The following is a 63,270-nucleotide window of genomic DNA, read 5'->3' on the forward strand; positions in this document are numbered from 1 at the left end:
CTGCTAATAGAGAGCAAAATAGGATGTTATGTTTTCTAATCAGTGAGGAAAGCATTAGGTACCATGCTGATAAATTAAGTACCGAGGTAGACAGAACCATTGGTAGTTAAAAATTGCTGCTGGTGGAAATAATTTCTGTACTTATTCCAATATGTGCTCTTAACTGACTTGTCAGAGATCCTGGCCCCTGAAGTACTACATAAACTTCGCCAAACTCCCCATTCCTTAAAAAACCAAACAGCAAATGCGTCTGTAGCTCAGAGCAATATGTGATTAATGTGTCTGATTTTCATACCCACGTACTGATCTTCAATGGGATTATCGCTCTCTCACGGAGGCTTTGCAACCTAATAAAAACAAGAGAAAAGTTGCACAAGTGAACAGGAGACATGAGTCATATTTATAGTCTAAAATAAGAGATAGATCTGGCTCAAAAATCCTGAAATTCATGCAGACTGAACACAGAGGCTGTGGAGAGTTAGAATCCAAATCTGCATCCACATCTGAACGGCATAAGTAGTCCCTGTCTCATCAGGATGCTGAATGAAACCCTGCATCCAAACAGTCCAAGCACCACAGTCCCAAACTATGGAGTGAATTTTGAAATTAAGAGCCATCTCTCTTTAAGAAGTATATGCAAGAAAAGTGACACAGAGGCTGCTATGGAGCCACACAGTCTTAGCAATTAGTTAGTTGGAAAATTCAGTTTTGTTGAACTAGAAAGGGTTTCATGGGAACGTGTGGATTTGACAAAATTTTTGACTGGAGGAAGTCAAAATGAATTACTCCAACTTTCTCATTTTATTTCAATACTGTTAAAACTTTTTGTTTCAAAAACTTCAAAAGTTTCACTTCAATAAGGCGAACATGTTTCATTTCAACTTTCAATTAATTTCATTGTGACTTTTATATTGTTAAAATATTAATTTTAATTATTTATAATATATACTATAGTTACAAATCATACAGCTAATAGAAAAGAAGTACTTGTGGCACCTTAGAGACTAACCAATTTATTTGAGCATAAGCTTTTGTGAATACATCCGATGAAGTGAGCTGTAGCTCACGAAAGCTTATGCTCAAATAAATTGGTTAGTCTCTAAGGTGCCACAAGTACTTCTTTTCTTTTTGCGAATACAGACTAACACGGCTGTTACTCTGAAACCATACAGCTAATATGTCATAGTATAGTCATGTTTCAATGTTATGAAAACAAAACCTTCTGATGTTTCCAAAACAATTTTGTGGGAATTTTAGTTTTGCAGAAAATGTCAACATTTTGATTTTTCATTCCTATTCGGCATGAAAACAAATGTTGAAATATTGGAATGTCCTGTGCAATGGGAATTTTGTTTTCTGGATGAGTGGTTTGCAACCCAGTATTGCTGGATTAGGAGAAAGCATCTTATCTTGTTCCCTCTGACCAGAAGCAGGGTTGGAGTGGGAGGCAGCTCATAGCCACATCATCCTGGGGACATGCCTCTGCTGGAAATTGTGATATTTTAACTCTGCCCTGACAAGCTGCATGGAACAACTAGGGCAGAACTGCATGGGCTAAGCTTACGACTTGTTAGTGGATTAGTGGATTTTGCCCCAGGTTAGCTGGAGTTTTCTTGGTGAGGAAGGACTCTCACAGATGGACACAGCCACCAGATCACTAATGGGGCTAATCTCTGTCTTTGTTCACACCCCTTTATACTGCGACTCTTAGGGTATGTCTACACTACGAAGTTAGGTCAAATTTATAGAAGTTGAATTTTTTAGAAAGCGATTTTATACAGTCGATTGTGTGTGTCCCCACTTAAAACCATTAAGACCATTAAGTCGGTGGACACAGTACCACAGTACCAAGGCTAGCATCAACTTCCGGAGCACTGCACTGTGGGTAGCTATCCCACAGTTCCCGCAGTCTCCGCCGCCCATTGGAATTCTGGGTTGAGATCCCAATGCCTGATGGGGCAAAAAACATTGTTGTGGGTGGTTCTGGGTACATGTTGTCAGGCCCCCATTCCCTCCCTCCCTCTGTGAAAGCAACGGCAGACAATCGTTTTGCGCCTTTTTTCATGGGTTACCCGTGTAGACGCCATACCATGGCAAGCATGGAGCCCGCTCAGCTCACCGTCACAGTACATCTCCTGGGTGCTAGCAGACGTTGGACTGCATTGCCACACAGCAGCAGCTCATTGCCTTGTGGCAGCAGATAGTGAAGTACGACTAGTAGCCATCCTCGTCGTCTCCTGGGTGCTCTGGCCGGCCTTGGTCATGTCGGTCGGGGTGCCTGGGCAGACATGGGTGCTCCTGGCAGATCTCAGTGAGGTCTGTCGGGGGCGCCTGGGCGGACATGGGTGCTCCTGGCAGACCTCGGTAAAGTCTGTCAGGGGCACCTGCACAGAAATGGGAGTGACTCAGGTTATTCTCTTCTTTAAGTTTTGTCTAATGAAGATTCAGTCCTGCCTGGAATATTGGCAGAGGGATAGCTCTCCCAGCCAGCAGCACCATCTGCTGCCAGCCTACTCCTCCCTCCCTCCGTGAAAGCAACGGCCGACAATCGTTTCACGCCTTTTTCCGTGTGGGCGCCATATTGCTGTCAGCATCATCATCCACCCGCCGCTTCCGCTGTCACTCTGCTCTCCTGCTCACGTCTTACCACGGCAAGCATGCAGCCCGCTCAGATCACCGGGGCAGCTGTGACCGCTCTCAACACCACGCGCATTATCATGCAGTATATGCAGAACCAAAACCTGCAAAAGCAGGTGAGGAGGTGACGGCAGCACGGTGAGGAGAGTGATGAGGACATGGACACAGACTTCTCTCAAAGTATGGGCCCCGGCAATTTGGCCATCCTGGTGGCAATGCGGCAGGCTCATGCCGTGGAACGCCAATTCTGGGCCCAGGAAACAAGCACAGCCTGGTGGGACCACATAGTGTTGCAGGTCTGGAACTATTCCCAATAGCTGCAAAACTTTCGTATGCATAAGGGCACTTCCATGGAAATTTGTGACTTGCTTTCCCCTGCCCTGAAGCGCCAGAATACCAAGATGAGAGCAGCCCTCACAGTTCACAAGCGAGTGGCAATAGCCCTGTGGAAGCTTGCAATGCCAGACAGGTCAGTCGGGAACCAATTTGGAGTGGGCAAATCTGCTGTGAGGGCTGCTGTGATACAAGTAGCCAATGTGATCACTGAGCTGCTGCTATCAAGGGTAGTGACTCTGGGAAATGTGCAGGTCATAGTGGATGGCTTTGCTGCAATGGGATTCCCTAACTGTGGTGGGGCGATAGACAGAACGCATATCCCTATCTTGGGACCAGACCACCAAGGCAGCCAGTACATAAACTGAAAGGGGTACTTTTCAATGGTGCTGCAAGCACTGGTGGATCACAAGGGACGTTTCACCAACATCAATGGCCGGGAAAGGTACATGATGCTTGCATCTTTAGGAACTCTGGTCTGTGGGAACGGCTGCAGCAAGGGACTTACTTTCCAGACCAGAAAATAACTGTTGGAGATGTTGAAATGCCTATAGTTATTCTTGGGGACCCAGCCTACCCCTTAATGCCATGGCTCATGAAGCCATACACAGGCACCCTGAACAGTAGTCAGGAGCTGTTCAACTATAGGCTGAGCAAGTGCAGAATGGTGGTGGAATGTGCATTTGGACATTTAAAAGTGTGCTGGCGCAGTTTACTGACTTGGTTAGACCTCAACGAAACCAATATTCCCACTGTTTTTACTGCTTGCTCTGTGCTCCACAATCTCTGTGAGAGTAAGGGGGAGACGTTTATGGCAAGGGTGGGAGGTTGAGGCAAATCGCCTGGCCGCTGATTACGCGCAGCCAGACACCAGGGCGGTTAGAAGAGCACAGCAGGGTGCGCTGCGCATCAGAAAAGCTTTGAAAACCAGTTTCATGACTGGCCAGGCTACAGTGTGAAAGTTCTGTTTGTTTCTTGATGAAAACCTGCCCCCTTGGTTCACTCTACTTCCCTGTAAGCCAACTGCCCACCCATCCCCCCTTTGATCACGGCTTGCAGAGGCAATAAAGTCATTGTTGTTTCAAATGCATGCATTCTTTATTAATTCGTCACACAAATGGGGGGATAACTGCCAAGGTAGCCCGGGAGGGGTGGGGGAGGAGAGCAGGACGGAAGGGCAAGGCCACACTGCACTTCAAAACTTATTGAATGCCAGATTTCTGTTGCTTGGGCAGTCCTCTGGGGTGGAGTGGTTGAGTGCCCGGAGGCCCCCCAACCGTGTTCTTGGGCACCTAGGTGAGGAGGCCATGGAACTTGGGGAGGAGGGCAGTTGGTTACACAGGGGCTGCAGCTGCGGTCTGTGCTCCTGCTGCCTTTCCTGCACCTCAACCATACGCCGGAGCATATCAGTTTGATCCTCCAGTAGCCTCAGAATTACATCTTGCCTCCTCTCATCACGCTGACACCACCTCTCCTCTTGCTTGTCCCTCCTGTCCTCTCGCTTATCCCTCCTCTCGCTCATCCCTCCTGTCCTCACATTCATTTTGTGCTTTCCTGGACTCTGACATTGTCTCCCTCAATGCATTGTGCTGGGCTCTTTCAGCGTGGGAGGCCTGCATGAGTTCAGAGAACATTTCATCACGAGTGCATTTTTTTCAGCTTCTAATCTTTGATAGCCTCTGGGACCGAGATGATAGGGGGAAGGTTGAAACATTTGCAGCTGCGGGAGGGAAAAAAGGGAGATTAGTCTTTAAAAAGAGATATTTTAGAGAACAATGGGTAGACTCTTTCATGGTGAACCAAGCTGTTAACATTACATAGCATGTGTGATTTCTTTACAAGGTAGCATTTTGCCTCTTATATTGAGGGCCTGCCGGTATGTTGTGAGAAATCACACACGCAGGGCCGGCGGGCAACAAAATTCGGCTTGCAGGAAGACATGGTAAGCTACAGTCTTTTGGCTTCTTTAACCTTCCTAACATGTGGGAATGGTTTCAAACAGCAGCACCCTCATTTCACATACCAAGCACCCGTTGGGTTGGCCCTTTAAAATGGGTTGGCCATTTAAAAGGAGGGGCTGCGGTTTTTTGGGTTAACGTGCAGCACAAATCCAACTAACCCCCCCAACCCCACACACCCACGGAATTCTCTGGGATGATCGCTTCACCCCTCCCCCCACCGCGTGGGTAACAGCGGGGATGATTTCTATTCAGCCACAGGCAAACAGCCCAGCAGGAATGGTCACCTCTGAATGTCCCCTTAATAAAATTCCCCAATTTCAACCAGGTGACCATGAATGATCTCATTCTCCTGAGGATAACACAGAGAGATAAAGAATGGATGTTGCTTGAATGCCAGCAAACACCCGGACCATACGCTGCCATGCTTTGTTATGCAGTGATTCCAGACTATGTTCTGCTGGCCTGCTGTGGTAAAGTGTCCTACCATGGAGGGTGGAATAAGGCTGCCCTCCCCAGAAACCTTTTGCAAAGGCTTTGGGAGTACATCCAGGAGAGCTTCATTGAGATGTCCCTGGAGGATTTCCGCTCCATCCCCATACACATTAATAGACTTTTCCAGTAGCTGTTCTGGCCGCGAATGCATCCCAAGACTTCAGGGCAAATTAATCATTAAACACGCTTGCTTTTAAACCGTGTATTATATTTACAAAGGTACACTCACCAGAGGTCCCTTCTCCACCTTCTAGGTCCGGAAGCCCACCTTCAGTGAGTTGGGAGGGTACTAGATCCAGGGTGAGAAACAGTTCCTGGCTGTCAGGGAAAATGGTTTCTCTGCTTGCTTGCTGTGCTTCAACCTCCTCCTCATCTTCCTCATCCCCAAAATCCGCATCCCTGTTGCGTGAGAGTCCAATGAGGGAGTACACGCACAGGGCTGGGGTAGTTGTAGGGGCATCCCCTAGAATGGCATGCAGCTCATCATAGAAGCGGCATGTCTGGGGCTCTGACCCAGAGCAGCCGTTTGCCTCTCTGGTTCTTTGGTAGGCTTGCCTGAGCTCCTTAAGTTTCACGCGGCACTGCTGCAGGTCCCTGTTATAGCCTCTGTCCTTCATGCCCTTGGAGATTTTTTCAAATATTTTGGCATTTCTTCTTTTGGAACGGAGTTCTGATAGCACGGATTCATCTCCCCATACAGCAATCAGATCCAGTACCTCCCGTTCAGTCCATGCTGGAGCTCTTTTGCGATTCTGGGACTCCATCATGGTCACCTGTGCTGAAGAGCTCTGTATGGTCACCTCTGCTGATGAGCTCACCACACTGGCCAAAAAGGAAATGAAATTCAAAAGTTCGCAGGGCTTTTCCTGTCTACCTGGCCAGTGCATCTGAGTTAAGAGTGCTGTCCAGAGCAGTCACAATGGAGCACTCTGGGATAGCTCCCAGAGGCCAATACCATCAAATTGTATCCACACTACCCCAAATTTGACCCAGCGAGGTCGATTTCAGGGCTAATCCACTCGTCGGGGAGGAGTACAGAAACTGATTTTAAGAGCCCTTAAAGTCGGAAAAAATGGCTTTGTAGTATGGACGGGTGCAGGGCTAAACCGATCTAATGCTGCTAAATCCAACCTAAACTCGTAGTGTAGACCAGGGCTCAGAGTCAGGGACTGTCATATATTCTGTGTTTGTACAGCACCCAGCACAACGAGGCCCAGCATGTTTGAGACCTCTAGACACTGTTGCAATAGCAATGATTAATCATAACAATAGCAAGAACAACCATACTATTAATGATTAATAACAATATGTAGACTTTAAACTGTCTGGGGCAGGGACAGTCTTCTCTATTACCTGTTTGTTCAGAGACCAACACAAAGGGACCTTGATTTCATGAATGAAGTCACTAGCTATCAAGCATCATCATTACCTCAGATACTATAGTGGCAGTGGGGAGCCATAACATAATCCAGGTAGACAGCTGAAGTATCCCATATATCCCACAACAGCATCACCATTTATAGGGGGCTGCTGTAGGTACCAAATCCTCTGACTTGGACACAAGTTGATATATTACATGGGAGTAATCTCTTTCTGTGTGTAACGTGAGAGGCATGATGGAATTACCATTCTTACCTTTCTTTTCTCCTTTTAGTTACAACTGCAAAAAAAAAATTAGAAAGGTTTAGAGAAAAATTCTTTGCCTCTCCCCAGAATATCAATGAGAGGGAGAGGAAGTTAAACAAACTACTTAAGGGATACAGATACAGGGGTTTGTTTCTGAAGTTCTGTTAAGATTTAGGTTAGGGTTAGAGCTAGGCAAAGAGTTCATCAGAGCTTATCACAAAAAAGTGGAGAAGAATTCACAAACTCATTTAGATTTTTTCCTGATTTTTTGAAGTATAAAATTTTGAAATTCATATACTTAGACTTGATAAAAAAAAATCAAGAAAAAAGTTTTGTGAATGTTTTTCTAGTTTATGTTTCAAATATCAAATATTTTCATCCAATTTTTGACATTTGAAAAATATTGACCAGCTCCTAAGGTCAGTCCCGGGCTAGTATATCGGCTCAGGGTCAGTGGTGAAATATGACAAGCTGTGGGTCATATGATTTTGGTCTCAAATCATGCAAGTCTCACAAAATCAGCTGTTCTTGCAAGATTTCTTCCATGTCAAGCCAAATTCAAATCAGATCCAGAAAATATATCTCAAACCAAAACTGCAGGTACAAGTTGTGAAGAGGAGGTGGTAAATTGTTCTCCATGTCTGTTAAGTAAAACATGAAGTAATGGTCTTAATCTGCAGCAAGGGCAGTCTAAGGTTAGGTATTAGGAAAACTTTTAACTCTAAGGATAGTCAAGCACTGGAATAGGTTACCTAGATAAGTAGTGGAAGCCCCTTCATCGGAGGATTTTAAGAAGAGGTTAGATAAACATCTTCCAGGGATCATCTAAGTTTACGTGGTCTTGCATGGATGGACTAGATAATCTTTTGAGGTCCTTTCCAGACCTATGATTCTAAGTTCAGAGCTGGGGTTTAACCCCTATGTTGCTCTCTTTACCCTCAATGTCTGAAAGGGTTCATATTTCAGGTTCAGATTTTCTTTATGGCAATTATTTAAATGTTATTCTTGTCAGGTTTCCCATATCTGAGAACACCATGTGAGGTGGGAATCTCTTTTTTATGTCTTTTGTTTGCCTCAAATACCTGTTCACTTGTGAACAATATGAGGTCTCCACGTTTACATACCTTTCTTCTTCTTAAGGTAATACACCAGGGGCAGAACAAGAGCCAAAATCACACCCACCAAAACAGGAATTGTAATTGCCAATATTGTATCATTTTCCAGTCCTAGAAAATGAAAAGAACATGGATACTCACATTGCATTAGACAACAAGGGAGAGGAAGGGCAGGAAAAACTTCATCAAGAGGTGCACATTTTTAACAGTCAGAGTAATAAACCACTGGAACAATTTGCCAAGGATTGTGGTGGATTGTCCATCAGTGGCAGTTTTTAGGTCAGGATTGAACACTTCCCTAAAAGATTTGCTCTAATTGAAACAGGAATGACTTTAGGGAGGTCCTATGGCCTGCGTTACACAGGAGGTCAGATGAGATGATCAAAATGGTCCTTTCTGGCCTTCTATAATTTATAAGAGGTGGGGAAGGTTGGTTTTGTGGTAACCAGTGGATGGGGCAAAAGGTTTCTCTGTGACCTTGAGCAAGTTATGTAATGTACGCTGGGCCTCAGATCCCCATCTGTAAAATGGGGACAATATTTCCCTACTTCACAGGGATGATGTTTTGGTACAGCTCTTTTAGAGTCCCTAGGAATCAACCATGAGGGAGAGCAGCAGTAGAAACAACATCTGCTCTGGCTTAGGGTGACTACCCACCGTGCACCAAACTGTCTAAATGGTGCTTAGTAAGTGGTATGCAGGGAAAACCAGCCTTTTAATATTCAAGAAAATGAGAGGCGAGTAAAGAGAAAGGAACATGACACTCAGAGCTTCTCTGCATTACAGAGCCGTGGCCAGTGTAGCTATGCCAGCAGCACGCCCAGTGGAGACACAGAGTGAGCTGATAGAAGGACAAGGTAGGTGAGGTAATATGTTTTATTCATACAATCATAGAATATCAGGGTTGGAAGGGACCTCAGGAGATCATCTAGTCCAACCCCCTGCTCAAAGGAGGACCAATCCCCAACTAAATCATCCCAGCCAGGGCTTTGTCAAGCCTGACCTTAAAAACTTCTAAGGAAGGAGATTCCACCACCTCCCTAGGTAACACATTCCAGTGTTTCACCACCCTCCGAGTGAAAAAGTTTTTCCTAATATCCAACCTAAACCTCCCCCACTGCAATTTGAGACCATTATTCCTTGTTCTGTCATCTGCTACCACTGAGAACAGTCTAGATCCATCCTCTTTGGAACCCCCTTTCAGGTAGTTGAAAGCAGCTATCAAATCCCCCCTCATTCTTCTCTTCCACAGACTAAACAATCCCAGTTCCCTCAGCCTCTCCTCATAAGTCATGTGTTCCTGTCCCCTAATCATTTTTGTTGCCCTCCGCTGGACTCTTTCCAATTTTTCCACATCCTTCTTGTAGTGTGGGGCCCAAAACTGGACACAGTACTCCAGATGAGGCCTCACCAATGTCGAATAGAGGGGAACGATCATGTCCCTCGATCTGCTGCCAGTGCCCCTACATATACATCCCAAAATGCCATTGGCCTTCTTGGCAACAAGGGCACACTGTTGATTCATGTCCAGCTTCTCGTCCACTGTAACCCCTAGGTCCTTTTCTGCAGAACTGCTGCCGAGCCGTTCGGTCCCTAGTCTGTAGCGGTGCATTGGATTCTTCCATCCTAAGTGCAGGACTCTGCACTTGTCCTTGTTGAACCTCATCAGATTTCTTTTGGCCCAATCCTCTAATTTGTCTAGGGCCCTCTGTCTCCTATCCCTACCCTCCACTGTATCTACTTCTCCTCCAAGTTTAGTATCATCTGCAAACTTGCTGAGGGTGCAATCCACACCATCCTCTAGATCATTTATGAAGATATTGAACAAAACCGGCCCGAGGACTGACCCTTGGGGCACTTCACTTGATACTTGCTGCCAACTAGACATGGAGCCATTGATCACTACCTGTTGAGCCCGACAATCTAGCCAACTTTCTATCCACCTTATAGTCCATTGGACTGGCTTGTGTTGGTGAGAAACATGCTTTCAAGACACAAAGAGCTCTTCTTCAGGTCTCTCTACCCAACAGAAGTTGGTCCAATAAAAGATATTACCTCGCTCACCTTGTCTTTCTAATATCCTGGGACCAACATGGCTACAACTGCACTGAATGCTGACAGAAGTCATTCTTCGGCTGCTATAGCTACACCACTTCCCCGAATGACAAGCTGACTGAAGCACACTTTTGTTGGCGTAGTTGCGTCTACACCAGGGTTTTGCCAGCATAACTAGGTTGACTGGAGTGTGTGAATTTTTCACTTTCCTAGCTGAGATGGTTGTGCTGGCAGACCTTTGTAGTGTAGATTAAGTCCCAGAATGGGCTCCAGTCTCTTAGCCCACAATAGAAATTACCGACTGTGTCAGAGTAAATACAAATCAGTTACCTTGATAAAGCGGATTCTCAGTCGTGCTGCTCCTGGAACTGGCACCTGCGCAGATAGTTCAAAAGCAGAAAATAGTTGGCATGAGAACAAGTGGGGATAAAGTGGCCAGGAACAAATTCAGGCTAGAAATGTGAAGAAGGTTTGTAACCATCAGAGGAGGGAGCCTCCCAATGAGAAGAGTGAGGGGCAAACACGGTCACTAGTTCAAAGACAGAGCTTGGTAAATTTATGAAGAGGATGATAAGATGGGGTTACCTGCAAAAGCAGGAGCTAGATTTGCTGTGGAAGGAGGCCCCTTCTAGTCCTGTGCCCCATGTTCCTATGAGTGACCCTCCTTGGAAATGCTGAGCCATCTTAACAGGGGTGTTTCCAGATGAGGCAGAGGAACTGAAGAAATGTTTTGTAGCCTCAGGCCTTATTAACTTTATGCTGGATTTCCCACAGGGATCAGGGCAACAGGGGAACTGCCTCCTCAGTTTAGGAGAGTCCGGGTTGCCGGAATGGGCTAGATTTTCAAAACAGCACAGCTCCCGTTTAGACACAGTAATAAGTGGCCTGGTTACCAAAAGACTGAAGCTTATTGGGAGCACACTGGGTGCTCACCTGTCCCCATGTGACCAAAGTATGTCCCTAAACATCCATATTTACAACATGTTAGAGCTGCTCTAATGTTTTCCCCTGAAAATGTTTTTTCTTCACAAAAAATGCCTTTGGGACCAAAGTGAACATTTTGAAAGTGAATTATTTCCTTGTTTTCCAATGAAAATTTCATCATGTTTGAGTTTTGGTAGAAATTGTCATTATTTGGTAAAAAAAAAAAAGATAACTGAAACCAAAAAATGTTACCAACAAAATCTTTGATTTCTGTTTTTTCATCAAAAAACTGGAAAAGTTTCACAGGGAATTTTGAAAGAACTGAAAAGTATTCAAAACTATCTGTAAAAATATAGGTTTCAGAGTAACAGCCGTGTTAGTCTGTATTCGCAAAAAGAAAAGGAGTACTTGTGGCACCTTAGAGACTAACCAATTTATTTGAGCATAAGCTTTCGTGAGCTACAGCTCACTTCATCGGATGCATACTGTGGAAAATACAGAAGATGTTGATTTGTGTGTATAAAAACAAACATCTTCTGTTTTTTCCACAGTATGCATCCGATGAAGTGAGCTGTAGCTCACGAAAGCTTATGCTCAAATAAATTGGTTAGTCTCTAAGGTGCCACAAGTACTCCTTTTCTTTTTGTAAAAAAATAGTTCACAGTAATTTTAATTTCTGATAACAAACAAGTGCAATGTTTTATCCTTTAAGTAATTAGCACTGTCTTACCTGTGACCTTCAGATACCGAGCGACGCTTAGCAGAGAATTTAACACCTGGTTATTGTCATTTCTGGACATGTATCCACAGGAAATATTGCCTGAGCTGCCAGCCACGCTGTAAGCTAAATCATAAGAGAATTTTCCTCTCCTGGCTTGCAGCCTTGAAATTTCCATCCCATCCTTACAAAAGAAAACAATGGAGACAGGGGCTCCTGCAGGGATTAAACATCTGCCACTGACAGTGTCCCCCTCATTAGCAGAGATTGTCCCCAAGAACATCTCAGCAGCAGGAAGTGTGCCTGGAAAAATAAAAACTCAGTGACTCATCGTCCTTAAATAGTTGATTTTCACATAATCAAGGGTCCATTGACATGAGTGAGTGCAGGATCACACTCTGCTAGAATTACTGGACCAATTGTCAAAGAGAAAATCTTTAGACTGAGATTTTAAAAGTAGCCTAAAGGACTTAGGTGCTCAAATTGCCTTCAGATGGATTGGAAATTGGGGTCCTAACGCCCCCCCCCCAGTCTCTTTAATGGGGTTTCCTTTGATTGCAGGGGATTGGAGGCCATGACCCCGGAGGATCTTTCCAGTCATATGTCCAGTGTTACTAAATACCTTTGCTGATTGGGCCCTTAGGTTCTTTGGGAAATGCAATATTCTAGTTTAGTTTTATGTCCCAATCTTGCAATGAGCTGTGCAGGGGCAGCCTTCTGCACCGTATGGAGTCCATTGACATTAATGGGACCCCATGAACTTCACAGAGTTCACAACGGGATCTGGAGCTTATCTGGCACTTGGTCAAATTTTACTCACACTGGAGAAACCTCACTGAGGTTAACTGAGTTTCATTAGTTGGTTTTACTTCTGCAGCTGCTTTGAGCAAGCACTCACCAGAAGAAGTGCAGCTGGAATCCTGCCATTGCTGTGAGGCAAAGCTCAGAGCTTGGGAAAGAAAAGCAAATGTATTTTAGGGAAAGGAAACAAAACAAAAGAAGAAACATTTTCTTTTATTTTCAAGGTAGAACTTCCCTGAAGTGCAAATGAAATGAAGTTTATGAGTGAAATTAAGATTCATTAAGATATTTCACCCCCACTGTCTGTTCTTTAGAAAGTGTCGCTATCAAACTACATCTAGAATTGGTCACATTTTATACATGTTGATCTTTTAAATTAAATGTTCATTCTTGTTTTTTAAAAAGAGAAATACGTTTCTCCTCATCCTTTTCAACAGCAAATTTCTCATTATAATGTCCAGTAAGTTAATCATATTGTCAGTTAAATTAAAAAGACTTTAACTAGACAAAAGAAAGAACATCTATGTTGGTACTTAGGGCTGGTTGAAAAATTGCCATCAAAACTGTTCAATGGAAAATTGGGATTTTAGCAATGCAAATTTCTGCAGAAAATGTGTTCTTTCCACAGAAAATTTTGACTTTCATGAAAAAACCAAAAACCTGAAAATCCAAATTTTTTCAGATAAATCTTTTTGGTGTTGGTGTTTTGTTTTTCAATGAAAAGGTGACATTTTACATGGAAACTTTTGACAAACATTCTCTCTATATAGTGTTTCATTTTGTGTGGAATTTTCCACCACATCTGCCCTGCAAAAAGCCCCCAGCTCTTGTCACCATGGCACTAATCACCATGATACTTGATTGCTTCACGTACATCAAAAACACCCTTTTCAGGAAGGGAAGAATTGTTGTGTAGCCTCTGCTCTTTTCCCTTCCCTTGCTCTAGGGAGCTCTGCTGGGGGTATAAGATATTTTCTCCTTCATTTTGGTTATGGTGGGAACGTTTACCAAAGAGGAGAGGCCCAAAGGTGAACAGACTGCGTAGTTCTCTGATCTCATCCCACAGAGTACCATTGCCAGAAAATGTCACGTCTCCAGCTCGACCACACTCTGCCCTGGGCTAGTTGTCCCAGGAAGCATGGCTCCCCTGGAGGGTGGTGGATGGAGAAGCAGCTGAGGATATAGCTGGGACCTGCTCCACCAGTGGTTTTGAAGACAAGCCTGTGGCAGGCACTGAATGCAGGTTGGGAGCCGGGGGGGACCCGAGTGGAGGTGATGTGCTCGGGACAGCCCATCCCACAGAGGAGGCAGATGCTCTATTTTGCCCAAGCTGGAGCGTTTGCATTTGGCTTGAGGGTCAATGGAACAAATAGACTGAGCCAGGCCCATGTGAGCAGCTGCATCCAGCCTCTTCAAGCCTCACCTCACCCTGTTTCTAACTGGTGACTTTTTAAACGCTGCATCGCAGAGCGTCCCAGTCCATTGTGCAGGGTCAGCCTCTCGTTTACACTGCGGCCCTCTAGCAGGCCCCAGGGGCCCCAGAGAGATGCACCTACTCCCGCTTCACAGGCTCTTTGCACTCCAGAATGGTGTAAAGGGGCATTAGGGTAAAGCAGAATCCAGGCTACAGCAACCTGTAAAAGGGCCTATAAAAGGGTGAAGGAGAGGGGAACCAGGCTGAAACTCACCATGCATCGTTTCTCAGAGCTCCACATACACACAACACAGCCAAGTGTCACGATACTCACAGAGAAGCCACAGCCACTGTGAGAGAAGCCCTGTGAGATTCGCCATCGGCTGCCCAGCCCGAGAACTCTGGAGTGGTCTCTGCTCCCCACGGCAGGGCCTGCGTCCTGCTCCGGCTCCTCCAGAGCATCACAATGTGGAGAAAGTGCAGCTGCTCTGATCCCTGCTCTGACCCGCCTCTGCTTTTCCGGTCGTGGGTGGATAAGGTGCACCTCAGCTCTCTGCTCTGCACTTCCCTCTTCTCCTGGAGGCTTGTGCAGCTCAGCAGCAGCCTCTCTGCCCTGCTCCATTGAGTAGGTGTAAGAAAACCCACAGTTTCTTCCCACGCTGACCTCTCTCCTTCTCGTTGGGGTGAGGCAGCGGGGATGCTGCTGCAGGCCTGAGCTCTGAGTCTGCTCTTGCTTATAACAGTTTGGGAGGAGAACGTGCAGTCTCTCTCTCAATCCCTTTCAGGATGGTTGCGGTGGAGAGCTCTCCACATACAGGCTATTTCTACTCCTTTAGGTTGTCATGAGAAAAGAGGCTTGAGTCGCTCTCTGCTCAGGTGAGTCCACTTCTGCTGCCGGCTTATATTGTCTGTGGCCTACGTCCCCCACTCAGACTAAGAATAGAAAGACGCTTACTGCCTTTCACTCCATGAGACTCACGTGGGCTTTCTCACACCTGAATCCTTTGAGCATACTGAGCTTGGGTCTCCTTTTGTTCTCCCTTATATAAATCAGAAGTAGCTTGAAATCAAGATTGGACGTTTTGCTAAAAGAGATGCTCTAGATCAAATAGGAATTAATTCAGGGAAGTTCTATGGCTTATGTTATACAGGATGCCAGACTAGATGACTATCCTGAGAAGCAGTGACTCTGAAAAGAACTGGGGTAGGGGAGAAAGAGGGTGGATAATCATCTGAACATGAGCTCCCACTGTGATACTATGTTCAAAAGAGCCAATGTGTTCCTGGGATGCATAAACAGGGGAATTCTGACTAGCAGTACAGAGGTTATTTTACCTCTTTATTTGGCTCTGATGACACTGCTGCTGCGTCCAGTTCTGATGCCCAGAATTCAAGAAGGACGTTGATAAATTGGAGAGGATTCAGAGGTGAACCAAGGAGAATGATTAATGGATTTTAAAACCTGCATTATATTGATGCACTCAAGGAGCTCAGTCGATTTAGCATAACATGGAGAAGGGTAAGGGGTAACGATCCCAGTCGTTAAGTAGCTGCATGGGGAACAAATATTTAATAATTGGGTCTTCAATCTAGCAGAGAAAGAGATAATCTTGATCTAATGGCAGGAAGCTGAAGCTAGACAAATTCAGCCTGGAGATAAAGCGTACATTTTTAAAGGTGAGGGTAATTAACCAATGGAACAATTTACCATGGACAGTGGTGGAGTCTCCATCACTGACCATTTTAAAATTGAGATTGGATGTTTTTCTGAAATATCTGCTCTGGGAATTCAGGGAAATTCTCTGGCCTGCGTTATACAGGAGGTCAGATGATTACACTAGATCCTTCTGGCCTTAGAATCTACGAATCTAGGGTCACAATGTTCTCTTTGGATCTTACAATCTATGCACTTCATGTCACCATTTACCCCAGTGGAAAATGAGCTGAGAATGCTTCCAAACCACTCTGCATGCCCTGTGCACAGGGATAAATGGTGAGTAGGACTGGTCGAAATGTTTCTAATGAAACATGTTTCCCAAGAGAAAATGCGATTTTTGGCAAAATCAAAAATTCTGCAGGAAAAGATCAATATTGGTGGAGTTTTCTGTCATTAGGAGTGAAGTTGACAATAATCTCTGTGTCCACCTGAGCCACTGCAATGCCTCCTGGTTAGTGGACTAGCAGCACACTGCTGTATAAGTCTTCTTGTTCCTGCCCTACCCCTTTTCCGAGCAACTACCTGCAAGGCCTTCAACTAACTGCTACCTAGCCCCCCTGGAACCCAGTCCCTGCATCCTTGCTTGGGTCTTAGTCATTGTTCCTGGTACTACAGCTTGTCGCTGTTCCTGAAACCATGATCCATGCTCTGCTGCTTGCTTCTGCCTCCTTGCCCTGCCCCCCACTGCTGAATCCATCGTTGTCCCTTGGTGTGACCTCTGACTCTGGTTTAATCCTTGGCGTGGCTTTGGATTCTTACTCTGGCTTTGATCTTTGGCATGGTGTGATGGAATAGACCCCATGTATTCACACCTTACACACCATTGTAATAATTATTGTACCAAGTATGCCTTTTAAGTTATCACCTGAAAACTCAGAAATTGCCAGTCACTATTGTCCTGGTAAAATATGTGTGGCAACATTGTATATGAAGTGATAAAATTCCCCTGTATGGTGTAATCCTAAAACATTTTCCAGACCCCATAGCCCTGCCCAAACAGAAGTCGGCAAACAGATCTATCCTAAACAAAGAAATGTGTACTTGCCTTAATTTGCACGTAAGCAGTAAACAGAGTCATAAGGCAGGAAGGGAAAACAAAGGAAGTTCAAACAGGTGAAAAAACCAGCAGGGAACATCCTTCTACATAAACTCTTTGTCTCCTGCTTGTCAGATGGAAATGTTTTTTCAAGCGAGAGGGACAAACACCCTAAGGCACCCCTTTCCCTCTCTCTCTGCCTATCACATTCTCCGCACCTGAGAGACAAAAGAAAACAGCCATTGGACTTTGGGGGAAGGGGTCCTGACCTGAGAGTCTGGTCAGTAATCTGGTAAAGCATATGGTGAGAAACTTTGCTTGAATCTAATAAAGTTTGTTAAGTTAGAACTAGTAAACATTTTATCTTTATTTTTCTAGTAACCATTTCTAACTTTTATGCCTCATTACTTGTACTTACTTGAAATCTGTCTTTTGTTTTACTGTTTTATCTAATCCTGTGTGTTTAAATTGAAGCGTCTGGGTAACTCCATTTCAGGTAAATAGATTCCTTAAAGGAATAATGGATTTTATATATATTTACTGTCCAGGAGAAGGCTGGGAAGTACAGGACATAATTTCTGGGGGAAGATCTGGTCAGGGGCTGTGTTGGAGTCACTCTGCAGCATAACCAAGGCTCCTGAGAGCCAGGGTGTAGCTGTCAGGCTGCAGTTACACACAGACACTCAGGGTGTGGCTTGCACACTGGAAGGCTGTTTGTGAGCAGCCCAGATAGGAGCTACTACAGCAAGGCATTGTAAGCCACCCAAGGGTGCAGGGCAGGGGGTGACATAGCCCTCCACTAGTCTGGATTGTACCCCAGTATGTCACACATGGTTCTGGCTCTGACCACTAGATCAGATGGCCTTGACAGTGGCTGCACTACATCTCCCATGATGCACCTGAGCCTCTCCCTGTGGAATCCTATGGGGCTGAGGGTTGTTGCCTTCCTTGGAATGAGTACTTGGCTTGATCTCCTAAACTTGCAGACCTCAGGCCATCCTCCAGAGGCCAGAGCTGCCCTTGCAAAATCCCTGAGCTTCTGTCTATCTCTGAGACCATTGGTCTGTCCGATCAGCTCCACTGTAACTACTGCCTGGGATTCCCTAGCTGGAGTTTTCCCTGCTACCCCCGATGCACAGCAGGGGGGCATGCAAAGCACCAAGTCAGTCTGCACGTTTAAGCTGACTCTCTGCAGGGTAGATAGGTCAATGTGAGTTCCCGCTGCCAACCCTGGCACTCACACATCCTTGGCTCTGGATGACAAAACAGCACAGAAGAACCAATCAGTTGCACATCCCCAAAGCTTTTATCCCCTCCTCCTCCTTGTGCAGAGGGGACAATCTGGCTAAAACAGGCCGAGTTTTAAATGTGGCCCTAAGTATGTACTGTGGAAACTGAAACCTTTGCATTTCCTGGTGGCTGAGTGCTTATAGCTGTTGCAGTAACATGGCTGCTAGTTCTTTATTTGGCTGATCAGGCTTTTCAGATTCAATCTAACCCCTTTTCCCGTAATCTTGCTGGGCTCCACCACAGCTGTCTCACTGTGGCTTCCACTGTAAGAGGCTACCCTGGGAGAGGCCCCCTGAATGCCTCTCTCCTAAGAAGCAGAGCTGGGTTTCCTGAAAGCAGCAGGTTTCAGAGTAACAGCCGTGTTAGTCTGTATTCGCAAAAAGAAAAGGAGTACTTGTGGCACCTTAGAGACTAACCAACTTATTTGAGCATAAGCTTTCGTGAGATACAGCTCACTTCATAGAATCATAGAATATCAGGGTTGGAAGGGACCTCAGGAGGTCATCTAGTCCAACCCCCTGCTCAAAGCAGGACCAATCCCCAATTAAATCATCCCAGCCAGGGCTTTGTCAAGCCTGACCTTAAAAACTTCTAAGGAAGGAGATTCTACCACCTCCCTAGGTAACGCATTCCAGTGTTTCACCACCCTCCTAGTGAAAAAGTTTTTCCTAATATCCAACCTAAACCTCCCCCTCTGCAACTTGAGACCATTACTCCTTGTCCTGTCATCTTCTACCACTGAGAATAGTCTAGAACCATCCTCTTTGGAACCACCTCTCAGGTAGTTGAAAGCAGCTATCAAATCCCCCCTCATTCTTCTCTTCTGCAGACTAAACAATCCCAGTTCCCTCAGCCTCTCCTCATAAGTCATGTGTTCCAGACCCCTAATCATTTTTGTTGCCCTTCGCTGGACTCTCTCCAATTTATCCACATCCTTCTTGTAGTGCGGGGCCCAAAACTGGACACAGTACTCCAGATGAGGCCTCACCAATGTCGAATAGAGGGGAACGATCACGTCCCTCGATCTGCTCGCTATGCCCCTACTTATACATCCCAAAATGCCATTGGCCTTCTTGGCAACAAGGGCACACTGCTGACTCATATCCAGCTTCTCGTCCACTGTAACCCCTAGGTCCTTTTCCGCAGAACTGCTGCCTAGCCATTCGGTCCCTAGTCTGTAGCTGTGCATTGGGTTCTTCCGTCCTAAGTGCAGGACCCTGCACTTATCCTTATTGAACCTCATCAGGTTTCTTTTGGCCCAATCCTCCAATTTGTCTAGGTCCCTCTGTATCCTATCTCTGCCCTCCAACGTATCTACCACTCCTCCCAGTTTAGTATCATCCGCAAATTTGCTAAGAGTGCAATCCACACCATCCTCCAGATCATTTATGAAGATATTGAACAAAACCGGCCCCAGGACCAACCCCTGGGGCACTCCACTTGACACCGGCTGCCAACTAGACATGGAGCCATTGATCAGTACCCGTTGAGCCCGACAATCTAGCCAACTTTCTACCCACCTTATAGTACATTCATCCAGCCCATACTTCTTTAACTTGCTGACAAGAATACTGTGGGAGACCGTGTCAAAAGCTTTGCTAAAGTCAAGAAACAATACATCCACTGCTTTCCCTTCATCCACAGAACCAGTAATCTCATCATAGAAGGCGATTAGATTAGTCAGGCATGACCTTCCCTTGGTGAATCCATGCTGACTGTTCCTGATCACTTTACTCTCGTGTAAGTGCTTCAGGATTGATTCCTTGAGGACCTGCTCCATGATTTTTCCAGCGACTGAGGTGAGGCTGACTGGCCTGTATTCCCAGGATCCTCATTCTTCCCTTTTTTAAAGATTGGCACTACATTAGCCTTTTTCCAGTCATCCGGGACTTCCCCCGTTCGCCACGAGTTTTCAAAGATAATGGCCAATGGCTCTGCAATCACATCCGCCAATTCCTTTAGCACTCTCGGGTGCAACTCGTCCGGCCCCATGGACTTGTGCACGTCCAGCTTTTCTAAATATTTTCTAAATAAACTTCATCGGATGCAGCAGTTGCTCAGAGCTCTGCCATCAGCTCAGCTCAGGATAGACAGCAAGTGTGAAACATTGGGGCGAGGGCTGGGGGATAATAGGGTCCTATGTAAGACAAAGCCACTAATATCAGGACAGTACCTATAAAATCGGGACACCTGGTCACCCTAGTTTAGGAAGAATTTATCAGAGAGAAGGGACAGTTTTATTGTCTACCTAATATAAACCCAGGGAAGGTGTTTTTAGCGATCTCAAGGACAGCTGAACAAAACATTTACATTAAAATATTTTATAATGGCTTCTTGACCAAATTTGGGTAGAGATTTTCCCTTTTTTGGATAGGAAAATGTAAAAGTGAAAACTTTTTGGTAAAAAAAAAAAAATGTTGTTTTCAAGCACAGCATTTCCCCAAGAAACTAAACATTTCTTTCCTGAATGTGTATGTGTGTGTGTGTATATATATTTGAAAACTGGAATCTTTGGGAGTTTCAGTGTTTCCACTGAAGCTCTGAAAAATATTTGTGGGGAAAAAAATAATAATTTCTCATAAAAATAATTTGAGTGTTTTTTTCCAGATCTGATTTATAAAGCATCTCTCACCTTGTCACTCAGGGCTGGGTCCTTGAAGGTGTTTCGGTATTTAATGCCCATTAAAATCTGGGGCTAGATGCTGGCTCAATGGGTGCCACCTTGCTGCACCCATGACCACATTACTCCTCCCTAATAATAGGAATAAGGACCAAAGGAGCCTACACAGCTAATTCCCTTGGGTGAGATTTCCAGTGCAGTGCAGGGGTTTGCTCTGTGGTTTCAAGGGAGCTTAAAGAAGTTTGATGTATATGGGAAATTTTGATAAATCCTTTTTTAATTGAAATCAAAATGTGTATTTGAAAATTGTGTTGGAACTATAGGCAGTGAGTTTAATTGGAAGAGGGTTTCCTGGTCCTTCTTGCTGGCAGGAGATGCTGTAAGAAATAATTTGATCAGGGTAAGTTTGGAGAAAACCAGCCTACAGCAAAATGGGGTGAGCTGTGCGTCAATGCCTTAGGGAGCAGCCTGCTTTGTCTCTCTCTGTTTTTGGTTCTTGCATGTTATCGTTCTGAATTCTACTAAATAAAGTCATGTTACTTTGAACCCTTCCAGGAATAAGATTTGTATTTGTAATCTAACTTCTCTGTGTGTGTGCTGTTAACATAGCACAAAACTATTTGTGAAACAGGTTCTGACAACAGGAGTTGGCAAATCTCCCAGTTAAAAAAAACTGTTTTGGGGGTGCACTTTTGAAATTGTTAAAATATTTCATTTTGATATTTTCAAAATGAAAAATTCTGGTTTTCTGATCCAAAGTGGCTTTGTGTTTTGAAATTTAAGCTAATTAGACTAAAGATATGGTTAGAACAAATTTCAAAACTGAAACATTTTGAAATTATTGAAACAAAATGTTCGATTGACTGGAACAAAAAAAATGTTTTCAAATATTTTCAAGATTTCAACCTTTTTTCTCAATTCAAGATGGGAAAGAATTGTGAACTCTTGAAAATATTTGAGGAACAGCTCTAGTTCAGTGAGCAAATCCTTTCCAATTTTGGTGCCTAACTCCTACATGCGCCTTTGAAACTCCCAACCTTCCCCCAGAACTGCAATGTCAGACTTGTGGTTAAATCCCCAGCACTGCACTGAAGACTTCAACCAAAAATGCCAGCACTTAAGGCCCTGTCTCCACAGACACACACATTATCCCTCCACCCCTCTCTTTTATAGATTCTAAGACGGGACCTCATCATAATCTAGTCTGACCTCCTGTATAACATAGGCCAACTAATGATCTGGATGTATATGTCACTGGTTGCCAATAATCCTGAAGTTTCTGTAAAATTGTAATAGGCCTGCCTGGTGCATAGAAATTCAACACTGGCTCTTGTATGAGTTGTTGTTTTAAACCTTCCCATGTTTCCTCCTGTTCTGCACCCCAGTACCATTCCTTTTTATTTTCTAGGAGTTGCCTCAAAGCTGCTGCGTCTGTAGATACATTAGATATGAATTTTCCAAGATAATTAACCATTCCCAGGAACTATTAGATACTTTTCTTTGGCTGGGGATGTGCCATCATTTCCTCTTATCAAGTTTTACACCTTTGTTGGAAATAATATCTCCAACAAAAGTCAGTTCTATAACTCCCTAAAACACAATTCTCTCTATTTAGTTTCAAGTTTGTAATATGGTTGCAGCCCAGACTTCCCAGAGTCTGCAGCCATGGTCCTTTTTAGTTGTGCTCCAGATGATGATGTCATCCATTGAGGTGTCAACACCATTAATATGTTCATATGGCTCTGTGGTACATTTCTGGTGCTGAAGCTATACTGAAGGGTAGGCATAAGAATATGTATCTTCCAAATAGGGTATTAAATATTCATAGTTTTGAGCATTCTTCGGTTAATTTGACCTGCCAAAATCCTGAGGAGCATCCAATTTACTGAAATATTGGGCATTTGCAAATTGAGTCATAATCACTTCTCTGGTTGGCAGTTTGAGGTCTCTAGGGTCTAAGCATAAGCGTAGCTGGCAATTATCTATCTCTACAATGACTGGTGAACTCAGACATTCCATTGGCTCCTCAATTTTTTGTATTACTTGCATTGCTTCCAGCCTTGTGAGCTCAACCTTGAGTTTATCATGGAGTGTAAATGGCACCTCTCTACAAGGATGGATAATGGGAGGGACCTGCTTGTTTCTCTTCATTGTATGTTCAGCCTTCAAGCAACCCAACCCTTAAAACAGATCATGGTATTCCTGAATGAGTGCCTCGTAGCCAGGTTCAGTCTGATCTTGTAGTGAGAGCACCCGTCTAAGTTTTTCACAGGCAGCCAGGCCTAAAATTGGTGTCACTTCCTTTGGCACTACCATAAATGGGAGCCTGTATGTGTAGTGTGTTTATAGTTGATGTTAGCAATGCATCTCCCCTTCACTGGTATATTTGTTCCAGAATAACCAGTTATTTGTATTTATGTTGGTCCCAGTTTTGGTTTTATTTTCAGTCTCTCATAATCTTGTTCAAACAGAATAGTAACCTGAGCTCCAGCATCCAGTCTGAGTAGAATAATTGTTTCATTCACTTTCATAGGCAGTATCCAGGCCCTCCCATCCGGTTTGCTTGATCCCAGCACGTCTACGTAAAACTCCTCAAACAGGTTGTCTTCAACTGCAGGCACTTGACTTTTCTGCATTGGGGACATTATTTTCCCAACATTTATGACACAGTGTCCCAGATGCAAAACACTGGTTTGGGCCATGTTGTTCTCCACACCTTCCACATAGCCATCTGTACTCTGTCTCCCCACCAGCAGTGGTTTTCATAGCGGGTGTTTCCACTTTTTGATTTGACCTTTTCTGGCTATGTTCTTTTGTACTTAGTATGTGGATAAGCCCTTCTGGTGAATTCAGCTCTTTGGCTTGTGCTGAAACAGTTTCTTCTGCCCTGCATACCTGGAGATCTTTTCCGAAAGTGAAATCTCCTTCACAGAGCAGTCTCTCTCTCTTAGCACATTGTCTTTAATGCCACAAATTAGTCTATCTCTGATCAGACACTGCCAGTTCACCAAAGTTACAGGTTTTATTGATTCGCCTTAATCATGGACTTCAGGAAAGCAGACTTCGACTCCCTCAGGGAGCGGATGGGTAGGATCCCCTGGGGGACTAACATGAAGGGGAAAGGAGTCCAGGAGAGCTGGCTGTATTTCAAGGAATCCCTGTTGAGGTTACAGGGACAAACCATCCCGATGAGTCGAAAGAATAGTAAATATGGCAGGCGACCAGCTTGGCTTAACGGTGAAATCCTAGTTGATCTTAAACATAAAAAAGAAGCTTACAAGAAGTGGAAGGTTGGACATATGACCAGGGAAGAGTATAAAAATATTGCTCGGGCATGTAGGAATGAAATCAGGAGGGCCAAATCGCACCTGGAGCTGCAGCTAGCAAGAGATGTCAAGAGTAACAAGAAGGGTTTCTTCAGGTATGTTGGCAACAAGAAGAAAGCCAAGGAAAGTGTGGGCCCCTTACTGAATGAGGGAGGCAACCTAGTGACAGAGGATGTGGAAAAAGCTAATGTGCTCAATGCTTTTTTTGCCTCTGTCTTCACTAACAAGGACAGCTCCCAGACTGCTGCGCTGGGCATCACAACATGGGGAGTAGATGGCCAGCGCTCTGTGGAGAAAGAGGTGGTTAGGGACTATTTAGAAAAGCTGGACGTGCACAAGTCCATGGGGCCGGACGAGTTGCATCTGAGAGTGCTAAAAGAATTGGCGGATGTGATTGCAGAGCCATTGGCCATTATCTTTGAAAACTCGTGGCGAACGGGGGAAGGACTGGAAAAAGGCTAATGTAGTGCCAATCTTTAAAAAAGGGAAGAAGGAAGATCCTGGGAACTACAGGCCAGTCAGCCTCACCTCAGTCCCCGGAAAAATCATGGAGCAGGTCCTCAAGGAATCAATCCTGAAGCACCTACACGAGAGGAAAGTGATCAGGAACAGTCAGCATGGATTCACCAAGGGTAGGTCATGCCTGACTAATCTAATCGCCTTCTATGATGAGATTACTGGTTCTGTGGATGAAGGGAAAGCAGTGGATGTATTGTTCCTTGACTTTAGCAAAGCTTTTGACACGGTCTCCCACAGTATTCTTGTCAGCAAGTTAAAGAAGTATGGGCTGGATGAATGCACTATAAGGTGGGCAGAAAGTTGGCTAGATTGTCGGGCTCAACGGGTACTGATCAATGGCTCCATGTCTAGTTGGCAGCCGGTGTCAAGTGGAGTGCCCCAGGGGTCAGTCCTGAGGCCGGTTTTGTTCAATATCTTCATAAATGATCTGGAGGATGGTGTGGATTGCACTCTCAGGAAATTTGCGGATGATACTAAACTGGGAGGAGTGGTAGATACGCTGGAGGGCAGGGATAGGATACAGAGGGACCTAGACAAATTGGAGGATTGGGCCAAAAGAAATCTGATGAGGTTCAATAAGGATAAGTGCAGGGTCCTGCACTTAGGACGGAAGAACCCAATGCACAGCTACAGACTAGGGACCGAATGGCTAGGCAGCAGTTCTGCGGAAAAGGACCTAGGGGTTACAGTGGACGAGAAGCTGGATATGAGTCAGCAGTGTGCCCTTGTTGCCAAGAAGGCCAATGGCATTTTGGGATGTATAAGTAGGGGCATAGCGAGCAGATTGAGGGACGTGATCATTCCCCTCTATTCAACATTGGTGAGGCCTCATCTGGAGTACTGTGTCCAGTTTTGGGCCCCACACTACAAGAAGGATGTGGATAAATTGGAGAGAGTCCAGCGAAGGGCAACAAAAATGATTAGGGGTCTGGAACACATGACTTATGAGGAGAGGCTGAGGGAACTGGGATTGTTTAGTCTGCAGAAGAGAAGAATGAGGGGGGATTTGATAGCTGCTTTCAACTACCTGAGAGGTGGTTCCAGAGAGGATGGTTCTAGACTATTCTCAGTGGTAGAAGAGGACAGGACAAGGAGTAATGGTCTCAAGTTGCAGTGGGGGAGGTTTAGGTTGGATATTAGGAAAAACTTTTTCACTAGGAGGGTGGTGAAACACTGGAATGCGTTACCTAGGGAGGTGGTAGAATCTCCTTCCTTAGAAGTTTTTAAGGTCAGGCTTGACAAAGCCCTGGCTGGGATGATTTGATTGGGAATTGGTCCTGCTTTGAGCAGGGGGTTGGACTAGATGACCTCCTGAGGTCCCTTCCAACCCTGATATTCTATGATTCTATGTGACATATTGTTCTATGGGGGCATCAGTTTTGTTCATTCATGTAAAACAAAAGTCTCTCTCAAAGCTCTCATTCCTTTTGGGCATGCAATGTTCCCCAAATTTAGTCAGAGTTTTACTTAACTTCATGCTTTCACCTTCTTCAAACTTAAAAGTGTTATAAATATCCAAGGCTTCCTTCCTGAAAACATGCAAAAAATTGATGATTCCACGTTATTATTTTTCTCCCTTGTGGCTGCTAAATACAATTCAAATTTCTGTCAGAATTTTTTCTTGTGTTCTGCAACACTGCCTGACACTCATAGACTGGATGCAGGTTGCGACACATCCAGGTTTGGCTTTCTTCCCTTCTTAAGCTAGTCAAGCTACTATTGTGCTCATACAATACATAAAAAAGTGTTTGTTTCTTTTCTATTTGCTGCTCTGCAGGCTCCTTTTTTCTCTGCTTTCAGTTTCAAACAAAGGAGTTAACCTCAAAATGACCTCAGTCTCTTTCTCATGCAGACCTTCTGGTGCCATGGAATGGTCGTAGAATCTCATGGTTGGAAGGGACCTCAGGAGGTCATCTAATCCAACCCCCTGCTTAAAGCAGGACCAATCCCCAATTTTTGCCCCAGATGCCTAAATGGCCCCCTCAGGGGCTGACCTCACAATCCTGGGTTTAGCAGGCCAATGCTCAAACCACTGAGCTATCCCTCCCCCCACAAGATCTTGTCTTGGGGTTCATTAAATAACAACCCAATGAATGAGAAAGGAATAAATCTTTTATTAAAACAAACCTGAGAGTGTCTATGGTGAACTGCTGTGCACAGCTACATGGAGTTCTGCACCTCTGCTTCCAGGGGACGGCTCAGTATTCCTATAGTCCTAATACAGTCCCTTTTGAGCGAGCCTCTGTAAAATAATTATCTTGTACAAACATATCTCTACACTTGCTGCCCCTGCAGTGGCAGGGAATGAATTAGGTGAGATCCGCCCAGCTGCCCTAGCAGGTGATCCAAGCCTGTGCTGCAGAGGAAGTTAAAAAAAAAAAAAGATATTCACCTTCCGCATTACAAACCTGTCCCTGTTTTTTCACGGAAAAAAGTTTGACATTTGAAAATTTTCACCCAGCTCTTCTAATCCCATTCAGAGATGTTTTAAAGGCAGTGCATGGGGTTTAGGCTGGTATTTACAAAGGAACCTAAGGGCTGTTTACTTTAGTTTAGCAAAGGGATAGAGTAGTTGTCCCATGAAGAGCAATAAATCCACAGCCCCACCCGCTCCCTTCTCCCCACACTGAGAAAACTGCTTTCGTTTTTCACTCCTCAGTTAATAGATAACTTTGGGAAAAGCCTCTCTGGTTTCCCTGACAGCAATTACCCAGTCCCAGGGTTCAAAGGTAGCAGGCAGCCATAACCAGCACCCCCAGGTTTCGGAGTTCCGGGACCCAGATCTCCAGGTAGTACATTCTGCTTATTTAAAATTCAGTTGTGTTTGGTAATATTCTGGTGCTGCTCAGAGCCAGTCCAGCCCCGTGCTGCTAGCTGCTGGGATTGCATTGATCTGTTCCGGAGTGAGGGTAAATTTTCGCATTTCCACTCTTCAGTCCCTCCCCCGGGAAAATCTTCCAGCTTTTCTTCTATCCGAGACGGTCAGTCCTCTAGTTCCTTTGCCCTTCTCTATCCATCTAACTAGGCCTGCCCTGTGCCGAGTATCAGTGTTTGCATGCCAGACCAGAAGGATCACTAGAGATCAGTGTAATATAGCGGTTCTCAAACTGTGGATCGGGACCCCTGTTTTTGTGGGGTCACCAGGGCTGGCTTAAACTTGCTGAGGCCCAGGGCTGAAGCTGAAGCCCGAGCCCCACCGCCTGGGGTTGAAGCCTGAGGACTTCAACCCTGGGAGGTGGGGCTTAGGTTACAGGCCCCCTGCCTGGGGCTGAAGCCCTTGGTCTTCTGTTTTAGCCCCCCTCTGCTCCCTCCCCCCACACATGGGATAGTGGGGCTTGGGCTTGGGCTTTGGCCTCCCCATCCTGGACTGCGGGGCTCAGGTGGGCTCAGGCTTTGGTCCTCCCCCTCCTGGGGTCATGTAGCAATTTTTGTTGTCAGAAGGGGGTCGCAGTGCGATGAAGTTTGAGGATCCCTGGTGTAATACCTTCACTCTCCCCACAGGGGATGAACACGTGCTTCTTAAGCCATCTTTTCTCAGATGTGTTTGTACTGTGGGCTGGTTCTTAACCAAGAGGCCCTTTTAGAGACACTTCTTGCAGCTTCTGAATCCTGATCCCATGTCTTCCTTCTGGCTTGGCTACAGGCAGGAGTATCTTTAGGAATTTGCAAAGCAGCCAAAGTGAGTTGGGCACCCTACTCTAATTGAATTTCAGTGGGATTTGGGTGCCTCATTCCCCCAGTCCCCATTGAAAAATCCAGCTACTCTAAACACATTGTTTTCTTACTTTCATTTCTAACAGCTCTCCCTCCAAGTCCCTGCATTCCCTGATGCCTGTATCAGGTCAATTGTCAGTTCTGTTCCTCTTGTGTGTTTGCTGCTGCCTCTCTAATGCACATGTAATCAGTGAATTTGATCACGATAGAATTTTCACCAGAGACCTCTGGCAGTGTTGCCAGTTCTTGTGATTTTTATCACAAGTCTTGTGATTTTGGTGGTTTTCTTAAATCTCCAGCTCCTGGAGTCCTGTGATTATGTGAGGCTCTCAGCTTTCCTCAAAAAAGTAAGTTTCTAGCCCTCAAGGTTGCAGTGAAAACTTGAAAATGTGAACTGTCTGTGATTTAAAAGCTCCAAAAACAGAAGGTGAATAAAAAGAACCCCAAATGTACTATTATTATTTTTAAAATTTCATAATTTTTAAGCCAGTCCCTTGATTTTGGAACTCTTGGAGCTGGCAATACTGCACCTGATAAAGACATAAGGCAACTGTGCTGTGTGCAGAAAAGCCATTGGTTTTCCTCATTTAGCAGGTCAATAAAAACCTCTGGAAACCTTAAGAAAGCTCTGGACTGGGCTAGAACTAGCAGGCAGCATCACTGGAGAGTGGCAGATCTGTCACTGTGGGGACAGAAGCTGCTCCATGGAGCAGCTGGAAATGCTGTGCTCTTCCCAGTCTGTGAACCACCATCCTAAGGCATTTGAGAAGACAAGGCTCCTAGACAGTGGTTTTGTGCTGGGATTTCTTATCCCTACAGCTACCTCAATACTAACTAGAGCTGGTTGGATATTTTTAGGATGGAACATTCTTCTGCCAGAAAATGCCATTTCATTGAAATCGAAACGTTTCATGGGAACGTGTTGATTATGATGGAGATTGAAACCCATCTATTTCCCAGCCAGCTCACCCGCCTTCCTGGTCCACAAGCAGCCTGCCTGTCTTCTAGGCACACAGGGTGCCAAGGAGCTGGCACCTTGGATCTCAAGTTCTCTGGCTCCTCGGCAGCACCACAGGCAGGCTGCTATGGTGCCCAGGGAGGTGGGACTGGCACTTCTTGAACATTTTTTTGAAAAGTTCCTTTCCGTGGGAATTTTGCAATTCCAGCTTTATGTTCCGAATCTGAATGAATATTTTTGTTTTTTTAAATGCAAAGTTTCCTTCAGGACAGAAATTCCACTTTCTGCCCAACTCTAAGACTAGCCCATGGAATCAGCTCTTCTCAATTTCCATTCCTCATCTAAGATTAAGAAAACCCGCAGTCATTTCCAGGTAAAACTGAATTTAGTGATAAACATCTGTGATTTGTTGTGGTGAGCCACTGTGTTTTTAAATCTACCCCGATGGAAAGTGCTGTGAACATTGTGATAGATCTCTCTAGAATGCAATGTGTAGATCCAAGGGCCCCATTCCTAAAAGAGCTGAGAGCCAGCTTTTCAAGCGCTTTTCAAGCAGGGCAATATTTTCAAATGAAACCAGCTTTAATTTAAGCAACAAAATAAGCGACCAAATTTTAAAGGGTCTCAGCACCCTACCTGCTAAAGAGAGCTGGTTGGAAATTTTCCATTGAAATGTTTTTTTCAACAGAAAATGTTTTCTGTGAAATTTAAATTAGCTGTAGAAAAATGTCAAATTTGCCTATTTCTTTTTAATTTTCCGTAGTTAAGACCAAAGCAGACTGTGAAGAACTTCAAAAAGAACTCATAAAACTAAGTGATTGGGCAACAAAATGGCAAATGAAATTTAATGTGGATAAATGTAAAGTAATGCACATTGGAAAAAATAACCCCAACTGTACATACAGTATGATGGGGGCTAATTTAGCTACAACAAATCAGGAGAAAGATATTGGCGTCATCGTGGATAGTTCTCTGAAGACGTCCAGACAGTGTGCAGCGGCAGTCAAAAAAGGAAACGGGATGTTGGGAATCATTAAAAAAGGGATAGAGAATAACACAGAGAATATCTTATTGCCCTTATGTAAATCCATGGTACACCCACATCTTGAATACTGCGTACAGATGTGGTCCTCTCATCTCAAAAAAGATATACTGGCATTAGAAAAGGTTCAGAGATGGGCAACTAAAATGATAGGGGTTTGGAACGGGTCCCATATGAGGAAAGATTAAAGAGGCTAGGACTTTTCAGCTTGGAAAAGAGGAGACTAAGGGGGGATATGATAGAGGTCTATAAAATCATGAGTGGTGTGGAGAAAGTGAATAAGGAAAAGTTATTTACTTGTTCCCATAATATAAGAACTAGGGGCCACCAAATGAAATTAATGGGCAGCAGGTTTAAAACAAATAAAAGGAAGTTCTTCACATAGCGCACAACCTGTGGAACTCCTTGCCTGTGGAGGTTGTGAAGGCGAGGACTATAACAGGGTTTAAAAGAGAACTGGATAAATTCATGGAGGTTAAGTCAATTAATGGCTATTAGCCAGGATGGGTAAGAAATGGTGTCCCTAGCCTCTGTTTGTCGGAAGGTTGAGATGGATGGCAGGAGAGAGATCACTGATCATTACCTGCTAGGTTCACTACCTCTGGAGCACCTGGCATTGGCCACTGTCGGAGACAGAATACTGGGCTGGATGGATCTTTGGTCTGACCCAGTATGGCCATTCTTATGTTCTTATGTTCCATTGAGAAAAATTGAAATGAACCATTTTGTTTTGGGTTTGGTTGACACTAATGGACCCCCTGAGCTGCTGAGATGTACCATGGGAGTCCCAAGACCCTGATGGATCATGGGAGATGTGGTCCATAGAAGAGAATGGGGCATGAGGCATCTGAACTGCAACACTAGACGCTCAAACTGACGCAACATGAAACGTTTCAGTGTCATCAAAACAAAAATGTTCAGAACTTTTCATTCTTTTAAGTTTAGATATTTTCACTTTTTGTTCCAATTTAGGGTGAAAAACAAATATCCAAATCTCAGATTTTCCCATGAGACAAAAATTCCACTTTTTTATCATCTCTAATGTGATGCTCTTTTGACAATCTGGCCATGCATGTCACTGTGGAAGTTGAGCTGAGCCCTTTTGAACATCTGACCCTTATCTAGGTGCCTAACTGTGAGCTGAGCACTTTTGGAAACCCGGTACCAGTTAAATGTGCTGAGCCATTCTGGAATTTCAGCATTAGTGGCATCCTGGTCCTTTTATTTATGCTCTAATGGCCTAACTGTGATTTCATTTACGCCAAAGTAAACCATCAGTAGCTCCAGTGTAAAGAAGGGAGTGACAAAGGTATGAGACTTCTATAAGTGGGAAAAGAATCAGTAAGTGTTTCTGTGAAAGTCACATGCAAAAGTTTGTACCTATAACATGTCTTGGGCCAAATGAAGGGCTCTTTATTCAGACCTTACAGAGACAAAAATCCCATCAGCTTCACTGGGAAGCTGAGTCAGGATTTAGCCATTTGCAAATAGAATTATTCTTTAATCCACTGAGAGGTAAATGCGTGTTATCTTTAAAGGAACTAAAATCCTTCTCCCTATTGCTTTCATTAATTCCTAGTTTTTCTTTTTCCAGTGTGCATCAGGAGATTTTATTGTTGTTATTAGTTACCATTTGCATTCAGTTTCACCCAGTGTCTCCATTCAGGATTGGGACCTCACTGTGCCAGGTGCTGTACAAACATAAAATAAAAAGCAGTCTGAAGCCTTGGTTAATTTGGGTTTCTAAACGCACTTGTTACTAATAACAGGTTCTTTATCCAGGTAGTTACTTAAAATTAATTAAAAGGATGAAATTGGTGGGATACACATAGATATCTTATAAATTTGATTTAATACAGAAAAGTGTAACTGAAACAATAGAAAAATGAAATCTAGCAAGTATAAGAAAATAACCCCCTGGGTTGTGCATAGGTACAGCCTTATGGCTGGCACAGGGTAAAACAATTCCCAATGCTGATACACTTAGAACATCATAGAACACCATTAAACCGCAAAGATAGCTGAAAAAAGGAAGTGGAAATCACCAAAGAGGGCTTGTTTATACTCAGGCTTTCGCCATTCAGTCATCCCTGGTGTCCCAACAACAGGCTGGATAACCACGTTTTATTCATCCACACATGTTTGAGCTCATATCTGATAGGGGTTTGACTCTTGCACATACGTGGTATTCTGACCATTTGTGGTATTCCAGCTAACCATAGTGAAGTTTCCGCCAGTTAATACCTCACTTGTGTCAATTAATGCCCTGATAGTTTTCATATCTCAATGTGGTTAAATTAATAATACCTTATTGCAAAAGGACCTAAAAATCTACTATTTTGTGCAATCTTGCAGTGTACTTGTTCCTTTGCAGTTTATTTAACATGTGCCAAGCACATATTACTAAATTCCATCACCTCTGGTCAAGCACATAGGCTAGCCCTTGCTAACAACCAGGTCTCAGATAGGCCTCATGCTAATTCTTAATCTTAAAACCTATAGCAAAGTCTGATATACTGAATCTTTGGTGTCATCTACTTACACTACTGCTTAGCACATAGGTTTTACATTAATCAGAAACAGAGGCCCTTAAAGATCAGGTCAGAGGCCTCCGGTGAACACTCAATGAGCTTGCAATCTAAATAATTTGTTATGAATTTATCTAGTGGTTTTAAGCTAATAGGTGAAGTTCTGCTCCCAGCTGCACAGGCTCACTGATCATAACAGCGGAGCTGGGCCAGTGGAGGACACAGTTAGTGGATAGCCATGGTGGTTGTACTGAAGGAAACTATGCCTTAGGCACAATTGCACTATCTTTGTGACAGGCATTTAAATAATTTTATTGATCCTTGTCACAGGGCTGCCATCTTCGAACACTGCCCCATGGCAGGAAGGTGCCCCACAGGCACCCAGCCTCAGTTCCCCCTTCTCCCAGGGCCTCAGGAATCATTCACAGAGACTTATATTCAAGAACAACCTCCCTTTCTTGGGGACTGGTATATTTAGTACAAAATAAACCCAAAGCAAAGTCAAACCCAAAGTAAAGCCTCTTCTGCTCCAGTCTCCTACTGGGCACAGCCTGTCCTTCCTGAGGTCTCTGTTTCTCAGCCCTGCTCTCTGGTCTCTCCCCTTGAGCTCAGGGGGCCTACATTTCTAGGCAGCAGCCCACTTCTCCCTGCCTGAACTTCCCTGCACCAAGCAGCTCCCTGTCTCTTGCTCAGACAGGGCCCACACAGCCGTCCACCCTCTGCAGGTTCACTTCCCCAGCTGACCAGGACTCTTCCCTACATGAAGTCCAGGTAGTCTCTCTTAAATCCAGCTAGGGACAGCCAACTAGTCACAAGGGCATTGGTCTCTTTCCCATATATCTACACAGCCCTTGCAGCGAGTCTCCAAGCCCAGGTCGTCAGAATGGGACTTGCACTGCCATGCTAAAAATAGAGTTGGTGTCACCCTGTGACAATCCTCCTTTTCATGTACACTGAGCTATTTTACCTTTGAGGTCTCTGAACTCAGAGCCCTCTTGTGCTTCCCATTTCCAGGTGCTGTGGGTTTTGTATTCCTTGTTATTGAACTTGCAGCTTCTTTCTGTTGTATTCATATCTGGGTCTTCAGGATGTGCTTTTCTGTTTCATAGCAATGGGTTTCTCAGTTCCCTGGACAGCAGCCATTCAGATGCTGGTGCTAGCGCTGGCCCTCCATTCCACTGCAGGTAAATTCACTGTATTCATTTTTGTTATGCACAGCGATAGTTTGCACTCACACACTAATTTCAGAAACTGTGAGCCTATCTGAATTTTTATCTCCCTTCCCATAACAGTTCATTTCCATACTGTTAGAGGCCTGGCTGGTCTTTAATGTTCAATGGTGGGGGTATTGAAAATCAGTTAAAATTGTAAGCTATCACTTTGAGTTTCAGGGTTTTTTCCCTGGCCCTGCTTGCAGGCAGTAGGCTCTGTAGGGAAGTGTGGGATCTGGGTCTAGCAGCAGGCAGTCTGCAGAAAGCCAGCCTTGAGTAAGGTGGGGTTTGTTGGACCTCTGTGTTTCAGGGAGCAGCCTGCTTTCTCTCTGTGTGTTTTTGGGTTCTTGTGTATTATCATCCTGAATTCTAAGACATAGTACAAACTTGCAACCTTCCAGCAAGAGTATTTTATGTTTTTTATCTAATTTCACTATTTGTATGCTATGAACGCAACACATAGAAACACTGACTTACATTTAAGGAAATTGTTTGTTTGTTAATTTCATGGACTTTTTTTCTGTTAAACTCGTGGAAATTAAGAACTTCATGAAGTCCCCAGCTGCCTCTCCTTTTTCTCTGAAGCTCAAAGAATGAGTAGAGCCCTGTTCTGTATCACATTATGTGGTGCAGTTTGCACTGTAGGTAGTTTAATTCTCTTTGTCTGCTATACAGCCCTCTCAGGCAATGTGCTGCAGACCAAGTGGTTACCAGCTGGTTAGTGGTACAGAGTATGTGTAAGAGATACTCATTCTGAAACTCTGAGCCCTTTGCTCCTCTCCTTTCCAAGAAGTGGAAAGAAGTATATGAGATGGAGCCCAACTGGCTAGGAGGAGTCACTTAAGCTAAAAAAAGGATTGCTATATCTTGCATGCACCTTTATAGTTTCTGTAATCCTCAACTAGCAATTAGAAAGACACGTGCTCTCTCTCTCTCTCATATGCACACTTATCTAGATACAACAGTCACTAATTTTGTTTATTTACACATTATTTTCTTCAATGCAGCCCTCTATTTTATTTTCAAGGACACTGACATATATGGAAAGTTAGAAAGGTAGTAATAAGTAGAGCTCATCGGGAATTTTTTGATAAAACTTTGTTGTTATTGTTGAAAAGTACTTACTCATCGAAACTCAGACTGTTCAAGAACCAGTGTCAGTTTCAATGAATTTACCAATTCAAAAAAACGTACAGAAAAAAGTTTTGAAATTGTGAAAAATGTTTCATTTTGACATATTCAAAATGAAAAATTCTAGTTTTCTGATTCAAAATCACTTCAGTCTTTAGAAATTAAAGCCTCATTGGACTAACAAAAAATTTACCCCACCCTCAAAAAAGTCACAATCAAAGCACGAGACAAGGTGGGTGAGGTAATATCTTTTTATTAATAACTTCTGTTGGTGAGAGAGACAAACTTTCAAGTCACACAGAGCTCTTTTTCAGGTCTCTTTCATCAGCAGAAGTACTCACCTTGAGTACCTTTCCCAGACGTGAAGAAGAGTTCTGTGTAAGCTTGAAAGCTTGTCCCTTTCACCAGTAGAATTGGATCCAATAAAAGATATTACCTCACCCACCTTGTCTCTGTAATATCCTGGGACTGAAACAGCTACAACTATTGCATGAAATCGAAATAAAACATTTGAAAATGATCAAAATGAAACATTTTCATTCCCCCCCCACGAATATTATTTTTCCCCATTTCTAGCAGAGAAAAAAATTTCAGACTCCTAAACATTTCCCAGGATGGGAAAACCTACCCAGCTCTAGTAACAAGTCATTTTGGAGCTGGGCAGACCAAGAGAGAAGTAAACCATTGATTGTCATTTGAAGTCCGGATAGTCTTCAATGGCCTTTATTTCAAATACAGTTTGACCAGTTTCGTGCAGACTATGGAGAGCTATCCTCCTTCAATTTCAGAGTGGAGTTTGCCATTTTCAGGCCAGGCCAATTTTCCTAACCAAACTTAGGGGCAGAGGTGCATATCAAAAGGCCCACAATTGAATCTAGGTTGGAATCATGACTATGCAGCCTAGTCAGGACCACGTAATTCCAAAACTTCTTCACAAACTATAGCTGCAGAGAGGGACATAGACAAACCACTGGGAGTGCATGGACCCCATAACAAATTATGTGTCTCTTATCTTTATAGGTAACAGCCATGAACCATTGATTGTCCTGGACAATTATGAGGACAATGGGATCCGAGTCACTTGTTTTTCTGAGAGGAGATTTTCTGATGTGCAAGTGCTGTGGACAGACAGTAAAGGACACAATCTTACTGGAAGTCCAATCACCCCAACCTCCAACACAGATGAGGCTAGTGCCAAAAGTTCGATCCTTCTGAAATCAGGATCTGACAATGCCATCTCCTGCAACATAATTGATAACGTGCTAAAGACCTCAACCGAATCTACAGTTGTAATTGCAGGTAAATAAGAACTTGTATCAGTGTCTTCCAGGAGGAAAAAACACAGGTTGTCTCAGAATGATTCCAAATCTTTTAGATGAACACAATTCCCAACTCCTCCAGAAATCATCTTCATTGATCTTTTCCTTTTTTTTTTTACACAGAACCACCACTTACAAGTATCTATAGGTAAAAAGTAAAATTCGTTGAAGTATTATTATTAATAAATCTAACAATAACCCGTCCTAAGTGTGGAGTTGCTTGGTAGAAATTAACTGCACCAGTGGGCAGCAGTGTCTTTTGACAATTTCACTATTTAACAGGCTGATGGAGAATGCCATCTCTCTCTCTCTCTCTGAGACCAGGTGGGCAAGGTAATAACTTTTATGGGACCAACTTCTGTTGGTGAAAAAGACAAGATTTGGAGCTTACACAAAGGTCCAAAAGGTACTCAGAGTGTCTCAGCTAAATACAACGTGGAACAGATTGTTTAGCATACGGAGTTAACACATGTTGCAAGAGATCACTCAAGGTAACATGGGTAGTCTGCAGCTCTGTAGTCATAGGACGAAAGAGGGTTAGTGGGTTACAGATTGTTGTAGTAAGCCATAAATCCAGTGTCTTTACTGAGTCCATGATTTTTAGAGTTTAGCAAAGTTATTAATTTAAACTCCCAGGCTTGTCTTTTGCAGGTGTTGTGCAGGTTTCCCCTGAGGATGAGGACTGAGAGGTCAGATATGGAGTGATTGTTCTGTGACAAGTGTTTGCCCATGGGTGATATGGTATTCTCGTCTTTTATGATTTTTCTGATTCAGTTCATTTGTGAGCACGGTGATTGTCTCATTTCACCTACATAGTTGTTATTGGAGCATTTAGTGCACTGGATGAGGTACACCACATAGGCATGTGTGGGACCCATGGATCTTGAAAGGTGTGTTGTGATGGGTATTGATCGTCTAGCAGTGGCGATATGTCTGCAACTTTTCATCTGTTGTTCTGGCAGCGTCTGGTGCCACTTTAAGTTGGTGTCCAGGTCTGTGGGGAGCTTGCTTCTGTTGATGAACTTGGTGAGGTTGGGGTGTTTGTTTCAAGGCCAAAAGTGAGGATTCAGGAAAGATTTCTTTCAGGATGATGTTCCCATTGAGTCTGGGTTGTAACTATTTAAAGATATCCCGTATGGGTTCCAGTGTGGGCTGGTAGGTGACAGTGGGTGTGGTCAAAGGGTTTTTTCCATACTGAACCAGGTTCTCTCAGGGTATTTGGGTGGCCTGGTCCATGAGGTGATCTACTTCTCTGGTGGAGTGTTCTTGTTTAGTGAAGGCAGATTTAAGTGTGTTAAGGTGTGTACCTCAGGCTTTCTCCTCAGAACGTATTCTGTGGTATCTGAATGTCTGGCTGTAAATAGCAGATTTCTTGGCGTGTTTGGGATGTTTACTGAATCTGTCGAGATAGGTGTTGTGATACATGTGTTTCTTGTATATAGTTGTCTGTAGGGTTCCATTGTTGAAGCTGATTGTTGTGTCCAGGATGTTGATGCTGGTGTGGGAATGTTCCAGAGGGGGTGGTCTAATCTCTCTCTCATGACCATCAGCATAGTATCTCATTGTGGAATTTTCAAAAGTGCCTCTGGGTGTTAGGAGCAAAGCATGGAATTTCAAAGGGAGCAGTGCTCCTAAATTCCTTCGACACATTTGAAAATCTCATCCTAAAGACCAAATCCAATGCACACTGAAGTCAATGGAAAGACTTTCATTGCCTTCCATGGCTGATGATTAAGGCCTTGGAGATGTTTTTTTCAAGAACAAGCTCAGTACTGATATAACTCCTCCCATTTAGATCAATGGGAGTTCTACCAGTGACTTCAACTGGGACAGAGTCAGGCCAATACTGAGTGCTTTTGAAGATCCCACCTTGAGTGTTTATAGCTATCTTTGGATGTTACTGGAATTCTTCATTAAGGCACCCTCTGTTTCTCTGGAATGCATGAATCTAGCCTGATAATACATTGATGTATGTGTTTCTTACTCTCAGGAGGAATGGGTCTGGGACCTATAGCAACTATTCACAATATCACGAGGAAAACTGCATAACCTTTCGATGCAAATCCACCCCTTCATGCATAAGACAGTGCCTTCAGTGTGTCCTAGAGAGAGTTCAGATCTCACCTGCTTCTCATGAAGATTTAATTTAGTTTTGTTGTTTTTTGAAAAAGTTGAATGACATGAGAGAATAACGGACACTGTGAACTGTTTTGCAGATGTTTTCTTCCCTGCCACCTCCCCATGGATGACTGCCTTCATTGTGATATTGCTGATTAGCATAGCCTTGGTTATCGCTGCGATTTATAAGCTGAAAAGTACGTTTTCCTATTCATGTTATTTCAGCAAACACCAAAGAGTCTAAACACTGTGATATGAAAGAGCTTGGGTAGAAGATGTGACTCATTCCCATGTACAGCCTGTACCCCTTGCAAACCATCCAAAATTGCTCAGTGAGGCTGTTCGGGCTAGATTCACAAAGAAACAGGTGAGGGGATGCTTACAACATCTAATTTCCAGGTGCCTGGATAATCAATGGTATTAACAAAGCATGTGTGAGGTGCCCAGGCTCCCTGTATAGTGAATGGAGAGAGGTAGGCGCCTCAGAATGGGATTCAGATAAGCCAGCCCTCTACATATATCTTTACCTGAATCAGTCGGTGGGTGGTGCCATGCCAAGGGGTGTGTGCAGAGCCCTGCCCTTCACTTGGCGATAAATGCCTAAATACAGGCTTCAGGGAGGCACCTATCTCTGCTTATCATTCTCAGCTCCAAGCTCTTTCTGGCTATCATGTGCCTTCGCCATGTTAGCAATAAGCTGGAGGGAGGAGCTCCGTTGTAACTTTTAGCCCAGTGGCTATTGAACTCATGTGGCATATTGGAGAGCCATGGTTTAAGCCTTTCTCAGTCTTTCCTGTTGAAGCTCTTGCACTGTAGATTAAAAAATGAAAGGATCATTGGGCCAGAGAGATAAAGCAAGCATGAGAATGACTCTGTAGCCTGGTGGTACGCATACTCACTGGAGCAATGGGGGACCCAAGGATGAGTTCCCCCCACTCCAATGACTTTTTTATTATTATTTATCCAAAGTGGAACAGCTTTGGCGGGAGAGATTGAGTGTGCCCCATCTCACTATTTCCCATAGCCCACTGGTTAGGGCATTCACTTGAGAGGTAGCAGAACCCTGTTTAAATCCTATTTCCTCATCATGTGGAGGCAGGGAGGGCAGGGCAGAGCTTGAGTAAGGGGTCTCCCATATCCCAGGTGAGAGGGCCTGATCCAATAGGTGAGCTCTGAACATGCTTACCAGATCGGGTCCTGCATGCAAGGTAGGCAGAGGAACGTCTATCTTTCCCTGGTGCTGAGGGAAGTTTGACTGCAAAAATGTAGGCGCTGAGTGAGTTTAGGTGCTAACAGTTTTGGGGGCAGCTGAGCAGGGGTTTAGTGAATCCCACTGGAGCCTGATTCTGGGTTTTAGGTGCCTAAAGTGGCAGTTAGCGCCTAAGTCCCTTTGTGAATCTAACCCTTCATGTAGTAACAAGTGTAAGAGTTCTGCATGATTAGCCTCTCTACCACCAGGCTCCTGGCATCACAAAATGGCAGACGACCCTGACCACCATGCTGGGTTTTTTACCTTTTTATTACATTTGGGCAAGGATAATACATGAGAACAGACAGTTACAGACAGTCTCATGGCACACAGATGTCGAACAATATGTAGGAAAGGAAAAAACACAACTACAACATATGTATTACCTGTTGCTATATCGTAAATCCCAACCATTCTTCAGAATTTGTGACACTGAACAGGGCTTTGTGCACTAGGAAATGGGCTGAGTGGAAACACTGCTTTCACCTAGCTGACCAAACAGCTACTGCATTCATCACGGCCTTCAGGAGTTGCCCATTTTTCTTGAGCACTAGTTTTAACTGTTAGTGTGGATCAGATCTGACTTGTGTGATGGTTACTTGAAAAATCACACATTTCCAGTCCTGTGCGGTCTATGAAATATGACTGCTGTGAAGCACACAGAGCCATAATATGAAGATAAATTGTCTCCTTTTAAAAAAAGCATTGTTTTATTTATTTAATTACTTTTTCAGAAAACAATGAAACAACTGCTCAGGCTGGTAAGTCCCAATAAATATAATATTTACTCATCTCCAAGTATTGTGTAAGTATTAAGCATTACTAGTTAGTTGCACAGTACAAACCCTGGGGTTGATTCTCCTCTATGTTGTTGATTACTCTCAGTTTGCAGTGGTGGGCCCTGAAAGTTTAACATTTGTCTTAAAATCACTTCTAGCAGCAGTTCCAAAGCTGGATTCTGCTAATGTTGCAGGGCACTTGTTGATGGTCCACAGAGAACAGGATAGCTGACTTTCCTGCTTGTTCCTAGCTGCTAAACTGTATTAAAAAACAGATAAAAACACATGAAATACCTCCCTAATAGTACTTTCCAATGCTGAAGTTGCCACAGGGGTATTATTTCATGGGAGGGGTAGTCTGTGCTACCATGAATGGGAAGAGAGATTTCCATGGGACACACTCTCTAGTATGAAGTTGTCCACGTTAGGGTTGGTCAAATTTTTTCTGTCCCAACTTTTTTTTCTGACTAAACAAAAATTTTGCAGAAATTATATGTTGTCCTCAAAACGTGTCAAAATGCATAGAATTGTAGAAATGTAGGCCTGGAAGGGATCTTTAGAGATCATCTACTCCAACCCCCATACTGAGACAGGATCAAGTTTACTTAAACCATCCCTGACAAGTGTTTGTCTAACCTGTCCCACAACCTCCCTTGGTGACCTGTTCCAGTGCTGAACTATCGTGAGAGTTAGAAAGTCATTCCTAATATCTAGACTAAATCTCCCTTTCTGAAAACTAAGCCAATTCTTCCCTGTTCTACCCTCAGTGGATATGGACAACAACTGATCACCATTCGCTTTATAACAACCTTTTACAGACTGTTATCATGTCCCCTGACAGCCTCCCCTTCTCTAAACACATCCCATTCTGTCAACCTTTCCTCATAGGTCATATGCACAAAGGAGTTTGAATTAAGGTTGTTCCAGCAGCCTTAATTCCAGAATTTCCTAACTTCTGAGTGCTTGATTTTGCAACCTGAACTTTCTTTTAACATCGTTCTAATGTAATATTTATATAACTTTTGAAACTAGCTGTTAATGTACTAATCATTATCTCTGGGTTTGTAATATATTTCTATCTGTGTGCAGTAAATGACAAGAAAGCCATCGAAGACGGTAACTATAACATATGTTATGTATCCTTTCAATAATATTTCTGTACATCTATCAGATCTGGTGAAAAATAGTATTTGACAAATGCTAAAATCAAGGAATTACTCATCAACAGGTTCTGATTTTTGTGAATGTACCTGATAAAGCAAACCCCCTGTTTTACAAACTAATCGGGGATTGAAGAGTTCATAAAATCAAAAAGTTAATAAAATGGAACATGTCAAAATGACAGTAGGTCCAGTGCATAAGTTGCAGTATGGGGTACTTCAATGCTTTCTATTTGACCTTCACACCACTGGAAAGCAATTTCCAGGGTACATAAGGCATCAGGATATGAAGGAAAGTCGATTTTTCCTAATTAACATCACATTTGTTCTGTGATTATTTTTCTCCATCAGGAAAAATGGTTTGTATAACTAGCCATTCATAAAATTGGTGGTTGTAAAACTGAGGCTCTACTGTATGTGAAAACAGTTGCCAGAATTTCCCAGTGAAGAACTGGCAGTCTATGAAAGTCCTTTACCTAGCATTGGGTGTTTGGTGTACAGTATTTCAGCTGTATCCACTCAAGTCACACGGTTTTGTTTGTATTTGCAGACTTGATAAGTAAAGCATTCTAAAAAGCTTGATTGGGTAAAATACATGTTTGATGCTGAATTCATATAATTGATTGAATGGTGCTGGCCACCTCTGAAGCTTTGCTTAGTCACAAATATGAAAGTTTTTAAATGTGGTCAAATTGAACCAGATTCCTAGTATTTATGAATTGTTTGCAAATGTGACCTGCTGGCATGAGACCAGCTCTGACATCTGTCTCTGGTTTTTATCTATCTATCTATCTTTGGCATCCATTTTTCTATCTATTGTATCTAACTACTGCATACAAATTTCTTAATGTTACATGGTTTGGAAGAGAAATTCATTAGTCCAAGTCCTAAGAGTTGGGATCGTTGTCAGTATTGAACTGCCATCAAATGGGGGAAAAGGACAAAGGGTTTTGAATGTTAGAAAAGTCTCCCTTCCCTTAAGGGATCAGATCCTCAAATAGTGTAAACTGGTGAAGCTTCATTGTGGAGCTATGCTGATTTACTCCAACACTGGACCTATACAGATTTACATCAGCTGAAAATCTGGCTTACAGTGTTAAATTCAACCACTTCCTGTCCAGATGGAAATAAAAGATCCATAATGTTTAATTTACATTGTTCTAAATAGAAAGCTTGGAGGCATCTGATAAAAGCCTCAGAACTAGAGTATATTAATGTGTGTTTCCCGCTGTAATTCTGAAATATGTTTTCTTTCAGAAATAAGGCTTCTCAAAAAAGAAATGGGTAAGAGTGTATTTTAGCTCAACTAATTATTTTCTGCTCTGGGTAAGTGTATGCTTTGCCAGGAGAACTGTCAAGAAGTCCAAGTCCAAATATTATAATGTCATGGTACAGAGTCTGCAGTTAAGAGGGAGACAGTTGTACCATTCAAAGTTTTTTTCAAAGGAGCCCAAGGGAGTTGAGCACTCAGCCTTGGATTTTCAAAGATGATCCAAGGGAGTTAGGAGCACAAGCCCCACTGACTTTCCTTGAGAGTTGCGCTCCTAAATCGCTGAGGCTCAGATCCTCAAAGGTGTTTAGGCTCCTTACTCCCAAACCTCTACCACCTGTTGCATTTAAATGGGAATTAGGCACCTAACTCCTTAAGTGCTTTTGAAAATCCCAACGAAATTCTTTGTTCAAGCATTAATAACTTCCCCCCCAAAATTCCAGCTGGATTTGAATTTCTCATGCTTGGTGATTTCATTTGAAAGGTTGAATCCTGCTCTCACCCAGCTCACCCACATTTCCCCTTTAAATTGTAGGATTTATATAGTGATTTAAAGCCTAATAACCTGCCTGTGACATTTAGGTCCCATACATACTATAGGTGAGGTTTTCAAAACCACCTAAAGGATTTAGAAGTAAAAGTCCCATTGAAAATCTCCACTAAGATTTGTTATAAAAAAGAAAATGTGTGTGACTCAGTAAAATGGCTGTCCCATTAGAAACCAAGCTGCCCACTGGGGCCAGGGAACTGGTCTGTGCAGCAGGGCACTGGAACAATGCTGGGTTTTACTGTATTCAACCTTGTTCACCACCTGAGTACCCCAGCCACACTGCCAAAGGCCTTGTCCATGCCCTCCTCCATCCCCAACATCACTTAGCTCTCCCCCAGACTGTTCAACCTGTAAGCTAAATCCTAGTCTGACAGGTTTCTTCAAGTCTGGGGTCCCCTCCAACGAGCTACAGGAGGGCCTCTGTAGCAAACCTGCAGGCTCCAGATCACTGACCGCTTGGGTTCCAGTTTTCCCCATCTTCTGACTCTTTCCATGCCCCTTGTTAACAGAGCTGGTTGGGAGTTTTCCAGTGAAGAGTTTTCATTGGAAAATGCTGGTTCACAGAAACCCAAACTTTTTATGGAAGTGTATCCGTTTTGACAAAGCTTTAGTTGAGAGAAGTTTTTCAGGTCCAAGATGCATTTTCTGGTCGAAACCCCAGAGAGATCCCACTGTCAATAGGCTGGTGGTTAGGACACTCATCTGGTATGAAGTAGGCAGAACACAGACTAGAAGCTGCATTTGTTGCATCCTAGCAGAGGACCCTAACCACTATGCCATTGGCTACCTCAGGGTGAGTCTATGTGTGTGTGCGCGTGTGTGAAATCTCGATAGGGCTAGGGTTTCAACCCAGTAGAATGTGAAAGTTTTTAAAACCTTGAAAATTCTCATAGGCTTTCCCACCCAGCTCTACTAGCTAATAATAGGAGTGAGGACAGAGTGGGAGAGGACACAGAAAAGGCTGAAACCCTTGTTTTCAGAGACTGCAGCTTCCCCTTTAGCACTGGGAGAGGGAAGCAGCTGATGGATCTGAGCAGTTCCACTGGCTTCTTTTGACCTAGATGAATTCAGATATGATGGGTTTGGGAAATGAGTCAAAACAGGCCTAGATCTGAGCTGTTTTGAGGCTGCTGTGTGTGTCTGGGTGGAATAAAGGAGTTTGTGGTGATTATGGTTGTGTAGCTAGAGGAACCATAAGCAAATAAACTGTGAGAACTGTCAGGACACTATTTCTAAAGGAACATTTTATTTTATTTCTCTCTGCAAAAGCTTGCTAAACCCCATATGTGTGTATTGTTTACAAATGTTAGAAAAAGATGGGGAGATTGTCATGCTTAAAGGCCTATATACAGCTATGAATCCGAAAGCTGAGACTTTCAAAGCTGCCTGTGGTGTTTGGATGCCTGATTTAATTTTAATAGAAATTGAATGTCCAGATTCCTTAGGCACCTCTGCAAATCTCAGACAAAATGTTCACACTGTCATATTTCTTAGTGTGGGGTTTGGCAAATGAAAATCTAACCCCTCTGCCTATTATTTTGAGATTACCTCTTCTGTTTCTTTATTTTGCAGAGACTGAGTACCAAAACTCTCAACAAGGTAATTCCATCTCTTACTATTTAATATTTAAAACTCAAGAGATTTCTTTCAGTCTTCAGCATGGGTGCTTGTTTTGAGCTGGCTGTTTTAATAAAATAGATACAGGTGGGTAACCAACTTTTTTTGGACCTTCTTCTGTTGGTGAAAGAGACAAGAGCTCTGTGTAAGCTCAAAAGCTTGTCTCACCAACAGAATTCGGTCCAGTAAAAGATATTACCTCACCCACCTTGTCTCTCTAATATCCTGGGACAAGAATGGCTACAGCAACACTACAAACTAACAAAATAAGCTTATTATACACAAATGATTATACGAGAGAGGGATAAAATTTTCAGAATGTTGTGGGTTTTATGAAGAAAAATTCTGATGAAAATGTTCATCAAAAATGTATTTGGAGGAGGAAGGGGGTTTCAACCAATCCTGTTGAGATCAATTGAGATTTTCAACAATAAAAAAAAATAATTTAAGTTTAGATATATTTTGAAAAAATCTATACTTTTTTAAAACTTTTTTTACAACCTATATCTGAGACCCTCAGCAAACATGAAAATTTAACCTAAAGATTTTATTTTCTGCTTCTCAAGAACCTAATAATAACTAAAACACTTTCACCAAACTCCAGCAAGGTCATTGCTAAATGTCACTTACCAACTAAAGGTTTCAGAGTAGCAGCTGTGTTAGTCTGTATCCCCAAAAAAGAAAAGGAGTACTTGTGGCACCTTAGAGACTAACAAATTTATTAGAGCATCCGATGAAGTGAGCTGTAGCTCACGAAAGCTTATGCTCTAATAAATTTGTTAGTCTCTAAGGTGCCCAAGTATTCCTGTTCTTTTTACCAACTAAATTTGACTTAGCACAGATATCACAAAGGGAATGTCTGAAAAGCAGCACAGCATAAAGGGATAAAGTTCCACATGTCTGCCAGGGTTTTCTGCCTACACCTGTATGATATTATGGGGCAGAAAGGAAATGGAATAAAAGTGTTCTCAGGAATGTACTAGGATCAGAGACATAGCTGGAAAAGTCAAGAGTGGAGCTAATAGAAAAATGTATTGATCACTGTCACAAGACAAGGAAAGGGGATAAGACAAAGAAAGGGCTTGACTTCAAATGGTGTGGCCATATCACTACTGGGGAGGAAGATGATTCAGGCTTGAAGATGATATAGGTGAAAATGTTACTTTAGAAGGTGAATCTCAGACAGCAAATGACCAACTATAGGAAGAGCTAAATGCCCTGTTGATAGGCACCTTCATGGCAGACAAAAATGCAGAGAACCTCTGCCCCAGGACTTAACTGTAAATAAATGGGATAAATGTAATGAATTTACTGTATCTGTGTAGCAGCTAGAGTTTTGAAATTTCTAGGAGTCTTATATACAGGGATGGGGGCATTTTGGGGAAAATTCAGCATGTTACAAGGAAGAAATATGCTTTTACTTCACACATGGAGACTTTATCTTTTTTCTTTCTTTCTTTCTTTATTGTTTTCATTAATCTAAATTACAGGTAATTCAGTGATGTTGTTTCTCTACAATACCAGAAAGTCGATATTTTCCTGCTCTTATGAGTGTCTCTTGCACTCTAGATCTCATTTGTGGCTATTTGTTTTGAGTGACATTATTGCTGCAACTGCACTGTTTTAATTCCTGGCCTTCATAAAACTAAGGCATTGTCTGTGCTGGGTACATGTAGCTACACACCACAGTGAAAAGCAGGCTGTGTCTGCACTGCTGTGTGTAATTACACAGAGCAGTGAAAGGTTCTGGCATAGGGGAGGCAGTGAGACACTTGGTAACCCACACATATCCTGGGCGTGGTGTTCTGTCCTATCTAGTGGCACCAAGAGGAGAGAGAGAGAGAAATTGATGAGTCTGCTCTATAGCTTTAGCTGACAGCTGTATGGTTTTTACCTCATGCATTAGAGGCTCATGCATTTAGCTGCAGAGGTCCCAGGTTCAATCCCGCCTGCTGATGACCGGGGTCTAACGGTGTTACAAGTAGGGGCTCATCTGGGATATCGACTGGGAAGTCTGTGAAGCTCGGGATGCACTTCCTCAGCTAGGCGAAGTATGTAACCCACACACCTCTTGGGTGTGGTGTTCTGTCCCATCTAGTGACACCAAGACCACTTACAGAGAGAGATTAATGAGGCTGCTCTACAGCCTTAGCTAACAGCTATGTGTTTTTTAGCTCATGCAGTAGAGGCTCATGCATTTAGCTGCAGAGGTCCCAGGTTCGATCCCGCCCGCTGCTGACCGGGGTCTTTCGGTGTTACAACTTCACTGCTAAAAGTAGCAGTGCAGATGTGGGATGAACTTCTTGGGCATGAGGAGAGCCCTGTAGGGAATATATCCTAAGGTTCTGGAGTGTCTTTACTAACCTAAACAGTGCCTCACTGACCACACCTCTATTTATACCCGTGCTAGCTGGATGTGAAATGTATGTACTCACTACCATGAGTACAGAAATAGCCTAAGTGTTTGTGAAAGCCAAATATCTGTCAAATTTTGTTCACTACCTGCAGATCAATGCATTCTGCACTCCCAGAAACTACCTCCATAATGTATTTTGATTACATTAAAACTCTCTGTTTAGTTGCTGTCATCTGCGGACTCCTCTTGTCTTTTGGTTAACAGTTTAATTGTGTTTCTTTGTAGAAATTCAGGCAATACAGGAGAAATTTGGTAAGTGTTTCATTGGAATAGTTTCAACCAGCTCTAGTCTTTAGTTTAGCATCCTCCTGGTAACAGAGACATCCCAGCCTACTGGCCCCTTGGTGGTGGCCAGCCCCCAACTTCGTCATTTTTTTTTCGGGTTTGTTTCCCCCCTCTGTATTCATAGATAGATTCCAAGGCCAAAAGGTATCATTGTGGTCATCTAGTCTGACCTCCTGTATCACATAGGCCGGAGAACTTCCCCAAAACCATTTCTATAGCATCACTTCTAGAAAAAAATCCACATAGCTCTTTTTATCTCTTTTCCATAAAGAAGGAAATGCAGTGTAAAACAACCAAAACAAAACACTATATTCATACATCAAAAAAGCTGAGAACTTTAAAGCATGCAAGTCAGCCAGTCAAATCCTAAGGAATCCAGGACTAGATTTTAAAAAGTATTTACTCTGTAAAGATGCAGATAGGCACTCCGACATTTCTGAAAATCATGCTAAGTGCCTCACTCTCATTGAAACCAATGGGAATTAGACACCTAACCTCTTTTCAAAATCCGACTAGGTACCTAGCTGCATCTTTAGGTGCTTAATACCATTACATATCTGACTCTTACTCTCTTATTACATTATTTTCACTCAGGCAAATTCCCATTGTTTAAATGTAGCATGGACTTCAAGATTTAGCCACCTTTTTTGCATAGTTTAGTTTGTATGAGGGTGCCATTGAAAACAGCACAGTAGATATTCTATTGCAGCTAATATGGCAAAAAGATAAATGTTTAGACCCAATCCTGCAAAGATTTAGACACATGCTTAAATTTGTACACACACTGAGTTGTTCCATTTAACACAATGGACTCACGGTGTCTAAAATTAAGCATGGATGTAGATTTTTGCAGGTTTGGGGCCTTAGAAGCTGACTCTTATTCACCTGAGTGTATATTACTTGACTAAGTCCATGTAGGGAGTAAAGATTTCCTACAAAACAGAATTAACAAGGGAATAATGAAGAAGCATGATGTAACAATCTTTTTCCATTTCAGAAAAAACCATGGCTGAGCTGGGTGAGTTGAAAGACCATGTTTAATATTACACAGCTTGTATTATTTCAATGTAAAATAAGCCATATGCTATAGCTGAAATTCTGAATTCTCTTTTTTTGTTGTAGACTTCAGGAGGGCTCGTAGCAATGCAGGTAAGATGCCTTGTATCTGGAATTATACACACATTATTTTCTCCCAGAAGTTTAATATTTTGATTAAATATTTTTGGTGCCCTGAGTTCTGAAAGGAGGAATAAAGAATGTCTGCTCAAGAGCCCTGAAGAGCAATGTGACTGGGATTTGACTAGGCACCTAGCTGCAGAAGAAAGGGACAATATTTGTTGATAAAAGAATTGGTGACTGTAGTTGAGCGAGACTCTAGGACAAATATTTTAACAGTTGAAAAAAGACGTTTCCAGTCTATTGAAACTATTCAGGAATTTGTGTTGAGTTAGCTGAAGAATTTCAACTTCATTGAAAAAGCCAAAATGTTTCATTTCAACTTGAAAAATTTTGTTCAGGCATTCTGACAAAAACAAAGGAAAGGAGGACTAGATTAACAAAATGGCTGAAGGGGGAGGTCCTTGTGCCTCTCTTGTAGGCTTTAGCCTAGTGGTTAGGGCACTCAGCAGGGAGGTAGGAGACCTAGGTTCAGTTGCATCCTTTGCTTGTTGAGGATTGTGGATGCAAGCTTGGGTCCCCCATGTTAGAGGAAGGCACAATATGTGCTAGGCTACGGAATGCTGTGGCTTCAGTCTCTCCTGTGGTAGCTGTTCCATTTCTTATCAATAATTAAATAGTAATTGGATGGGGGACTTTAACTTGGGACTCCTAGATCCTAACTACTGGCCTATTGTCACTCCCACTCTCTTTCCCTGGCCCATTAACTCTCCCTTGCTATCATGAATGACTATGAAGTGCCATTGTGAAGAAAGTTCTTAGGGCCCAGTGCTCCTGGCATTACACATGTGAGTAACTCTATTGGTATCCATGGATCAGGTGAGTAATTGCAGCAGGATAGGGACCTTCATATTTTGGCTCCCATTCACTTCAGGGGAAGTTGCATGGCTAAATCCATTTTCCTGCAGAATATTTTGAAATGTGATCCATTCCTTTAAACACATATGTTTTTCTCTTACACAATTCACATGAGCATTGCTTATTTATTTTATTCATATTTTCGAAAGCCCCTGTCTCTAGGTACCTTATGTCACAGTTCAAGGCCACTGCACTTTTATGTCCTCTCCATTGTCCCTTGAGGACACCCCCTCTAGGCTCCCGGCTTCTCAGCCATAAACATACTTGTGCAGAGACCCATGTCTCTCTCCCTCCTGACCAGAGATTTTGTAGACTGCACAGTTCCCTGCCTACACTGTGTTATTCCCAGCAAGCCAGACTGCCTGAGTAGGCCAGCATCTGCGCTGTGCTTTCTTCTTAGAGTCCATGAACAGCTGTAATTGCTCACAGCCAAAAATGATCACACAGCTCTTTCTAAGCAAGCACATTTATTCTTAAGGTGAAAGCATTACAGAGACAACATTTAAAACAATAAAAAGACCCTACAAATAGGCTAATAAACTTACTAAAGGTCATCCCAACTTTTACCTCTGGCTTTGGTTGGTGATCAGTCATTCAAAATGCCCAGGAGTTTTCCTGTGGTTACAAATTCAAAACAACCTTAATTAAGAACTAGCACATCCGTAAATCTCCTTTATACAGTAGGGAGCTTTGATCCTGAGTTTCTGGGAACAGATAATCAGCAGACAAATGGTCCCTGACTTTGGGTGTAGCTTCAAAAACCCAGATTTTTGCATAACCAGAGATGGGGAATTTCCATTCACCTTCCCCTAGATATTCCCCAGGCAAATCACTTGAACCTGTTTGTCCCAAAAGTCCATTCTTCTCTGGCACATTGTTCAATACAGACCTCTGAAATTCATAACACTTCCAAGGGTTCACCTCACTGTCCCCCCTATAGAGGTTACATGCAATCCCAGCCCACAATAATACATAATCTTTGCATATAATACAATGGATTCCAAAGATACTTAAACTTAATGCAATAAATTTTTCAAGGACATTGCAGAAAACTGGCATCTCTCTCACATCTTACAACTAGAACAGTGCAGGAAGCTACATTTTCATTTTAATGGCAAATACTGACATTTAGAGATTTGGTTTTGTCCTGCAGTGATTTGTCCTGTAAAGAAAGAGTCATATTTTAAAATCTTCTGTGAAATGAATTTTATTTTTTAAAATTGTTTTGAGTTAGTTGAAACCTATCCTTTTGATAAAATATTTCATTTTCATTTTGATTTTTAAAAGTTTTTATTTTATGTTAAAATTTACATTATAAAATGAAATAGATTTTGAAGGGAAAATTATTTTAAGACAAATATCAAAATATTCCATTATAAAAATGCTGAAATGGAAAGTGCTTTATGAGCTTTTTTTATTTTCAAAAACAAAATTTCCTCAAAATTGCAGAATTCCACATTCCTGCAGAAAATACAGAGTTTGATAAACTGGCTATTTCCAGCGGAGAAACATCTTGGACTTTCAGAAAGTTTTTGACAAGGTCCCTCACCAAAGGCTATTAAGCAAGGTAGACATTCATGGGATAAGAGAGAAGGTCCTCTCATAGATCAGTAACTGGTTAAAAGACAGAAAACAAAGGGTAGGAATAAATGGTAATTTTTCAGAATGGAGAAAGGTAAATAGTGGTGTCCCCTGTTTATGTACTGGGGTATGTACTGGGACCAGTACTGCTCAACATATTCATAAATGATCTGGGAAAAGGGGTAACTAGTGAGACGGCAAAATTTGCAGACAGTACAAAATTACTCAAGACAGCTAAGTCCAAAGCAGCCTGCAAACAGTTACAAAGGAATCTCACAAAACTGGGTGACTGGGCAATAAAATGACAGATGAAATTCAGTGTTGATAAATGCAAAGTAATGCACATTGGAAAACATAGTCCCAACTATACATACAAAATGATGGGGTCTAAATTAGCTGTTATCATTCAAGAAAGAGATCTTGGAGGCATTGTGGATTGGTTTCTGAATTCATCCCCTCAATGTGCAGTGGCAGTCAAAAAAACGAACAGAATGTTAGGAACCATTAGGAAAGGGATAGATAATAAGACAGAAAATGTCATAATACCACATATAAATGCCTGGTATGCCCACACCTTGAATGCTATGTTCAGTTCTGGTCATCCCATCTCAAAAAAGATGTATTAGATTTAGAAAAGGTACAGAGAAGGGCAACAAAAATTATCAGGCGTATGGAACAACTTCCATGTGAGGAGAGATTAAAAAAACTGGGATTTTTCAGCATGGAAAAAAGAAGACTAAGAGGAGATATAATAAAGGTCTATAAAACCATGACTGCTGTGGAGAAAGTGAATAAGGAAGTGTTATTTACTCCTTCACATAAGACAAATACCAGGGCTCACTCTATGAAATTAATAGGCAGCAGGTTTAAAAGAAACAAAAGGAAGTACTTCTTCACACATAGTGCACAGTCAATCCGTGGAACTCGTTGCCAGGGGATGTTGTGAATGCCAAAACTATAATAGGGCTCAAAAAAGAGCTAGGTAAGTTCATGGAAGATAGGTCAATCAATGACTATTAGTCAAGATGGTCAGGGATGGAACCCTATGCTCTGGGTGTCCCTAAACCTCCAACTGCCAGATGCTGGGACTTGATGGCAGGGGATGGATCACTCAAAATTGCCCTGTTCTGTTCATTCCCTCTGAAGCATCTGGCATTGGCGACTGTCAGAAGACATGATACTGAGCTAGATGGACCATTGGTCTGACCCGTTATGACTGTTCTTATGAGATCAGAGATTTCTTTTCTCTGTGCCCATGGCTTTTACCATGGGAGGAGATGATTTGGGCCAGGAGTGTTAGTTAATTCAAGCTATAACTAGCCAAGGCTGTATGTGCCCTTGCTATTACATATATATATATATATATATATATATATATATATATATATATATATATATATATATATATATTACATATGCTCTTGTTCTGGGCAGTTGTAGTGCATTTTACTGAGATATTTAATATTTTGTTTGTCTCTCTATTGTGTCTTTAATTTTCCTCACCAGCTTTGATATTTGTTTGTTTATTTCAGTGAGAGTTACTAAGTCTCTAGTTACTGATGAAATGAATATTTTTATTCCTCCCTCCAGTTAACATCACTCTGGATTCTGACTGTAAAAATCCCAAACTTTCACTCAAGGATAAAAATCGAGTCATTTCCACGGCAGAGAAGAAAGCCTGCAGGGATTTGATAGTGATGGCAAATGAAGGATTTTCAGAGAAGAAACGATACTGGGAGGTGGAGGTTGGGGACAAGCCAGAGTGGGAGCTGGGGGTGCTGACTGAGAATGAAAGGGGGAAACTGAAAAATGAGAAGATGGAGAAACCTCCTGAGAAGGAATACTGGAGTTTGCGGCTGTCTGAGGGTCAATATCATTGTAGTTGGAAAAGTGACACAATCACCTCTGAGGATAAAAAATGCCCAGTGGTTGGCATTTTTCTGGATTGGGAAGAGGGAATGATCTCATTCTATAATGTAGAGCTAATGTGCCCTGTTGTGTCCATCACTCAAGAGTATCAGGGAAAACTGTACCCATTCTTCAATCCTGGCAGTGATAACCAATATCTAGGAATCCGCCCTCTGTGTCCCCAGCCCCTTAACCTCTCTCTGAAATCAAACATTGGATCTAATAGTTATGGGAATTTTAAATTCACTCCATCTGAGGAGAGAGGACACAAGGGGAACCAGGAAACCTGAACCAATATAGAAGAAAGGGAAGGGTTTAATTAGTTAATATTGAATCTAAGAGAAAGAGAAAGGGGGAATGGTACAATTTTGACATTTTTGAAGATGGCCCAAAGGCCGAAACAGATACTTCATAACCCCTGACCCAGGCAAATTGCCAGTGAAATGACCTGAGTAAAAACAATAACTGGTCAAATGGACCAATAATTTTTCAGTAAATATTGACTTGAATAAAAAAATGAATAAAGGACGGCTGTGCTTTTGTCCATTTTGTGTTCACTTTCATCAGGTATCTAGTGAACTAATTTACTATCAGCAATGTTAGTGGAAATGATAAAGTGTAAGCAAAGATGACAGAATATTGGTGGAAAGCAAATTTTGAATGAGTAAATGCAAATATTCACACCAGAAACCTGATGTCAAATGATATGATCATCTAGGGCACAATGCAGCACAGGCCATCTCTCTTCAGCAAAATTTAAGACTATTCTTAAGTTCCTTAGATTTTAGTGAACCCTAGTGCTTTGCAGAATAGGGATGGTTTGCTGAACCCGGGACCCAATCAAGACAGAATACTTATCCGTCCAAACAATTCTAACCAGGGCAGCTCAAATATCAAATGTCAGTTACTCACATTGAATAGCTCACAGCCAAGAATTGTTTTGTTTCAGTTATTTGGAAAATAACTCTGAATAGTGAATACATTTGTGAAAAGTGAGAAATGCTCTCAGATAATTCACCAGTAGAAAAAGATACAAATATGTTACCTTCTTTGCATAATTTGCGCAATACTACTACAGACATTCAAAACTGAGCACTATCTTCACAGCAGTGGTTATACCCCTGCCATGGTTCTGTCCCTTTATAACCCAGCGGGCCAGTCATTTAGAGGGGAATAGGCTGCACCCAGTGTAGGAGTGTAGTTTGAAGTGCTAGACCCCTGAGCACCAGGGAGTCCTAGGAGGCAATCTGCCCCCTTCAGCAGAAAATGATTGTGAAGATGAAAAAAACCTCATATAATTCCTGGTGATTTTTTAGCAGAAAACATTTGATTTTTTGACCAAAATAGCAAAATTCTGAAAAACGAATATTTCAGCTAAAAGCTACTGGTGGCTGAATATTTTTGGCCGCAAACTGGGAAATCTTTGGGTTTTCGATGAAAATGTTCAGTTTTCATATTTTCAGCATTCTGGTGAAAAATCAAAAATTTTCTAGGAAAGCAGACCTTTTCTGTGAAATGTTTTGTTTTTTCAAAAACTTTGTTTTTGATTTAAAAAAAATTTATGACAAATTTTGGTCAGCCCTTCTCGCAGCATTCCCTCTCGAATTTTACAGCCCTGCATTTCCCCTGTCTATACACGATGAGTGCATTGCACAATCTAGACTTGGTGGGAAAGAAAAGACCCTAATCTCCCTTCCTTGCTTAGCAGCAAAATAGAGCTCAACATCTAGACCTGTATTTGCATTTGGGGAGGAATGCTTTAGACTGGGGTTTCCAAAGAGACTTAAGGGATTTAGGCACCTAAATCACATTGAATTGGGTGCCAAATTTCCATAGGATCCCCATCAAAATCCCAGTTTTCATGACTGCTTTTTCCTTTCTGTGCCTTAAATAAAGATTTCCATCTGATACCATTCCTTTCCCAACAAAGTGTGTTAAAAGAAAATACTTGGAAGAACCAAATTTAACTATATCTGAAACAGTTTAGTCCATTTAATTGGAGTGATTTTAAACAAGGTTGGTTGCTATATTGGAAGCTCTGCCAGGGAGCATGTGCATCCTAGAGAGGTTATATAGAGATAAATTCTACTTAATAGAGACACAAGTACCAAAAATTCTGCTGAAGAGGATGCATTCACCCACTGCTGAGAAGAAATGAGTTATTTTACATGTTGTGAAAGCTGACATTTTTTCTCTTGAAGAAACAAATTGATAAAATAAAAAACTTAAAATGAATCAGTGTTTCATTTCTTAATAGCTTATTCCTGACAGCTATTTTCCTAAATGGCCCACTGTTATTCTGGACAGCTGGTTAATTAGGGAAATAAATACAATGTCCACCAAAACGTCTCACTTATAATGGGATTTTATATAAATCTAGGGCTTTATTACACTTGCTTGAAATATTTCCCACTGTTAAGAAACAGGAAAGTTTGTCATGTAACCCTGTTGCTGACCCTCCTGAACGTAATAAAAGCTAAGCAAAATCTGAACAACAACTTGCCCTCTCTGGGAGTCCGATTCTGCCGTATAATTGATGGGAATCAAGAATCAGTATCTTGCAGCAATGGTCAATTGAACATGATGTCCAGCAATACATAGCTTTCTCTGTCTCTACAGCCTTCTCCCCATAATAGAATTAAATGCCAAGATATTATCTGATTCTACAACTCTTCTTCATTATCAAGTCTTATTATAAAGCCCTAGTATGAAATAAAGGTTCAAACTCTGAGATATAACTCTTTAAATATTGTTAGACTCCATATTTAGTGTCTCTCAATGACCTAGTGAAAATGTGTTCTGTCTACAAGTAACCAGTTGCTCTGCAAACTCAGCATGAACTCTGAAAGTCAAGCTGGGCTCTTGCTGTTTCATGAATGATTGGCAACAAATATTAGCTCTCAAAATTCAGTTTATAGTTCTGTTGCTGATGCATGAGCCAGAAAAAAATCCAACTCAAAATGTACATGTTAATCTTATCCTGGAAAACAAATGACAGGCTGTTAGGTCAAAAAACACAGGTGCTTCTTCCATGAAACCCTACTGAATAAGCAGTGTTATTAGGGTCTATATTAGCTGCAGTAATTACAGAATTGTTATGATATAAAACATTCTCTACATCATAGTGTCCCACCTGCTAACTGGTACAGAGACCAATAGATGGAAAGATATGATTTTATCACAGTCTTCAAGTATCTACATGAGAAAAAGATTTCTGATAGTAGAGAGCTCCTTAATTTAGGATTAAAAAAATCTACACCTACAGCCTGGAATCTGAAGATGGACAAATTCAGAATAGAAATAAGGTGCATGTTTTTAACAGTGAGGGTAGTTAACACTTGGAACAAATTACCTAGGGAGGTGGTGAATTTTCCATCACTAAAATAAGACTGGATATCTTTCTCAAAGAGATGCTACAGCTCAACCAGAAGTTATCAGCTTGATGCAAAAATTGCTGGGAGAGGTTGTCATAAATATAAAGGGAAGGGTAAACACCTTTAAAATCCCTCCTGGCCAGAGGAAAAACCCTTTCACCTGTAAAGGGTTAAGAAGCTAGGATAACCTTGCTGGCACCTGACCAAAATGACCAATGAGGAGACAAGATACTTTCAAAGCTGGAGGGGGAAAGAAACAAAGATTCTCTCTGTCTGTGTAATGCTTTTGCTAGGAACAGAAAAGGAATGGAGTCTTAGAACTTAGTAAGTAATGTAGCTAGATATGCGTTAGACTCTGTTTTGTTTAAATGGATGATAAAATAAGTTATGCTGAATGGAATGTATATTCTTGTTTTTGTGTCTTTTTGTAACTTAAGGTTTTGCCTAGAGGGATTCTCTATGTTTTGAATCTGATTACCCTGTAAGGTATTTACCATCCTGATTTTACAGAGGTGATTCTTTTACTTCAATTAAAATTCTTCTTTTAAGAACCTGATTGCTTTTTCCTTGTTCTTAAGATCCAAGGGTTTGGATCTGTGTTCACCTACGCAAATTGGTGAGGATTTTTATCAAGCCTTCCCCAGGAAAGGGGGTGTAGGGTTTGGGAGGATTTTTTGGGGGAAAGACATTTCCAAGCGGGCTCTTTCCCTGTTATAGATTGGTTAGACGCTTGGTGGTGGCAGCAAAAAAGTCCAAGGGCAAAAGGTAAAATAGTTTGTACCTTGGGGAAGTTTTAACCTAAGCTGGTAAAAATAAGCTTAGGGGGTTTTCATGCAGGTCCCCACATCTGTACCCTAGAGTTCAGAGTGGGGGAAGGAACCTTGACATGGTGGCAGAGCGGTGGGATTAACTTGAAATCATTTTGAGATCAATTTGAGAGTTTTTGAACAAGAAGCACAGATTTTAAAAAGGAATTTTTTTTTCCTTTGGGCTGCTGGAAAGCAGGTTTTCAGCTGAAAGCAGTTAGAGGTTTTTTTGGTCTCTGCTTGGGGGCCAGAGCAGAGACAAAAGGGAATTGTCTTTTGTGAGCTGGAGTTTTCTCTACCTAAAGGCAGGGTAGTTAACCTCCTGTAGGGAAATTCACAAGTCTTTACAGACCTGAAGAAGTTTTTTTGTTTTTTTTTTTACCTAAGAGCAATTAGAGGGGTTTTCTGTCTATTTGCCTGGAGACAAAGGTGTTAGGTTTTTGGGTTTTTTTAGGACTTTTCTGTAGGCTGACAACCACTATCAGAGAAGATAGGTATCCGGTTACAGCACAACCTATTTTGTTTGACAAGCCAAGTTTTTTTGTTTGTTTGTTTTTATTTCTAACTCTTGGGTGTAAAGTTAGTTAAAAACAGAGAGGCAAACATGACAGAAACCAAGGCACAACACAAATTGGAGTTAACCAGACTGGAGGCAGCGAAAGAGGCAGAAAAAGCCCTAGACGCTGCCCACAGGAGAGCTATGGAGGTAAAGGAAAAAGAAATGGAGGCAAAGGAAAAAGAGAGGAAGCATGAACTGGAGATGGAGAAGCTGAGCGGAATCTGCTGGATAACCCTAACAATCCTTCCCCAACAATCCACAAATGGGAGCGACTATATCCACAGTATAATGAATCCAGTGATATTGCTGAATATTTTCACACCTTTGAGAGACTGTGCACTCTCCATAAAATTCCTGAAGCTCACAAGATGACCACATTGGTCGCAAAATTGACTGGAAGAGCTCTGGACATATTCAATAAGATGCCTATTGATGAGGCTTTGGACTATAATAAGTTCAAGGATTTGGTTTTAAAGCAATTTCAAATTACATCTGAAACGTACAGAGTAAAATGTCGAACCCTTAAGAGAGGGCTTGGACTAAGTAAAGTGGCTTATCTAAACCAGATGAAGGATCTGTTAGATAAATGGGTCCAAGGAAGGGGTGTCACTAGCTTTAATGGAATGTGTGATTTGATAGCTCAGGAGCAATTCCTGAATATGTCCAGGGAGGAAATAAAATAGTGTTTATGGGATAAGGAAATAGATTCAGCAGAAACGCTTGCTTCTTATGCTGATCGATACGAGCAGTCCCAGATCATCAGAGAGGCGGGGAAACTGGAACAAAATGGGTGGAGGGAGGAGAGAGGAACAACCCTGGTTGCAGTTGGAGCGGGTACCAGAAGGGACACCCTCAGACCACACCCTACTACTGGGGGCAGCCCAAGGCCCCAACTACACACCAAGGAATACTCCAGACACCTTATCGTCCTGCCACACCATTCTCCAGCAACCCACCTTGCCCCAGTGATCCATCAGCTGGACGATGTTTTAAATGTAATGAGCCGGGGCACGTGAAGGCCATCTGCCCCAAGAACCCCAACAGATTACAGTTCATTGCACCAGAATCACACCAGAGGTCCTCAGGCCCAGATACCTTCCAGATAGCCTTGGAGTGGAGGGAAACTGTGAGTGTGGGTGGGAAGAAGGATACCGTGCTGAGGGACACCGGAGCACAAGTGTCGGCTATCCATGCTTCCTTAGTGGACCTAAATTTAATCAATCCAGAGATCCAAGTGGCAATTCAACTCTTTCAATTTGCCTACAGCCAAGTTGCCTGTCCAGTACAAGAGCTGGTCAGAAATGTGGACGATTGCAGTCTATGATGATTATCCCATCCCCATGCTGTTGGGGAAAGGCTTGGCCCATCATGTGAAGCTAGCCAAGAGGGTGGGAATGGTCATCCGCAGCCAGGCTAACAAGCTGTCATGCCTAGCTCTGTTCCGGAAACTTCTATCAGGACCAGGTTAGAGGTGATGGACCCGGACCCCAGGCCAATGTCTGCAACAGCAGTAGTGGATCCAGTCCCAGAGACCCAGACAAAGCCAGTCCCAGAACTGGAACCAGTGGAACAACCAGCACCAGACCCATTGCCAGCACTGAATCCAGTACTTGCAACCCCAACACCAGAGGGCTCGACCGAACCTGAACCGGCAGCAGCCGATAACCCGACACAAGAGGCTTAGCCGGAGCCTGAACCCCAACATGGTGCACCAGCGGAGAGCGGTTCACAGTCAACGGAAACAGCCCCATCCCCTACATCGCTTCCAGAGGGACTGTCAAGGTTCCTTCCCCACTCTGAACTTTAGGGTACAGATATGGGGACCTGCATGAAAACCTCCTAAGCTTACTTTTACCAGCTTAGGTTAAAACTTCCCCAGGGTACAAAATTATTTTATCCTTGGATTTCCACTGCCACCACCAAACTTTATCTGAGTTTACTGGGAAATGTGGTTTGGACACCTCTTTCCCCCCAAAATCCTCCCAATCCTTGCACCCCAGTTCCTGGGGAAGGTTTGGTAAAAGTCCTCACCAATTTGCATAGGTGACCACAGACCCAACCCCTTGGATCTTAGAACAATGAAAAAGCATTTAGTTTTCTTACAAGAAGACTTTTAATAGAAGTAAAGGAATCACCTCTGTAAAATCGGGATGGTAGATACCTTACAGGGTAATTAGATTCAAAACATAGAGAATCCCTCTAGGAAAAACCTTAAGGTACAAAAAAGACACACAGACAGGAATAGTCATTCTATTCAGCACAGCTCTTTTCTCAGCCATTTAATGAAATCATAATCTAACACATACCTAGCTAGATTACTTACTAAAAGTTCTAAGACTCCATTCCTGTTCTCTCCCCGGCAAAAGCAGCATACAGACAGACACAGACCCTTTGTTTTTCTCCCTCCTCCCAACTTTTGAAAGTCTCTTGTCTCCTCATTGGTCATTTTGGTCAGGTGCCAGCGAGGTTACCTTTAGCTTCTTAACCCTTTACAGGTAAGAGGATTTTTCCTCTGGCCAGGAGGGATTTTAAAGGGGTTTACCCTTCCCTTTATATTTATGACAGGGACCAAGCCTAGGCCCACAATCCAATGAGGAACTGATGTCTCCAGCATCAAAGGAACAGTTCCAGACCAAACAGGAAGCAGATGAAAGCATCCAGAGTGCTTGGACAGCGGCCCAGAGCAACCCACCGCCTCTCAGCTCTTCTAATCGATCCAGGTTTGATGTAGAAAGAGGACTTTTATACAAGGAAACTCTTTCGGGTGGACACCAGGAAGACTGGCATCCTCAGAGACAGTTGTAGTTCCAGCTAAGTACTGGGTAAAGCTCTTGAGCTTAGCCCACGATCATCCTAGTGGCCATGCTGGGGTGAACAGGACCAAAGACCATTTGGGGAGGTCATTCCACTGGGAGGGAATGGGCAAGGACGTTTCTACCTATGTCTGGTCTTGTGAGGTATGCCAAAGAGTGGGAAAACGCCAAGACCAGGTCAAAGCCCCTCTCCAGCCACTCCCCATCATTGAAGTTCCATTTCAGCGAGTAGCTGCGGATATTCTGGGTCCTTTTCTGAAAAAGACACCCAGAGGGAAGCAGTACATACTGACTTTCATGGATTTTGCCACCCGATGGCCGGAAGCAGTAGCTCTAAGCAACACCAGGGCTAAAAGTGTGTGCCAGGCACTAGCAGACATTTTTGCCAGGGTAGGTTGGCCCTCCGACATCCTCACAGATGCAGGAACTAATTTCCTGGCAAGAACTATGAAAAGCCTTTGGGAAGCTCATGGGGTAAATCACTTGGTTGCCACTCCTTACCACCATCAAACGAATGGCATGGTGGAGAAGTTCAATGGAACTTTGGAGGCCATGATACGTAATTTCGTAAATGAGCACTCCAATTATTGGGACCTAGTGTTGCAGCAGTTGCTCTTTGCCTACAGAGCTGTACCACAAACCCAGTTTAGGGTTTTCACCATTTGAACTTGTATATGGCCGTGAGGTTAAGGGGCCATTACAGTTGGTGAAGCAGCAATGGGAGGGGTTTACACCTTCTCCAGGAACTAACATTCTGGACTTTGTAACCAATCTACAAAACACCCTCCAAACGTCCTTAGCCCTTCCTAAAGAAGAGCAAAAAGCCTGGTATGATAAACATGCCAGAGAGCGTTCGTTCAAAGTAGGGGACCAGGTCATGGTCATAAAGGCGCGCCAGGCCCATAAAATGGAAGCGTCGTGGGAAGGGCCATTCACGGCCCAGGAGCGCCTGGGAGCTGTTAATTATCTCATAGCATTCCCCACCTCAAACCGAAAGCCTAAGGTGTACCATATTAATTCTCTAAAGCCCTTTTATTCCAGAGAATTAAAGGTTTGTCAGTTTAAGCCCAGGGAGGAGATGACGCTGAGTGGCCTGAAGGTGTCTATGAAGGGAAAAGTGCCGGTGGCGTGGAAGAGGTGAACCTCTCCATGACCCTTGGGCGTATGCAGCGACAGCAGATCAAGGAGCTGTGCAATAGCTACGCGCCGAAGTTCTCAGCCACCCCAGGACTGATTGAACGGGCATACCACTCCATTGACACAGGTAATGAGCGCCCAATTAAAATCCAACCTTAACGGGCGTCTTCTCAAGCTAAAAATGCTATAGAATGGGAGATCCACGATATGCTACAGATGGGGGTAATCCGCCCCTCTGGTAGTGCATGGGCATCTCCAGTGGTTCTAGTTCCCAAACCAGATGGGGAGATATGTTTTTGCGTGGACTACCGTAAGCTAAATGCTGTAACTCGCCCAGACAACTATCCAATGCCATGCACAGATGAACTATTAGAGAAACTGGGACGGGCCCAGTTCATCTCTACCTTGGACTTAACCAAGGGATACTAGCAGGTACCGCTACATGAATCCGCCAAGGAAAAGTCAGCCTTCACCACACATCTCGGTCTGTATGAATTTAATGTACTCCCTTTCGGGCTGCGAAATGCACCCGCCACCTTCCAAAGACTTGTAGATGGTCTCCTAGCGGGATTAGGAGAATATGCCGTTGCCTACCTTGATGATGTGGCCATATTTTCGGACTCCTGGGCAGAACACTTGGAACAGCTACAAAAAGTCCTTGAGCACATAAGGGAGGCAGGACTAACTGTTAAGGCTAAGAAGTGTCAAATAGGCCTAAACAGAGTGGCTTACCTTGGACACCAGGTGGGTCAAGGAACTATCAACCCCCTATAGGCCAAAGTGGATGCTATCCAAAAGTGGCCTGTCCCAAAGTCAAAGAAACAGGTTCAATCCTTCTTAGGCTTGGCCGGATATTACAGGCGATTTGTATCGCAATACAGCCAAATCGCCGTCCCACTGACAGACCTAACCGAAAAGAAACAGAGAAATGCGGTTCAGGGGACCGAAGAGTGTCAGAAGGCCTTTAACCAGCTGTCAAGGTTCCTTCCCCACTCTGAACTCTAGGGTACAGATGTGGGGACCTGCATGAAAACCTCCTAAGCTTACTTTTACTTTTAGGTTAAAACTTCCCCAAGGTACAAACTATTGTACCTTTTGTCCTTGGACTTTCGCTGCCACCACCAAAC

General features: G+C 43.0%; 1 protein-coding gene across 1 annotated transcript; it reads left to right on the top strand.

The window, feature by feature from the left end:
• Positions 1 to 27,279: 27,279 nt before the first annotated feature.
• Positions 27,280 to 55,595, top strand: LOC141976215 (butyrophilin subfamily 3 member A3-like). The gene is given in 13 exon segments (XM_074937046.1): positions 27,280 to 27,373; positions 33,936 to 34,010; positions 36,189 to 36,467; positions 38,704 to 38,802; positions 40,589 to 40,615; positions 41,723 to 41,749; positions 43,051 to 43,077; positions 45,186 to 45,212; positions 47,872 to 47,898; positions 48,929 to 48,949; positions 49,054 to 49,080; positions 53,137 to 53,629; positions 53,631 to 55,595. Coding segments are annotated over 12 exon segments (1,155 nt in total). The 5' UTR covers positions 27,280 to 27,373; positions 33,936 to 33,937; the 3' UTR covers positions 53,659 to 55,595.
• Positions 55,596 to 63,270: the final 7,675 nt, after the last annotated feature.

This window comes from Natator depressus, chromosome 23 (assembly GCF_965152275.1).
Source record: "Natator depressus isolate rNatDep1 chromosome 23, rNatDep2.hap1, whole genome shotgun sequence".
Classification (NCBI taxonomy): Eukaryota; Metazoa; Chordata; order Testudines; family Cheloniidae; genus Natator; species Natator depressus.